Source organism: Panulirus ornatus, chromosome 37 (assembly GCF_036320965.1).
Source record: "Panulirus ornatus isolate Po-2019 chromosome 37, ASM3632096v1, whole genome shotgun sequence".
Classification (NCBI taxonomy): Eukaryota; Metazoa; Arthropoda; class Malacostraca; order Decapoda; family Palinuridae; genus Panulirus; species Panulirus ornatus.
The window spans coordinates 25111420-25183508 of NC_092260.1; the positions used below are offsets into that span (position 1 = coordinate 25111420).

The window sequence follows — 72089 nt, forward strand, 5'->3', positions numbered from 1 at the left end:
CTCTCTCATTTAACCTTTTTTTTAAAAAAAGAAAAACTCTTTTCATCATTTTCCATCATCAGTTTACTTAGTTTCTATTTACCTTATCAACTGTTTACCGCACCATTGTATTTTGTAATTCGAAATCTAGTTCTGAGATGAATAGGTCTTTATCTGGTATGTATTATCCTATAATCTATTCATCCTGCCTAACATCAACTTGTCAAAGTATCTTTTTTTCTTTTCCTTCATCTGACGTTAATCTAATCACGATCCGCCAGGCTGACTAACCCCGCCATCTGCTGAAGGAAGAAAGAAAGAAAAAAACTGACGGTGGATTCTGACAAGATCGCCTCGCCTGGAGGTGGTAGCCAGCAGCAGCAGCGTGAGAGAATTACATTGGTGGTAAAGGAAGGGCCTCCTCGTCGTCGTCATCATCATCATCGTCATCGTCATCATCATCATCATCATCGTCTTGTTGATGTTAGAGCTGCCGCGCCTTCGTGATGATATCTGCCTCGCTGTTACACTCACGCACACCTCCCCTCACTCCCAGGTTAGTCTGTCACACGAACGCCTAGATTTAATCTTACAGCCAGTTTTTTTTTTTTTTCCGTCCCTTCCCCTTTCGTTCTCCTTTCGTTCGTTATTATTATTTTCTCCTTCGTTTCATCGCTTTCTCGTAAGTTTGGTGGGTATATGGATTGAGGTACGGTGGTTGGGTGTGGGTGCAGGTGTCGAGGGAAACCGTATTGCGAGGACACACCATCGCTCGATAGTTCTGAGTTCGATGTCCGGGTCAGCTGCGACGGCGACACCTCGGGAGGGGAGGAAGGAATGGTAGGTGCCTACAGATCCCAGCCACCGCCCCTCCTCCTACCGGGCGGCGGCACCTCGGGAGGGGAGGAAGGCATAGTAGGTGCCTACAGACCCACCATCACCTCATCCCCGAGGCCGAATGTTGGTAAGTTAGCTGCTGACTGGGAAGAGGTCATGACCTCCCAACTCCTGCAGGCCCTCTCCTCGAAGCCACGCACCTCATTCCACCCTCCCCTCCTCTCACATCACCTCTTCCAACCTTGACAGAAGATCCTCGCAAGCTGTCCTTTTAACAATGCTTTCCTGTCTTACAAAAGTTTAGATTAGTACAAGGAGATAAAAGGGAAGTATAGAAACAGAGGACAGAAACGCAGTAAATGTTTTACCCACTGCTATTCCACTACGTCTGTCCTCCCTCTCCTCACTCACAACTTTGCTCTTCTTTCAGTAACTTGGGCAAATCTTTTTCGCTGCTTCAGGTATTTCAAAAAGCCTTTAGCAAAGTTTCGCATCACGATCTTCCAGTTCGTCTTCCTCTTTACGGTTAACCCGCGCATTTCGTTCTTTACAACTCCTCTCTCTCTCTCTCTTTTATCCGCGTTAATCCACCCACTGGTAAGTTTAAACGCTAGTTTAAAATTTTTATCTATCTAGATATACACAGACAAAGCGGGGTGGCGAAGGATACACTGGGAGAGGAGGAGGTGAGGGTAGAATGTGGACAACAGGACGGTGACTTGTGGGCTTAAGTCGCTGGTATGATACAAAGTAAGATAACAAAAGACATGAATCCACGGAGTACCAGGATAACATTGTGCTACGTGGTGTTGGAAATGACAATACATACACAAGCACTTCACATTTACGATGTGATAGGTGAAGGGCATATGGCTAGAGAAATAAGTGGAGGGCCAGAGAGTAGTTAATACTTCCATCAAAGCTGGAATACATAAAGGTTCTGTTCTTGTCCTTCCTCTATTTGTTAATCATGTTGATGGTTTACCAGTGGCCACAATCCACATAAACCTTCGTCTATACGTCATCAACTCTCACGAAATTTCTCTCGTCCTCTTTCGTATTATAGTTGCATCCTTCTCTTTCATAGGCAGTTCTAACCCCACACCTCCTGCTTTTCGGCGACTATAAGACGCTGAAACTTCAGTCTGTTTATTTCCTCAAAAACTCAAACACTGCGGTGAGGGTGAAGCAAGACAGTGTTCAACCCTCTTCTCCTCTGGAACGACACCTTTATTGCATTCTCTTAACACGTTTAAGCTTTCCGAACGGTCTGTAACACTCGGGCTCCCACGCAGGTCTCCTCACAGTCTTGAGCTTGCTGGAAAGAAAGGTTTAAAAAGAAGTTAGAAGCAGAAGCGAAGTAAATCCCTTTTCCATACTGGATCCTCGTTGTTTCCCTCCCATGACTTGACCGTTTACAAAAGCCGCGCGTAGATTCTGAGAATCTCTCCCTAGCCGATGAAATGGCGCCTCTCAATCCTTTTTGTTATACTTATATTCCTGTATAAGAATCCAAGATATCACTGTGTTGAGAGACATCATCCTCCTCTTCCATTCATCCATTCTCTTTCCTCTTACACCCACCATCGTTCTCTCTCTCTCTCTCTCTCTCTCTCTCTCTCTCTCTCTCTCTCTCTCTCTCTCTCTCTCTCTCTCTCTCTCTCTCTCTCTCTCTCTCTCTCTCAACAGTCCTTCCTCATACCACACACTTGTCACAACCGAGAGCATTCAATCTCTCTCTTTATCCTAGTGAATAACAATATACTTTCGTAAACTCCTCTCTGATATACGACCTCCACAATCACATATTCTGTTTTCCACATTTATTCATCTATTGTCATCTGGATTCCCCTTCCTGAACGCGTTTCCCTTTGTATATATGAATTCACCTTTTTACATGTATCTTTCAGAATCAAAGATACAGTCACATATACATTAAAAGTTTTGTTTACAACAAATGCATCAGTTGGGCTTTGTTGATGTACAGGAGAAAGTATACATATCAACCCACGTAGATGATAATGAAGATAATAATGATAATTGCAATGATAAGCGAAGGAGAGGAAGACAAAAAGATAGGGAAAAAGTGAAGAGAAAATATAGAAGATAAGGGAAATCCTGTTCTTATGTGTCTCTGATCATGTTCCCCACCACGAGGCCCACATGCACTCAGCTTCCTGGTCCAGGAGACATAACACATGGCAGTTGGTTGCGAGGCCAAAAAACTGTAGCATGGATAAGCACTCTAACCTCGCTCGCTGGGATTACTGTTGTCTGAGGTCAACTGTTGAAAGAGTGTGTACGGATTCGTCATTCAGTGTCATGGTACACCTATCCCTCGACCTACCATGCTACCACCCATCTCCCAAAACTGTGACCCCCATACATGTGTGGGTGATTCATCACTGGAACATTTCATACAGTTGTACATAATGTGTTATCATACATTACTGTATTATTATCATATATTACTGTATATAGGTGCATGATACAAGACAGCTAGAAGTTAAATGTGGGCAAATGAGGCCAGGTTTTCCCATGTTGCTGAAGTTGCCTTAATAAATCAGGGGAAAGACGATTATGCATGAAAAAGAAAAAGAATATTTTTCTTGAGATTAGAATACTTTAGGCAACTTTGAGACTAAGGATTTTGGATACATATAATTACCAAATTGTAATTACATACTGAATATGACGTAGAGAGATTGCTCCTCCCGTGAGGGGCCTCACCGTAAGAGAGAGAGAGAGAGAGAGAGAGAGAGAGAGAGAGAGAGAGAGAGAGATGATTGACACCTAACTACATCAGTTCCTGGTTTTATATGCTAATTAGATAGTTTTCCTCATTCGTCAGTTCATGATGAGCTTTATTCAAACTATGGAAGCTTATACTTTATTACCCTTCCCTTCTTTATTACCCTTCCCTTCTTAATTACCCTTCCCTTCTTTATTACCCTTCCCTTCTTTATTACCCTTCCCTTCTTTCCATAGATGAGAAAGGGTTTGTAATTGTTCGATGTCCCATTGTGAGACAGTGTGTCTGCCTGCATTTGGAGGGCACATGAAATAGATGTTTCTAAGTACGTAGACTTTTAGACACCACTTTTTTTTCCCTGACTGACTTGTACCGGTAAACCCGGGAAATCTATCATTGCACCCCATGCTCATCTTGTGAGCGGTAGCGCAATAGGAATACAGAGGTCACAAAGGGTCTTAGTCAGACCCTCAGTTGGTTCCTGAGAATTTCATATTTCCAGGTGAACGTGCAGACAGCAACTTCTCGATAGTCTCTGGTAGACAATAGCGCTACCTGGCAACTCAGACGCTGTAAACGCAGTATTTTCCATGGAAGAACGAGCTGTGATTGGCTAACGAGAATGTTTCCTTCTGTTGCTTTGGGTTTTCGGCCAATCAACTGCCAAAGGGTCAGTAAGGCCAACCGTCAGTTAGTCACGTCATATCCACCAACCGAATATTCTTGAACACCATCTTCAAGTGTTAGGAGATAGATTCTGAGACTACATACACCGCCCGGGGTGTCCAATGTTATTTGGTGTGACTGACATTAGAACACTAGGCTGAAGGTGGATTGTACAGCAGAAAAGGGTAAAACAGAGAGGCAGATATACAGACTGATGGATAAAGAAACAGCAAGACACACACACACACACACACACACACACACACACACACACGGGGAGAGGAATCCCCGATTTCATCTCTTCTGACAACAAGTTCATTTCATTTCCCTGTGTCCTTGTCCACAACCTCGAGTCTATCAGTATTTTCTGTGACCTCCAGATGCACTCCAGGCTGTCCTCTCGACCCGCTGGTACATCACAGATGTACATCCTGTGTGCATCCCGTACGTATTTACATTACACTGAGTGAATGATCTTAAGTACACTGTCTTTTTGAACCCTGAACGTTTTCCCTTAACCCTCAATGCATTTCCTTGACTCTGTTACAACAGCATCTTGAACCATCAGCGGATCCTTTCATCAAACCCTCCCTCACCCGCAGCGAGTGCCTCTCAAACCCCTCTTCCCCTCACCTTCCTGTGAGCGTATGTGTGTGTGTGTGTGTGTGTGTGTGTGTGTGTGTGTGTGTTTGAGGGCGATTTTTCACCGTCACGTTCCCGCTCAGTAAGTCAGGAGTACACCCGTTCGATCCCCGGCTACTCATTAGCCTCCTCGGTGTAAAGGTGGACATTCAGAGGCACGTTCAAGCCCGTGACTTAAGGTGGATCTGAATCCGAATTGGAGACTCTTTTTTGAGAGAGAGGATGAGAGTAGAGAGGGTGGGAGTACATGAATGGAGTTTCTGGGTGAGTTTCCGTCTACTTTTAGGGTGGAGGAGATTTCTCTGGGTCCATTTTTAGAGGAAGAGATGTTAAAAGAGTTGATTTATTAAGGGGATTCCATATGGGTCGATTGCTTTGGGGTCTGGAGTGGGTGTTTCCTGGGATCTATATTTTGTTTCACTGGGTCAGAATTGAAGGGGTTATCCGTTGAAGGGGGAGTGTGGTAAGCCTGGTCCCCCAACAATAAGGACGGCACTGAGCCAGAGCCCCAGAGCAAGAGTGGTTCACTATTAGCCATATAAACCATCAACTCAGTTGTCCTCTAACTTAGCCAAACGTCACACACAATTCAAGACCAGAAATTTACGGTCCACGAGCACGCACAGACCACCCCCACCCCCTCCCCGCCTCTCTCTCTCTCTCTCTCTCTCTCTCTCTCTCTCTCTCTCTCTCTCTCTCTCTCTCTCTCTCTCTCTCTCTCTCTCTCTCTCCTTCACTTCCACACCCTTTTCAGGTCCACTTTGTCCCCTTTCACACTCTTCCTTGTTTCCCTCCCCCTCATACTCTCTCCCTTTTTGTTTCCTCCTTCCCATATCCTCATCTCTCTTTATCTTCCCTTACCCGCACCCCTCCACTCCCTTTCCACTCCCCATCTACCTCTTCACCCTCTTTTTCTCCCAGCTTTTCTAACTCTTTTCCTCTCTCGTTCGTTCCTCCCCTTCCTTTATTTTTTGCACTCTCCCACTGCATCTCTAACTTCTAAGTTACAACCCACATTCATAACTCTTCCAAACTTATTATCATTATTACTTTGTTGTTGTTGTCTTTGTTGTTGTTGTTAATATTGTTGTTGTTGTTGTTGTTGTTGTTGTTGTTGTTGTTGTTGTTGTTGTTGTTAGTATCATTTTATTATGACTATTATCATCATTAGGACACTAGGGAACAAGAAAACGAAAAGAAGTGTATTACCCTGAAATTTTCTGGCCGAAAAACACATAAACATCTCCATTAATCTCTTTGTTTACTGTTAAGATGGCTTAAATGATTCAATTTCCCCCATTGTTGGAAGAGAGAGAGAGAGAGAGAGAGAGAGAGAGAGAGAGAGAGAGAGAGAGAGAGAGAGAGAGAGAGAGAGAGAGAGAGAGAGCTTGCAACATAAGGTTTGCCTCACATGTCTGTCTGCAGGTTTATTTAGAAGGGACAAGTCTTGCTGGTGAGTCTTGTTTTCACCCTGTGATACAAAGGAGTCGCTGTGCATATTGTTGCAATATAATATCTTACATTACTCACACGTGACAAAACATTGCATTAAACTGCTAAACTTTTTTTTTAGGGTAGATAATTATATTTTTCTAAACTCGTTAACTATCTCGTGCCCAGGAAGATAACGTAGTATGTCTGACACAAAGTTTTGATATTTTTTTGTGTGTGTCAGTTCGTTCGCTTACGGTCTAAATGAAATTTAGGGTATATGTACATAGGTTCAGATATCATTTATTTTCATAATGATAATGATAACATGCTATTATCACAACGTTACTACTACTACTACTACTACTACTACTACTACTACTACTACTACTACTACTACTACTACTACTACTACTACTACTACTACTACTACTACTACTACTACTACTACTACTACTATTACTACTATTACTACTACTACTACTACTACTACTACTACTACTACTACTACTACTACTATTACTACTACTACTACTACTACTACTACTACTGTTACTAGTAATGATAATGATGATGATAATAATAGTAATAATAATAATGATGATAATGAGGTAGTGTTGTGATGGTGTAGGTAAGTGTGGGGATCAAAATCAGAGATTCCATCATGAGGTGTGTGTGTGTGTGTGTGTGTGTGTGTGTGTGTTTGAGAGAGAGAGAGAGAGAGAGAGTCCGTCTGTCTGTCTGGAGGGCATCCTGCACCAGTTGGGAAGGTTTAGCTTATCATATAATCCTCCTAGAGTACCAGAGGAGGTTCCGGTGACCGTCGACAGTGAGTGGAGGGGAGCAACATGTCAAGGGAGACTGTGTATGACGGTCTGTGGGTGAGCAAGTAGACGAGTCCTGCTTGATATAATATGGGAAAAGAATATAGGCGAGGACTGCTACCCAGTGTGAGTACACTCCTAGACAAAGGATGATTAGCAGTCTGGGTCAGGAAACATATGAGAACCAGACATAGACTGCACAACGCAAGACCATTTGACACATACGAAGAACACAATGTAGAAACTTATTAACTTTAAGGTGGGATGTCGCGGTGACTTCCCTTCTCCCGTTGTTCATATGGTAGTTGTTCTTGTAGATAAAAGACTAGAGGCCCTGGGCAAGGGACCACAAGGAAGGATTTAGGGGGAGAAAAACGAGACGGGGAATTTCAGTAAGAGGGGAAAACAGCCGAGGGGGGGGAGCTTAACTCAGCTTAACTCTCGCCAGTGTTTATTTGGGGAAAGTCGCCCAAGAGGGTGGTTTGTACCGCTTGTTATTGTCCCGAACCGGAGTAGAAATGTAAGGTTTTGTACACTGGGGATTTGACCATGGTAATGATGGGCTCCTCCCAGCCCAGTCTGTATGTCCAGACTGCTGGCACCGACGGGTCTGTGTGGGATCTCATGACTCTAGGCTATCATGGGAATGGTCTGGGGAATTGGCTGTGTGCATGGGTAAAGTGGAACGTGGCTGGATACGTGTGGATGGGAAAGGGTGCGTGTGTGTGTGTGTGTGTGTTTGTGTGTGTGTGTGTGGTGTTGCCAGATAAACATGAGAGACAGACAAGAATGGTTCTGTCTCCTGTCTTTTGTCTCTTGCCATCCTGGAGGCAGGAATAGACGGGTAGAATATCAATTTACGTGACAGTAATGATGATAATGATAACACTAACAGTAATAACGATAACAACATATTTAATAAAAAATTCAATTTATATGAATTAAAACTTCTCACCGAGGTGCGTCCGTATCGTCCTCCACTGTATAACTCAGGTATGCCTTCTTCCTCTTTGAGATTCTGCGTGGGTGTGGTGTGATCCTCACCCACTCAGAAAACACCACACACCCATCCAAAGACACGTAACGAGCTCCATGTTTGCACTTTACCAGTGATTGTGTAATAATGATTATATGAAGCGCCATCAGAGGTAAAATGCATTTAAAAAGTATATATATATATATATATATATATATATATATATATATATATATATATATATATATATATATATATATATATATATATATATATATATATATGCGCTTTGCATGGGGATAAAGTTGAGCATTAAGTGTTCCAAGTATGTCGTATGCATTGTCTTTTAATATCATTTCCTTGATTTGCCTTTGAAGCTCTGATTTCTTTATAGTGTGACTGTACCTCATTCTCTCATGCTCTCGTAACTTTCAGCCTCTGTTCCTCTCTTTCCCATGACTCTGCTCGTAGCCATCCCTTTGCATTTCAACTGTTCCATCATAGTTATACCTCTCTCTGACCTTATGTCATCAAGGCTCTGTTTACATAGCCCCTGTATCGATGATCCTTGATCTTATAGCACTACCTTCCTGGCCTAGCGAATCCTGTAGTTCTCTATGTCTCATGTATCATCATGGCTCTATGTCTCTCCCGTGTCTTGATAACCGTAACTCCTCTGTTTATCTTCACTAATTCTGTGGATCCGTAACTCCACCTCACAATGCCAGCGTCATCCCTGTGTCCCTCAAGCATCTATGTCTCCTCCACCCTTCTAAATCTTACTGATCTCTGTACTACGAGTCCTTGTGCCTATTTCCCCATGACGTATCATAACCTCAGGAGTCTCTCCGTTGCCTCGTTATATCTCAAAATCTCTCTCTATCTCTCCCACGTCATCCATTTGTCTACGTGTGTCCATCTGTCTCCTCTGCGTCTGGCGGTCTTCCCCATTGCCTCCAGGGCCGTGGCAGCGAGACGTGATCTGCAGTGCGCTAGGCTAGAGCATCCTCATTCTTCTTTTCCTCCTCCTCCTCTTCCTATTCTTCCTCCTCCTCCTTTTCCTCCTCCTCCTCCTCCTCTTCCTCCTCTACCTCTACCTCCTCTCGGAATTTTGCACGTCTTGTTTGAGCAAATATTTACCTTCATTTTGGTAAATGTCTTGTGTTGAGGCGGTGTGGAATCTACATTTCTGAGTTGTTATATTTCCATCCAAATTTGGTAAAATAGATTAAACGAGTATCTTGATATTATATATGTGTGTTTGTCTATCTACTTATCTATCTAAATACCTGTCTATCATATTTTCTATATCTCTGTTTATCTACCAACTTATTTTTATATAAATATTCATATATGCATATGTGTTACAATGCACCTCCACATCATATAATATTTTCCACCTCTCTCACACACACACACACACACACACACACACACACACACATACACACACACGCACACACACACACACGCACACACACACACACACACACTACTTTTCCCGCTCTTTCCCCCAGGCCAATTCCAACAGCAGCACCACCACCAAAACTTTGCTCACACCAAATTACACTTGGAAATTACAACCACTTTGCACTGTTTACACTTGCAGCTGTGATAAGAGCCTCCAGCTCTCAGCCACGAACGTAACTCAGGATCTCAAGCTTCTGGACTAAATGTTAAGATCCTCCTCCTCCTCCTCCTCCTCCTCCTGCTCCTCCTCCTGCTCCTCCTCCTCCTGCTCCTCCTCCTCCTGCCCACCAGACATCACCAGCGCATCGTTATCAGCCAAGGAGGGTTGATGGGTCTTATAGGCCGTGTTGTGTGGCTGTAGAGTATCACATAGCGCTACATGTATATCCATGAAGTAAGTGGTTGTAGAATAGCATTACTATAATGTTCTATAATGATAGAGGGAAATATCCCTTCTACCTATAGATTATGTTGTCTATATCTAATATACAATATATTTCCTCACGAGGATTGATTTTATCTATAATTTTGCCCCATAGATAGTTTCATTCTCCAAAAAGCTCTACAGACTCTCCCTTACTTCGAAGAAAAAATTATTCTAATTCCCTACAAGACGTAGAAATTAGGTTTAGAATATGCAAGGTTCTATTAATATATATAGCCTTGGAATATTTCCCTGATGAGAGAACTTGTCATGGCATTACGTCATGGAACATGAAACCGAACACGTGGAGAAATAGTTTTAAAATCATCTTTATATAAAAAATATATATATACGCACATTACAACGGTCTTAATGTATCTTGCTGTTTACAGTTAAAGAAGTTGATAATTCTAGGAGGCAGCAAAAGCTAGCTAGCTTTCTCATTATCTCCCTTTTTTTACTCTCACAGATGCGCTGGGGTTTCTCTGCGAGAGGGGCGTTAAAGGAGTGCTTTTCGGTCAAGACTTAAACACGGAAAAGTAATATGTATAAAGTTCCCTCGCCACCGTAGACCCTCATCCATCGACTAAACGATATATATCAGGCACTTCCGTGAGTAACATAATCTCTTCCACTCAACACGAGGATTCATTCATCAGCTGACGAGCTTCCCCAGCCGATCAATAAATAATACATTTCCAAAACACAAACCAATAACCTTAGGCCGACAGTGTCCAGATGGTCAGGGATACTCACTCCCGTTTTCTACACAAATATTACCATCGCGAGAGCCAATATATATATATATATATATATATATTTTCTTTGCGTATCAATGTTCTTATATTTCTTTTTCTTTCTTTTTGCATTTTTTATGACTGAGTTACTCTTCTAATGTAATCAAGTTTCCCGTTTTCTGTAATTATCAGCCAACACCTTTGTTCGTAATCTTTGCAGGTGCAGTGTGTTGTCAGAGGCGAAGAGTTGGTATTTATGCAAAGGAAGCGTGGTAACCTATTCCCCCTCCATACACTGGTGGGTCTTTCTGGTCTACAGACGAGAGTCTTTGACAATTTCTGTTTATTGTGCATTTCTTTCACTTCTACGTTCCTGACGACGCTGTATGGGTGGGTATCTGTCTCATCTATTAACTAGTTCTCTCTCTCTCAATATTTACTAAGCTTTGCCCAAGACTTTGTTAGTTGTGGCATGGAATTTTGAGTCTTAAAAAATTTAGATTTTTTTTTAGATTAATGTCTGTGTGTAATCACCCGTTTGTGATCATATGTTTCTAATGTATATTGTTTAATGCCCACCTTCAGCAAGGATTCGAACCCCGTGTCGTTTCCATGGTAAGTGAGTACGTTGGCCACTCAGCTATGCTGCCCATGATAAGAAAATGACTATTCGATTACTAGTAATCGAGTACAGAACTTCCTGTCAACAACGTGGAGGTATATATGAACATTGCTGACTCCTGGGTAATGTGAGCCTGACGTGATTTCACTGGTCTCGTAGACTCAGTTGCTCACGGACGTGAGACGAAGCGCATTCGATTACCAGTAATCGAACAGTCAGGTTTGAAGCCTGGGTAGCATAGCCCACAGTGATCAGCGTGCCCAGTTATCAAGCGAATAGCACGAGGTTAGAAGACTCGTTGATGGTGCATTATGCTCTACGAAAGTGTGCGTTCGTATGCGCTATAGTTGTGTATATATGTGAATATACTATGTAGAATGGCCTGACCCATGTATCCATTTCATCGACCAGCCCCTGAGGATGGATAAACACTTGGGTTGACTGTGGATCGACTCCCGCTACCAGGATTCGAATCCATGCGCTCGACACTGGCGACCCCCGTGAATGCATCTCAGGAACGCTCACTACATTATACCACGGAGGTCTGTACGGGGAGGTAAGCAGTTTACTCCTGGGTCGCCGCCTCCTGAACTTTCTCTACAGTCGTTTCATTCAATAGTTTATATCATCGATTCGCTATTGTACTGTGAGTGTACTTTTTTCATGTCATTTCTGACAAGTTTTGTTGATTAGCTTTCGTGTGTGTGTAGGTGGGTGAGTGTTAAGGGGAGCTTTTACGCTCGCGTTGCCCAGTTTCATATGTCTGTATATATATTATGTATGTATTATTATGTCTTTACTCCCGTGTGTATACGTATATACACACAGAAATGCCTTGCGTATGTGTGTGTGTGTTAGCTCCATCTTAGGTCCAGAAGGATGTTGCACCGTAAGAATTCAAGTCTCCTGTTGTTTACTAGTGTAACTGCTCGTATGAACGTGCGGGTTAGCTTTTACCAAGTTCAAAAACATGTTCTACCCATAATACTTTCAAGCTTCTGTGTTGTTTATAAGTGCTAAAGTGTGTAGGAAGAATCGACGTTTTACGACACGAATCTTTGAGCATCGTAGAGGAGGAGGAGGATAAAAGCCACCTCTCCACTAGACGGCGGATCACCAAACTGCTTTTCTTAACCTCTGTATCCAGGCGTTTGGCAACAACCAACCAATACTTGTTCTCCCTCCAGCCCGGGGTCAGTAGCACCTCAGGCTTGTGAGTGGTGATAACTGAGTCGCTCTAGGCATACAGGGGCGAGTCTGATGGTCCTGAACACCACCAAGTAGTGAGATGTAGTATGTATGTATGTCACCATCGTATTACTGATGTAATGGCTGTGTGTCATCTTGCAAGTCAGGGGGTTTTGAGCTCCTCTCGCCTCTCGACTCTGTACTCGAGTCTGATCGGCGTAAAGTGGTTTAAAGTGAACCTTAGATACTTAACAGTTCTAAAGTGTTTTGAGAGAAACATTATATTCTCTGTCGCTGTGTTTATGATCCTCTCTTTCTCTAGTTTAGGATCTGGTGCCACTTTATGATTTTTCTGTAAAGTGATCCATTTTATTTTGGTCCATTATCATTCCAGGACCACTTTGTGTGTGTACGAGTCCTAGTGTTGTCTAGCACACTTTTTAAAGGCTTCTGCAGATCAATTCTGCGCTACTTCCAGTAGAAGGGAAATACTGACTCCCTTGAAGTAAGAAGTTCTTTGACGTGACTGTACTCCCAGTGATACAGCCTTGCCAAAGGCAACTTTTTCCCTTGCCAGCAGATGAGTAGATGGTAGAATCTGATGCTCTGTACTGTCATATATTCTGCCAAACGTAAAAGCTAGAGTCTCCCCCTCCCCCTATATTGCCGGAGGCCGCCATACAGGATTAAGGAGGAAAACTATTTATATATTTATGAGCGCCATCTATTGTCCCAGAGAGCGTCACCAATAACACAAGATCACATGTGTGATTTGTGCTTCCCCACCGCCCCTCCGCCCCTCCCTCCATTTTTTCTTTTATCCCAACCTTTAGAATATATCTTTTTTTATCATATTACGGCAGTATATTATTGCTGGTAGAGATATATGTGGCATTCATCGCATAAAGGAATAAGAAAATAAATCAGACTGGAGGAGAAAGAGAGGGAGGAGGTCACTAGTGTGGAGTGTGGTTCGGTCTGCCTTGCCAGGAGATGGATTTTGATGTTGGTTTGTCACGTGAGGTTTTACCGCCCACGGGATGATGTTAGAGAGGGATGTTTACAGTTCTAACCCTCGTCCTACACAGTGGTGGTGTTTGCCGCGCCACCAGCTGATGTACCACGTAGTACTATTGTTTACATCAGTTGAGGAACCACGAGGTATTGCTGTTTACACCAGGTACTGAGCCAGTACCCCTGATGAGGTGGTATACTATTTTTTTTGTCTACACCCACGAACAAACCTGGTGTTGGCCTCGTTAAGTCCAAGCTCATGGATTTGATCGACCGGGCTGTTGGAAGCCTCGGACTGTAGTAGCCCCACCAGAAGAACCAACCCACCATGAGGACCAGAGCCTCGTCGGTCTCGTACACTTTATCAAGTACCTGTCCATATTCTTAAAGGTCTCCTCTATACAGCACAATGGAGTTTCAAATGGTTGTAGGCATCATGCTGCTGGAATAGTCCTGTATCACAGAAGGCGACGGGGGAGTAAAGTACAAGGCTTGCTTGCCTCCGCTTCCTGTATCTTGCAAGATGATTGTGGTGTCACGGGTCTCGGTTCAAGCAATAGGCAGGAGGGTATGACTACAGAGGCAACGACTGACTATTCTCATACAACCCTTCCTTCATTTTCCTTCCCCCTTTCCTTCCTTCTTTCGTCTTTCCCCTTCCTGTAGACTTCCTACCTCAAAGTGTCAGTTATACACAAGACTTACAAAGCCGTGATAGATTCTTTTCTTTTATCTCTGATTCTCATTTCTTGTTCAGCCTAGATGGGTTTGACTTGGGCATGTTTTGCCCTGTTACTAAGTGAGAATCACAAGTTAGAAAATAAACGTTCATGAATGTAATTACTGGAGAAGTGGTTCATTGATGATGTGTTTCTTAATTGGTCGTTAGTCAGTAATGATGATGATGATCTCTTCTTGTTAAGAGATGATGAGTCTTTGCTTTGTCCTTGATTGTATAATTGGTCTTAGAGCTTTCTTTGAGCTAACCCATCCAGGTCATGATATCTATCTATCTATCTATCTATATATATATATATATATATATATATATATATATATATATATATATAACATACAAGCCTCCAACAGCCAGGATCGAACCCGGGACCCCTGTGCAAGAGGCGGGAATGTAACCGCCAGGCCCATAGTCTAGCGGTTAGCATTCCCGTCTCTTGCACAGGGGTCCCGGGTTCGATCCTGGCTGTTGGAGGTTTGTATATGTATATATATATATCAAGTATAGATGAGTTTGAATATCATATCTTTCAATTTTGAAACAAAACGTTTTTTGAGCTGAAAAGTACCCTGAACTTATCTTCAATATTTGGCATTTTTCTCAGAAAAACATTTTCTGTTCCTTTGTATCATATTCACTGGGTATGTATCGGTGACTGAGAGCATTGTGATATATTTTCCATGATTATTTCATGTATAGAAGTGTTTGAATATTTCATCTTTCAATTTTGAAACAAAAAGTTTTTTGAGCTAAAAAAAAAAATCTCCTTAACCTTTAATTTATGGTATTTTTCTCAGAATAAAATAGAATTAGAGAAAAAAAACAACTCACTGTAAGAAGTATTTTTCATGCTGAATACAAGTCTGGTGTTAGGATGTCGTTAGTGTGTTAGTGATGTAGAGGGAGGTTGACCCCATACACTATAACTCTATAACTCTGTGCCAGCGATGTAGAGGGAGGTTGGTCCCATTAACTGTAGTTCCATAACCTGTGTAACAGTGATGCAGAAGCAATTTGGCCTGATTATCTCTCGTTTGCAGTTATGTAGCAGTGATGTAGATAGATACAGGTTGGCCTCATGACCTCAGGGTCCATAACCTGTTACGCAGGTTAGGGAGAAGTTTGGCCTAAATAGCATCTACTTCCATAACTACAACAATGATGTAGAGGAGGAACGGCCTGATTAACTCGTAGTTATGTAACATGTGTAGTGGGGATGTAGAGGTAGGCTGGCCTCACTGCCTCTAGCTCTATAATCCTTATGCCTGTGTTGTAAGGGCAGGGTGGCTTCATTAACTCTAGTTCTATAACCCCTGTAGTTATGTTGTAAGGGCAGGGTGGCCTCATTAACTCTAGTTCTATAACCCCTGTAGTTGTGATGTGCAGGCTGGGTGGCTCATTAACTCTAGTTCTATAGCCCCTGTAGTTGTGTTGTAAGGGCAGGGTGGCCTCATTAACTCTAGTTCTATAACCCTTGTAGTTGTGATGCGCAGGCAGGGTGGCCTCATTAACTCTAGTTCTATAACCCTTGTAGTTGTGTTGTAAGGGCAGGGTAGCCTCATTAACTCTAGTTCTATAACCCCTGTAGTTGTGATGTGCAGGCAGGGTAGCCTCATTAACTCTAGTTCTATAACCCTTGTTGTAGTTGTGGTACAAAGGTAGGCTGGTCTAATCACTTCTCATTCTAGCTTACTTAGCAATGTTGTAGAGGTAGTTTTGGCCTCATTAACTTTAGTTCTATAACCCTTGTAGCAGTGATGTAGAGGAGGGTTGGGCTCATTAACTCTAGTTCTATAACCTCCGTATACCTGTGATGTTGCGACATGTTGGCTGTAATTAAAAAGTTTTATAATATCAAAGGGATGTTCAAGAGGTGGGGCTCCACAAGCGTAGAACGCCCTTCCCGTGTAGTACAAATAGAGAATTAAAATAGGTAATACACACACACACACACACACACACACAGAGTTGACCCCCCCCCCCCTCCTCCAAACGTTCTGTATAAACTAAACTGTACATTTCCAGCCGAATGGCTGCCTGATTTCAGTAAACCGTTCTTTCTAAATTCATTTACTTTATTTACACACACACACACACACACACACACACACACACATTTCACATTTTCCCACTCCTCTCTTATATCTATTTTCTAACATTGTCCTCCGCTCTCGCCACAGTGTGTGTGCGCGAGTGCCTGCGCAGGCGCACGCCAGCCGAACCCCAGCATTTCAACAGCGCCGTCATCAAACATTTTCAGCCTGGACATCTGCCAGCGTTTAATTTAATCATGGCGGCACTTTATCAAACCCGGACACAGAGGATTCCAGTTGCAGGTAAGTGCCAGTGTCTGTGTGTGTGTGTGTGTGTGTGTGTGCGTGTGAGTGTGTGTGTGTGTGTGTGAGTGTGTGTGTGTGCGAGTGTGTGTGTGTGTGTGTGGGTGTGTCTGGTTGAATGTGGTCAGGACCAGACTCACATCGGTTCTTTATTTTCAGTATCGGGTCTTCATCTCGTCTTCTGAAGCAAGAGGGTCTTTGCTCAACAGACGGGTTTTCTTCTCCCCCCCACCGTGCACTGGAAGATGGTCCGGCGGGTGCGTTACTCCTCAGCGTTTGGTCTTCCCTTCACGTGCAGGTCTACACGGCGCTCTTCCACCCTCTCTTCATGTGTTCCAGTGCGGGATAAGCTACCGAGTTGGCTACTCATCGTAAGTTTTCTCTCCTTATCTGCTGATGCCATGTATGAGTGTGTTCAGTGGAAGATCATCCCCTCCTGTACTATAACAGGGTTGATGTGCCCCACCCACCACCCCCAAGCCCCACACTGGCAGTGATTCACCAGTGTTGTGTCTTCCCCTTCGTGTACAGTAGCAGTGACTATCTACTGTAAGTTGTCCCTTTAGGTACTGGTAGCAGTGATTCTCTAGAGTGTAGGTCATCACTGTTGTGTACTGTAGCAGTGATTTTGTAGCGTAGGTCTTCCTTTCATGTAGCAGTGACTCTCTACTGTATGTCTCCACCTCCTGCACTGCAGCAGTTCTTCTCTTCCAAGTCAACCATTGCATCAAATGTTTCAGCATGGGTCTTGTTCTTACTTCTTCTCTCAGGCGTTAGAGTCACTGAGTTCGTGTCTGTACAGACCCTCCCACTTCCACGTCCTCAAGTGTGACCTGTAACGTTGAATCAGCCCCTCAGGATGCTGGGTGTTAAGTCTGTCACCCTCACCCAGGCCTATAGGTATTTGTGTTTCGGTGGTGATGTGTTTCCTACTGTGGGCTGAATGCCTGTGCTACAGGATGGTACCCACCCTACCATGAGCTTAAAGCTGTGTTTGCTTTACCACAGAGGTCTTTCCATGCTCGGGTTATGAGCTGAGCTGGTTGAAATAAGTGTCCTCTCATTATGTAACTGTCTTGAAGAGAGACTTTGGGAAGAACACACTACCTTCTCGTGTGTTCTCACTTCGTTTTGGTATGGCGAGAGTGTGTGTGTGTGTGTGTGTGTGTGCATTTTAATAAACACTTTTTCCATTCGTGGAACATTTCCTGTTTGCCTCAACTACACATTAGAGACCACGTCGGGGAAATTGCTGTGCAAACTTGGGTGTTTCTTGTGTTGACTCGACTAGGATTCTCTGGGGAGAAGTAATCTACACATTAGAGAGTTCTCTCATAACTTCAGAGCTAAACTTGAGAGTAACTTTATTGTAAAGTGTTATAATAAGTTTCCTGTTTCTCTGAAGTGAGGTTATAATGATACATTTCCGTCACCCTGTTCAGAATGATCACTTGATGTAGGAAATGTGAGGTTATATGGAATATGAGTCATTTTGTTTTGAAAATTCATTCGCGTTTCTTCCACACGAAATTGGAGGTTAGGTTTATTTCGCTCAGTTTGGCAATGTTGTACATGAAATGGAAGGTTATAATGTATGTATATATATACAAACACACACACAAACACATACATACATATGTATATATGATCACAAATACAATTCTATTTAACATGCAATCTTTTTATACATGTGGCACGACATGTTTCATGGAGACAATCCACCTCATCAGGTGCCAGTACTTGACAAAGTCATTTAAATCCCAACATCACAGAGTCCCACCGTCCACCAACCACTGGTTGGTCTGTACAGAGTGGTGCTGGACGGTGGGATTCAAGCAAGTGTGATGTTGGGATTTAAATAACTTTGTTAAGCACTGGCACCTGATGAGGTGAGTTGTCTCCATGAAACATGTCGTGCCACATGTACAGAAAAATAATTGCATGTTAAGTAAAATTGTATGAGCGACTGATGTGGGATTTCACTTTCATATAAGCTATGGGCCTGGCCCATAGCCTAGCGGTTAGCATTCCCGCCTCTTGCACAGGGGTCCCGGGTTCGATCCTGGCTGTTGGAGGTTTGCATGTGATATATATGACCATGTTCTTACCATATAATGAACTAGAGGACCTGTTGTCACCATAATCCTCCAAAATATCTCATCATTGCCACTACACTGTCTCACAAGGTCACATATGGTTAAGAGAAACATCCAGGTAACTGACTTTTAGTTTTATTTTCACATATCACAAGTTTTACACGTTAAAATCCAAAGCACGAGTGCAAAATTACTTCCCTGTACACATGAAATATACAACTACGAATATATACAAGCTAAGATGCACCGCCGGCCGCCAACGCACCAAAAATGAATCACAGATAAAATTTGTTTCCAAACAAACTAGGCTCCTTTATGTACATTTGTACATTTTGTACATATGTACACCAAAGCTAAAGTTAGCATCACAAAAATAGGTCTGAGTCTGAACGAAGCCTAAGAAACATAAGCCTGCCTTGTAACCACAGTTTGATACATTTTGCTGCGCAATCATATATATATATATATATTTTCTTTTTTTTTTTCCTTTTGAAAGACTTATTGCACGCAGAGTTGTTGCTCTTCTTGACACTTTCGAACACCCAAGTGCGTCACAAGACTTCACTAAACATGACCTCACAAGTGACTCAGACATGGACAAAAACCAAAAGTGCATAACCAAAAAAAATGAAAAAAACATTCAAAAATACAAGATTTGCCATTTTCGTTTTCTTGTCAATATAACTATTTTTTTTTTCAAGCCCTTTTTCTTTATTTGAGACTTGTCAACTGAAAGCGGTCAAACAAATGACCTTAATCACTATATAAGGTAAAACATCTTTTCCTTGTTATCATTCTATGCTTTAGAAATGTGAATTCTAGTCTTACATCACACACACACATATATATATATATTTATATAGAGCAGGCAATAATACTAGTTATATTAGCAAAAGTTGTCAGAATTCCCTCAGTTTTTTTTTTTTTTTAAACCTCCTCATCTCAGATGGGGGCGGGGCGGGGAGGCTGTGAGTGGGTGTGTGTTCGGAGCCCATCTCCACCACCACACCACACCTCACCACCACCCCGCCGCCGAACCCTAGTCACCAGGATATGATACTGTGCCTTGTACACCTCTCAACCTACCCGATGGGTGGGAGGGAGTACCTCACCTCACCTCACCGAGTCCCTCTGTCGCCAGAATCAGATACTAAATCACATAGGGGATAAACCTACCTCCAACACGTCGTTTCACTTACCAATAAATGAGACATAGAATTATGACAAAACGCTTCATAATCCAAAATTAGGAAGCTCTCTTGTCTAAATACCATTACTTTTAAATACATGTGAAACTAAAATTTGTATTGAATGATTCACTTCAAAGTATTTCCCATACAAGACTTTAGCTATACACAATTGTTCAGTCATGGTATACGAAACGTTCAGTTCAGAGAGCTACCCACCGACTGGCACTGTTCAAATCGTTACCTGGCCAAGACTTTGAACTCACTGATGACCCTTCTAATGGTTTTATTTAAGGTACACACGACATCGTCTGGGGTGAGAACAACATGGTTCAAAGATGGTGTATCTGCAGGAGCCAAAACACTCACTCTCGGTTCTCAGGGATCTACAGAAGAAAAATCTCCTCCTGAGGAAGGTGTTGGGACCATACCGGAGGTGCGTGCGCGCGTGGAGGCTGGAACTGAGAGAAGCGCGCGCAGGAGCAGCATTATGTGGGTTGCCCAGTTATCTTCAGCCAATCGGCGAGGCGTTCTTACTGATCAGCAGTGCTCCCGGGTGGGACTGTTGTCCGATACTGCCATGAACGAGGAACAATATAAAAAAAAACCACGTAGGCTTTCCAAATTTCCACTGGGGCTTCACTCTCGCCATATTGAAACTGTCTATTCATATTCCACATGACTATGTTTTGTATGTCCGTACAGTGCACTTCAAATGAGAGCATAGGACTGATGATAAACACCTTGGGTACGCCGAGACGACCCTTGCGAATGATGGGGCTGGCTGGCCGGCCATCTCACCCATGATCAGGCGAGATGCCACACGCGCCATTATACCCAAGGGTCGGATCGTCGTGCTCAAGGGTCGTCCCGAGGCATCTGTGAGGGATGAGTTGAACTCGGGTGTTGCTTTGCTACATCGTGAGGAGAAAGTTCATGCATCAAACAGCCGGCGACGGACCCCTTGATTCGCATGACATATGTAATTCACATCTAGTAAACTGTACTTTACATACACACACACATTTAGTACAGTGGAATACAACACTAATGACTTCAATATGGCGTTAAGACGAGCTCCAGAGAAGGTTTGGAGCGCCTACAACGTTCCCCCTTAGCAGCAGTATGGGACTAGAGTCACACCCGGGAATACCTTTTTTCAATAGTTGAAGTAACACTTAAGACTGGCTTGAAGGTAAATGAATAACCCATATAAAGACACGAAACACGTGCCCACACACCCTGGCCACCCCGCGCATGCCCCTCGGCTGTGACCAAAAACCTAAAAGGATGTCGTTGGTGCATCTCGCATGAAACTGTTTCATCTTAAGGTTTGATCCCTGCAGACTATCCTACTCATCGCCACTGTTACTCCCCCTACAAGTGTTGTCATGGAGGCCTCTTGCAAAACCACTCAGCATGTCTCAAATGACGTACAATTTTACATATAAGATCCCGGGGTCTATTATCGTGTTCTTCAGCAAACGAAACCCCTCGAAAAACGCCTTCCTCCGAAATAAATTTGAACTAAAACTAATGCATAACGTCTCTATCAGCTTCCACACAAGAGAATGGACCGAGTCTAACTAACCCGTATAATTAGGAAGATGAAATCTGATGAGATAGAAGCCGATCAAAAACTTGGGACACATTCTGGCGACATGAGGAGGTGGGGTGTGTCTCCTCCTACCTTCGAGGATTGACAAGAGCTGCGGCACCTTTCACCAGTAGCTACTATTACCACTACTCCTACTAATATACAGAAAAGTCTTAAGTCACTCGTGGGTCAGTGATCTCAAGATAAAGTTGACACAACAGATATTAAAGTGGAGGTAACATTTTTCAACGTGCCTATAGCATCTTGGCATCTGTTCAAGAAAAATGGTAAAATGGAACGGCTCAGATGGCACTCAGAAGCTATCGAAGACCAGCAACGGTAGCCTCAACCTCCAGGGGGCTCCGGCTCTTGTTGGGGGGGGGGGGGAAAGGTGGGGGAAGGGGAGGGGGAGAACCACTAAATATTACATATCCTGCAGAAGGAACCCACGCCCAGCGTCTGTCCCACAAGAAACAGCGCACGGACTAGGGACAAATCCTTTGTCTTAATGATTAAACATACATTCCATGAGCCAAAAAAGACACATAAGTTCTCGTAAAAGCTTCTGGGGCCATCACCACCGGTTATTAACAAGACTCTCTCCGGGCTAAAAAAAAAATTTCGGAGCTCCAGACACAATGAGTCTCACATGCTAAAAGAACTTTTGACAAAAGTCTCCAACACGATGAAGAACCCCCGAACTTCAGCGCGCGAACTTCGAAGTCCAAGATGACAAAGATCTTCGAGGCCCAACAGCAGCCGAAGGACGGAGTCTTGAACGTGTGAAACTTTTTTTCTAAGTTCTCTTTCACAACGAGGAACTTTTAAAATTGTTATAATCATGAGGTTTCCTCTACAATGAACTATGAAACCTCCTACACAAAGAACTTCAAGCAGTTTGGTTCTCAAGGCCCAAAGGCAGCCTCAATGTGAAGCAGCCACTTGGGAAGTCGTGAGGAACCAATTACAATATTATGTCACCCGGATTTAAAGAGCTCTTTTTTTTTTTTCCTTTTCCACCAACGTATTACAAAGACTTCAATCCTTACGACAATGACTCAATCTTTATAACGTACAACTACAATGCCACGACTTAGATAGTTTTCACTGAATTATAATGGCTCAAGCAGCCACAAATGGTTAAGACATTGATACAATGTATCATTACATTAAAATGAAGCATATGATGCATTCTCTGTAAATGCAAGAAACATACTGATTGAAATTAAGTAAGAATGACACATGTCGATTGTACTGAATGATTTTTTTTTCATACCTTTAAAAACTATGTTATGGTTTAGAAGGAAAAAAATATAGATATATATTGACTCAAAAGGAGCAAAAATATTGACTTACACAAGACATTCTATAAATAAAAACAACAGAATTAGTATAACTTAACGATTAAGACTAACATACAACCTAATTGTAGTCTACAATGAATGAAAGATGAGTTAATGAACGAACTATATTTCATGGATTCTAATAAGCGTATTTTTATTATTTTTCCAAGAAGAGCCTAATTAACACTTAAGAAACTACTCCTAACACTTGTCTTATTTTCAATCTGTCTACCTTATTATTATTATTATTATTATTATTATTATCATTATTATTATTATTATTATTTAAAAAAAAGTCCTACTCAGCTTTACAAAACATTAATTAATGCCGACAAGCTTAGTGCACAGCATCGTTTGTGCAAGACCTCTGGCACGTAGTCTAGCACGGCACTTGAGAAGGTATCAGTACATATACTCACACAATAACAAAGTCATCCTCTACCTTGGGTCTCATGAGAGAGAAAAAAAAAAACAAAAGACAGATACCCACACAGGATCAAGGTATCTTTATAATATGTATAGCCACTGGGAACATACGTACTAACACGTCACAAGCAGCGCACTAGCTGGTACCGCTCCAAAGAGGGGCAAAGTGTTTGAATAACAGTGTAATATTGCCAAAGGATGGAGTGACTGCAATTGTATATTCTAGCAACTAACAAAGTGGATTTGACGATTGACAACACTCACTGGCTTAACTAATATTAACCCCTGTGTTATGGTTTAACATTATTAACATATTTTTTTTCCCCGTAGGTTAAGCACACCCATATATTTCCACACTTAAAAGTACACCATGAGATAACCATTTGAGGAGGGGATGCTAGGAGATTGGGGTAAGCTGGAGGACGAGCGCCTCCAGTCGGGTTTGAGGAGGAGGAACAGGAGGAGGAGGAGGAGGAGGTGGTGGTTGATGATTCACAGCGATGACTCGACACTCCATGATGACTCCGGCTGACACTACCATGACTACCGACTACGAAGACCACTTGACACGAGACGAAGACGACGACGACAACCGAGTCACGCTGGAGATGGCTCGTCCGGTCGTGTGGGATGTGTGTATATATGCTTGTATGTGTGTGTGTGTATGTGTGTGTGTGTCCCCTGAACAAGAAACACTCACGCACAAACACGACTCGACGACCTTATTTAATCACAAGTGATGACGACGACCGGTGGCGACCACACGCCAGCCACGACTTGACGGCGACTGTCGCCGTCAAGTCGTCGCTCGGCACAAGACGGGCCGCCACCTTCCATACTGTCGTCTCGCTACTATGATGATGATCTGCGACGACAACTGATGATGACGATGACCACGACGAGGAGGACTGACGATGGCGACGAGGCTCCGGAGGCCAGCACGGCATATCACAGCACAGTGTTGGTTCTGAGAGTGCACGTCGGGGCCGCGGAGAGGGGCGCTTGGGGGGAAGGGAGGAAATGCAGAGGACAGAGTGACAGGGGCAGAGGAGCGATCTAAAATCCCCTAGATTCTGGGGAAGCAAACTTTCTGGGGAGTAACAGACGAGTACAAAGTGGTAGTCTGAAGTCTTGTGTCTCTATGGAAGAAGATTAAGGGAGTGAGAGAGACGGAGGTTAGGTAGAGTCAATGGAGAGTGATTTGGGGAGGTCATGGGTGAAAGTCAAATTGGCTGCAGGAGGGAAGAGGGGGCCGGGGTTGCAGAAAACCGTCTCTCTGTCTAAATAACCCCGTAACCCACTTCTTAGTGCACCGATGTGTGTATGGGTTTGTGTGTGTGTCTCCCTTACTCGTCTTCCTCTGCAGGGAGATATCATCCTTCGCCTGAGCTTCCTATTCACACGACTGGTCATGGTGTCCCCTGTCAGCGACCCCAGCAGGAGGATTCCCAAGGCCCCTGTGGTTGCGGCCCCCAGTGCTCGGTAAGCGTAGCGCCCTTAATAGGCCAAGTTCCACAAGGGCTGCGGGAGGTAGTGGTGTGCGTGGGCCGCCCCTGGCAGGAGGGAGGAGGCGTGGGCCGCCACCGGCAGGAGGGAGGAGCTGTGGACGACGCCGCTACTGCTGCTGCTGCTGGAGGAGGAGGAAGTCATGGTGGAGGGCAGCGGCGTGGAGGACTCCTTCCAGCTACCACCACTCAAGTTAAGCGTATCTGCGGAACAAGACAAGGTGAGGTTAATTTCATGTCTCCGTCAGAGATGCATCTTTAAGACATACGTCAACACTACGTGCACACGTCTTAACGTAAAGATACGTTAACTCTACGTGCACACGTCTTAATGTACCAAAACTCACCTCAACCTCGACAAACACATTTTACATCCTATAAACACCAAGGTCTTTTAATTTGTCCCTTACGAGAAACAAGACAAAAAAGTCTACATTATACAAAAAGAAATATCTATAAAGAGGACACTTCCATCAACACGTTTGTCACTTGAATCATAACACATGTGTTACGATATGTAACGCAAACCCGAATACGTGCAGCGCCCCTGGTGGTGAACGTGGTGGTCTGTCCATGAAGGTGCCAAAGACAAGGGGAGGAGGAGGAGGAGGAGGAGGAAGAGGAGGAGGGGAGGGAGGGAGAGGGGTGTGGTGGCGGTGGTGGAGGCTCACGGCGGATGAGCTCCAGGCGAAAGGCAGAGACGGCTGTGGCTGCCTGTGGGTAGTCAGTCACCGCTGGGAACTTTCCCCGGGAGGACGTACGCGGCTGCCCGCCGCACCGACACCCACGTGGGAAAAGTCACACGACCAAGGCAAACGGCTGCGGGGTGTCGTCAGCAGCCGCTCTCCTCGACACACAAACTTCACCCCTGCGGTCTGTCCTTCTCTCTCTCTCTCTCTCTCTCTCTCTCTCTCTCTCTCTCTCTCTCTCTCTCTCTCTCTCTCTCTCTCTCGCGATACTTATGTGGCGTAACAACACACAAACAACGCGAGCAAAACAATCCCATCTATATAACACAAGGGGTTCCCCTCCTGGGCTTGCCTCGCTATCCCCCTCCCCTAATCCCCCTCCCTTCGGAAAGACACTGACTTACCCACAAGCATACGAGCCTTCCTCCTCTTCCCCCTTGGCCCCATTCACCTCCCCCCCTCAATGACGTTCAGTGTAACAGATAGCCAGTTTATTGGCTTGGACGAGGCCTCCCCCACCCCTAGTCCCAGTTCCCGAACTAGCGACCTTAATCTGACAGAGCGGCGTCAGTTTCTTCAACACCCGCAACAAGCCAAACAAGGCCGCTCGACGACCGCCCCAGGAGACAAAAAAAAAAAAAAAAAAAAAAACACGGGAGCCTTGTAGTTTAACTTGTAGTTTATAATCCTCAATCATAAAGTGTGAGAGAGATGAAAGATTGCTGTCTTACTATCTCTCTCTCTCTATGCAATACAGTGTGTGACGTAAGCAAACAAGAAGATTAAGAACGGCTGGGGTCACACACACACACACACACACACACACACACACTCAATCAAGGGTCTTGTTGTCAGTGACATTTAACGGTCGACGGTGGCAACGGGACCCCCCCTCAACAAGTGTCAGTCCGTTCTCTAGTTCCTTGAAACCTGTGTTGATCTTGTGAAACACACGCCGGTGCCAGGGGGACTGTGATTAACTCTACTGCACAGAGCGGGTGAATCATCAAGGACTTAAAAAAAATAGATGCTGTTGAACAGAAAACTTTATACAATTCAAACGAGTAATCGGTCTGAGGACAACTCCCTGAGTGTGAGGACTATTTGTCACTGACCTCGTCCTAAAGGGTCGGGTTAGAGGTGAAGGTCCCTCATACCTTACAATCCTCGTACACCACAATGTTTGAAATTGATAAGGGAGATTCCAAACGTTGGGTGTGTGTGTGTGTGTGTGTGTGTGTGTGTGTGTGTGTGTGTGTGTGGCACAATAGTAGCACACACACACACACAGCACCCTCACACTCCAACACTGTCCTCCTTCTCCCACCGTCATCCCCCACCGATTCCCTAACACTATCAACACCACTTTAACCCTGCCAAGACTCCTCTCTGACCTCCCTCTTGCCCTGATATCACTCCATCTCCCTCTGTCTACTCCAACCCGACTGTGCCAAACACCCTTCCCTCTGCCCTCACCCTTACACTGCCAACACCCGTTCCTAACCCACCCCTAACACTGCCAACACCCCTTTCTCAACCCACCCCCGACACTGCCAACACCACTCACTCCCACTAGGCAGGAAAGACCCTTCACCCCTCACCAGAGCAACCAAACGTGCGGCATCCCTCACGTGCCCTGCACCACCCCTCCCACACTAGACGGACAAATGACCAACACCACGACAACCACACAGCTTCACCAACCGGCCCAACCCGCTGGGTGGCAGGCCTTCGTCGCTCTCATGTAGTACACTTCACGAAGGGCGAGTAAACAGTCCACCTGGGACGTCAATAAATCAAAGGTAATTTAGCCGTAAAAATCGTATAATTCAATTCCAATCAATTCATCGCAACTGACATCTGGCGTTTCTACAACCCCTCCTCTCCTCCCCCTTTTACGACATCATAAAATCAATCAAGAGTTGAGTGTCTTCAACAACCTTAATAACACATCTCCATCCCCAACGAACGAGGCTACGACAAACCAACCCACTAACCCGTCTCTTCCTCGAATACATCTGGACTTGTGGTGCTCGCGAAGACGTTCCTCAACAGCCCCTCCTCCTGTGTCCCAACGGCAGCGTTAGCAGCCCTGAAGGAGGAGCTCAGAGCAAAACAATGCCTGGAGGCTGACGTCACGTTGGAGAAGAACTCGTTGTTTGTTTTCTGTGGGCAGGGGGTGGGAGGAGGGGGCGCAACCTGCAACCCCCTGCCACAGGCCCCCATGCCCTGCCAGGGTGGCACTCACGCCCTTCAGTTCTGTCCGAATTACTTTGGCAGTTAACCCAGATAGTGTGAGGGTTAGTATATACACAATTCATAAGTGACCCAGTATCTGGAGTGTATGTAAATGCAGCTTTATTAACTATTCCATTCTCTGGGGCTTGCACACGTTTCGTGAATATGAAACCCATTCTCTGGAAGTTTTATGTCCATAATCCTGTTTAATATTTGATCTATTCTGTAGGGTTTGTAAGCCGGAGTCTCCTTTCATAAGCTACACCCACCCCTCCCTCCCTCTCACTCCTCCCCTCTGTGAAGGGGAGTCAGTATGTGAGGAGAAGGAGCGTGAAATCAGACGTTCCAAAGCAAGAAAAGGGCAGAGTAAAAGACAGCGGCTGCGGCAGCGCTCCGAGATAACCCAGTGAACAATAACACGAAGATGAAGGTCGTCTTGCCACAACACAACCCGTTGGTTACAATGGGTCGGCCGCCCGCACAAACATGCACAATGGTCGGGAGGCTCCCAGTCGCTGAAGGTGACGAGGGATTTTCCAGCACACAGAATCATTCGCATCTCCCTGTGAAGTGCTGACAATAGAAAGGCTCCTCACGATCTTGCAGTCGGTTATACATCAAGCCGACTCACCCTGGCGTGTGCGTGTGTGTCGATTAAGACCCTCCAAGCCTTCCAAGGAGTTTGCGACGTACGCTTACCGGGAATCCAACGGACCGGACCGTTGGATTCTACACGTGTGCAAGGCTCAATCTCAACAGCCTTGGGCGGCCCCCGTCGTTCTCCCTGATGTTGCTGGTACCTCCGTGTGGAGGATCCTTTCCCTCTCTCTCTCTCTCCACTCCTCCCTCCCTCCCTCACGTGCACCCTGGACCAAGGCAAGGCAGTCGGGTCCTTCCTATACCCACCAGGCGAGAGTCCCCGCGGGAAGGACGTCCATCACATCTTCCTCCGGGAGGCGAGGTCGCAGGATGTCTTATCACCGTTTGTCTTTGTGATTCACTCCGCCCACGGCCACAACACTTGTTGCGACGGCCGGACCAGCTGTTGAATGCTGTCCACGGCTGCAACACTTAATCAGCAGACCGGCTGTTGCCTCTGTCCACGTCCGCAACACTTACCAGCCAAGCGTACCAGCTGTTGTGTTGCAGCAGCAAGGATTGAGTGGTACATGACGCCAAACCATCCCATACCGTAACGCTATTTCTTGAAGCGTTTTTGCGACAGACGGCTTCCTCCTGTACAGGGCAGAGCAACACCGGGAAATGATCATCTTAGGTCGTGAGCACTTGCGCTTTACTGACTACAACCGCTCACTTAATTAAGCATCAAACTACCTGTAAAGCAACTATGAACTAGTCTTCAACTCATCCTTTTTCCGTAACAGTTACATATCCACGATAACCCATGCTTCCTCCACCGGCTGATCAGCCGCTCTGACCTCACGAAGGAGGGAGGAGGGAAGGTAAGATGAGAGGTAAAGACGATGAGGAGGGAAATGGAAAAGGGCAAAGCGGGAGGTGGGAAAGATAAGGAGGGGGAGGGGAAAGGCATGACGGGAAATGGGATAGATAAGGAGAGGAATGGGAAAGGCATGGTGTGAGATGGTTTAGGCAAGGCAGGAGATGGGAAAAAGTAAGGCGGGTGATGGTAAAGATAAGCCGGGTGATGGGGCGGGCGAGGCGGGTGATGGGACGAGCGAGGCGAGAGTATGTTCATAATAACCCAACTTGTGGGAAGCGACGCGGTGACTGTCGCGCCTATTGTTGCGGGTGACTGGCGGGGCCGGGATGACCATCCACCAACCCCCACCCACCAGGAGGGGGCGGCGGGGGTTAGGCAGCCTCCTCCTCCTCCTTCTCCCCTCCACCTACGCAACAATACCTTCCCTCCTCCTCCTCCTCTCCCCACCGCACCCCACCACCATCACACCCAAATCCACGTGAGTAGCCTTGTCAACACGTCGCTATGTACAAAGCCGAGTGTGTGTGTGTGTGTGTGTGTGTGTGTGTGTGTGTGTGTAGGCGTACAGTTCTACCCCCCAAGTCTTTCCCAACAGTGAGGTCGGACATATCTCCCGGCCCTCTTCTGAGAGGCACTCAACAAAGAGGCTTGCCTCACGCTCGGCCTCACAGAGGCACTCCTTGTTGTCGCTGCGCCTCGGAAAATGCGCATCGAATCGTCACCATCTGCTCGGACCAGGGGCGCCGCCGACCATCTGTTTGCTCTATGGCCGCTGCAGCTCCTACCCTTACCGAGAGAGAGAGAGAGAGAGAGAGAGAGAGAGAGAGAGAGAGAGAGAGAGAGAGAGAGAGAGAGAACCTGTCTCTCTCTCTTAAGACCCGACCTCCACAGCGTCCTTCGACAACGAGATTTTTTTTTTTTCGTCCCTAAATACACCCGTCGACATTTCACCACGATTCGCGGTCCAAATGGCCGGGTGGGTATGACGCACGCAGCAGTGATGACGTGTCGGTGACGTGTTCGGGCATCCGGCGGCGAACGAGCGACGTCACATATTTGGAGAACTGATGACGTCAGGAGAAGAGAGAGTCGTTTTCTTGAATCCGGTGAGAAGAAAATGGCTTTCTAGAACGGTCATAACGTGGGGTTTTTTCTTCTAGACTGTTCATGCCTGTGATGTTCTAGATACCAGCGTTGAGGGTGGGTCTCTAGAGATCGGTGGTGATGACAGAGACGGTTCTCTAAGAGACGTATGGTGGTGACGGCGTGCTCTAGTGGCCTGCGAGTCTCAGAAGTTCTCTTGTGACGTGTGTGGTAAGTGACGGAGGTTCTCTAAAGACTTATGGTGCTGACTTGAGGTTCTCTAGAGACCTGTGATGTTGTCAAGAGGTTTTCTAGAGACCGGAAGTCCTCTGGACACCGGTCGTGGTCGTGTATCCTACGTCCGCTCTGGGCCACACCACCACCACTTGTGTGAGAGAAAAAAAAAAAGTTAAAATGGAAAACCACACACACGAGGGGGGGAGGAGGAGGAGGGGATGTCCCCTCCGGGGGATGTCCCCCCTCCTCCTCCCCCTACGCCTCAGGAGCGGTGACATCAACATCCGACCGAGAGCGAGGTCACTGTGAACAGCTGTTCTCTCCCCAGGTGGGGTGCTGTTTTCTCTCCACGTGTCGCAAGTACGCAGTCGGGGGTTACTTCATCCCACCCAGATCTATGACGTCAATAACCCCCTCCCCCAACCTAGTGACGTCATGTCGAATCGTGGCATCACTCATCAACCACGTCGATCCGTGACGTCACTAACCTAACCCATCCCATCCTCTTCCAGGAAGAGTCCCAACTGAGGCCAAGCCAGTCAAGCATAATAAAACGTCAGAGAGACTCCAAGAAGCGAGGAGGAGGGAGGGAGGGAGAGACGGAGGGGGCAGGGAGATACGTACCCGTGACGTCAGAACTCGGTCTATGTCGTCACGGGCCGGGGGTGTCCGCTTCTCGCAATAAATGCTGGCAAAAACGCTCGCCAGCCGTGGGTGAGGTGACGCGTTCCCGTTGGTCTGGCTGGTGTGTTTTCGAGTCGCCTCAACCGACCACGGGTGTGGGCGACGCCGCTGCCGGGTTAAGGGCCACACAACACAACGACAGAGGAGGTGTCGAGTTATTCTACATTGTGTTCCCAACAGGGGGCCGCGTTGCGCCAGTTGGTTGCATACAGATCGCGCGATAAATGGGAAACAATGCGAGTTTTCTATAACGAGAACGAGACACACACACACACACACACACACACACACACACACAAACACACAAAGGGAAGCAGCAGCAGAGGCGAGCGGTTAGAATACGACTGAGGTTGTGGTGTGTTTCTACAGACAGACGGACGGACGGGCGTTGACAACGTCTTGCACGATACAAAACGGCGCTGACGACGAATTTCTGGCGGACTGACGAACGGGGCTTAGCATATGACAGGACGACCTTTCCCTATACATATGTATATATATACTGCTGGGTGCTGACGACGACGACGAAGACGAAGACGACGCATTATAGCAAAGACATCAAACCTCCGTGGTGGTTGGCAGCGATTCACATCTCAACAAAATCGACTGATCAACTGAATTATGTATTCACTTGTTGATCAGGCCAACATGACTAGCGGTACATATGAACACCTTGAGTACTACTGTACGATCCTTAATGGTACGTACCTTTGAGCACGATGGTACGTTCCTTGAGCACGACGGTACCTCTGAGCATAAATGGTACGTTCCTTGAGAACGACAGTATGACCCTTGAGCACGATGGTACTTTCTACGAGCCTGAAACTTAATGGTCTTTGATATGACCTCACCCTTTACAAGGGTCAGGTCAAAGGCTTGGCGATCAGGCCCAAGAGTCGTGCCGTCGTGCTCAAGAATCGTACCGCCATGTTGAAGGGTCGAACTGTCGTGGTCAAGGATCGTACCGTCGTGCTCAAGAGTCGAACTGTAGTAGTCGAGTATCGTACCGTCTTGCTCAAGGGTCGCATCGTCGTGCTCAGGCTATCAAACAACTACAACAACCTGGAAACTGTTGTAAAACTACAACAACAATAGCAACGACGAAAACCAATCTCTCGCTCCCTCTCTCTCCCCTTCCCTCCCTCCCTCCCTAGACAAGAGACCGCTTCGTCTCCCTCCCTCCGTCCCGAACCAAATCCTCCCCTCCCTCAAACTTACCCTGCCTTGCATCAACAGATGCTGGGGGAGGTGGAGAGGGGGGGATTAATTATTCTCGAGCCTTTTGGGAACTCTGGCAAAGCCGTACAGGCAGCTGCTAGGCATCAGTTGCGGCCTGTGGTGGTGGATTCTGATGGCTTCTAATCGCATCCCTCTTAGTAACACACGCGGCAGGAGGTCCCCCTCGAAGGCACTCCACAAGGTAAAGCAAGCGACGGCAAGAAAAAAAGGATTGGAGGCATCCATAAGGCCTGCAAAGGAACTCCCTCGTATAATCTTGCCCTGATTTCATAGAACGCGTTCATCATATATTATCATTATGCATTCAGGACAATGTAGTATACTCCTCCCACACTCCCTCCCTCCCTCCCTCACTCTTAGAGACTACCCTCGCCTCCTGCCGTCCGTCCCCTTGCAATATACCTCAGAGAGCGAGCGGCCCCCCCTCACTTCTCCACCACCCCACCACCAATCCCTTCCTTTAGACGGAGCAACAACAGCGCCGCTAATGGCCTGGAGGCTCGAGGCTTTCCCCTCCTCACGAACCACAGACAAACAGGGCAAAAACTTCGCCCACGCTAGCTAGCGTTCGCTGCCAGGAGGAGACAGCACAACTTTCTCTGTCTCTGTCTCTCTGTCTCTCTCTCTCTCTCTCTCTCTCTCTCTCTCTCTCTCTCTCTCTCTCTCTCTCTCTCTCTCTCTCAGTTCGCTCGGTCGGTATCTACATCACCACGAAGGGCATCTATTTCCACCCCCTCCCCCCCACCACAAACTCGAATATATGGTCGAAGTTTAAAGTTGGGGGGGAGAGGGAGAGAGCAAACGCAGCTATGACTAACGGACGCCCACCACCGCCCGATATCTCCCCTACACTTTGGGCCCAGCCTGCAGCAGACACGCCCATTCAGCCGACCCACGGGGGCCACCCAGGGCCTGGCAGATTACCTCCCCAAGCTCACACCAGGTAGGTATGTAGGTAGGTAGGTAGGTAGGTAGGTGGGTAGGTACCCATTCATCTTCCTACCCTGGAAGGGAAGGATGAACAGCTGGGGTCTGGCTGTGTACTGGAAAGTCGTCCGAAGACATTCACCGGCAAAAGTTTCGTTTCAGAATAAAAGGGCATAACCAAACCAGTTCTGGTCCAACCAGATACAAACACGACCACCTACCGTGAGAGGGGGATGGGATGGGGGATTAAAAGGGACGACTCCCGATCCGTCCCATGCCAATAAGGACTACAAATGGTTGTGTCTGCCATCCCAATGACAACCATTCTTTTATGGGAATTAAATTTTCCCCCTCCCTCCCTCCCTCATCCTCTCTCCATCCCAACACAAACCTTAAACATGCTTCGATCCTCAATATCCCTGAACAGATATAGAGAGAGAGGATCTTCGTTAGTGGCTCCCTCATTTCACTGCACTAGGGTACTTTAGATATCATCCCTCGCCATAGCAAGTGTGTTGGTTCCATTTCCCACAACCTCACCTTACGAACTATGTCTCTGGGATTTCATTACAGTGTTAAGCTAATCTTTAGGAATATACGACTCCTCCCCCCACCCCACACACACCAAAGTGAAGGCCCGGATTTAAAAAAAAAAAAAAAAAAGTCAGTAAGGTCGACTTATCTGATGTAAGCCCGTGAAAGAGGAGACCTTGTGGATCTAGTAAAAATGGCAAGTGGCATATTGCGGAGGCTCAAAGATTCAGTGGCTATAGGGAAAAGGGAGGGGGAGTTAAAGGGCTACTAGAAAGGACGAGGAGTGTGTGCCAAAGGGCTAATATAAAGGAGAGCTAAAAAAAAAAATGGAAGTAATTAAGGGATTAGTTGGTAAGAAGGAGTTAAGTGAAGTGGAAAAAATGGGGGTAGGGAAACGTCCATAAAAAGTGAGAGAGTAGACGGTAGGCTGGGGAGGGAGGTTAAGACGGAGGAGGAGGAGCGTCTGAAGTGGGAGATGGAGGGATGAAGCAATGGGAGGACGTGGACACACTGTCAATAACGAGAGCTCCCAAAGACAAGGAGGTATGCGCGGCTTTTCCTCCTTCCTTCTCTATGCCACAACCACCACCACATATGGAGGAAACATAGACCACCACCACCATTACCACCATGCCCTCCCCTACCACGATACTATGGGAGAAACATATGTGCATCTCCTCCACCCACTATACAAATGAGAGACAGGGGGCCCGGTGCGTCCCCACCAAAACAACCACTGCGATATAAGACATTACAAAACAAGGCTGGTACTCAACTCTCCCCACTAGTGCCATCTCCTACCAAGCCGGAGGGAGGGCAGGACCGCTGGCTGGCTGGCTCGCTCGCTCACTCGCTCTCCAGACTCGTTCACAACTTGGACAAGTCTTCGAGGCGACAAGAGAAGAGACACGGCGAAAACTTTCGTAATAAAAAAAAAAAAAGTGTGTCGATGGAAGATGCTGCCGGTCTGGGTGGGTGGCTGGCTGGCTCTCATTCCCATCTGTTAAGACTTTAGCGAGTAATCGAATACAGCCGTTGCTCTCGGAAACCATTTTGGTTATGAGATTAACTTCGGATCCTATCCGAACCTGTGTACGTATGTAAGTATACACGTGCACCAAAGCGCATTATGTTATATATGGCTGCATATCATTAGGTATATAACATCTGACCTGAAGATAACAAATTATAAAACAAAATCGAAAAAAAAATAAGAAGCTAATGTGTCAAAACCATAAAAATTCAAATTGCTTTGAAAGTCATTTACTGGAATGATTCTTAAAAACAACTACCACACAGTATCAACCCATTATCCGATATCTAAAGACTGCTTGCAAGTATAACTTAACCTTCGGTTTTGTCTTCCTAAAGCCCATCTACAACAATAAACTTGTGAGCACAGAGTTCATAAAACTTACGATGGCTTTCTATGATAACCTTCACACGAACATATTGTGCTAAAGTTAAACCATCATCAGATGTACGTGAGGTAAATTAAACTATCGTTATACGTAAGCATGTTTAGTTACACCATGGTAGGATACACGTGTTGCAAGGTAAACCATCGTGCTTACACACAAGGTATTGTAAACTATAGTAAAGTCGACAATGTAAACTTAAGTACACAAAGTAAACTATATTCAAACATATAAGGTAAAATTTTGACATTCTCTTGCGAAATATGATCAAGAAATATACAATTCATTACATAAACCCTAAAAAACTCTTCCTAATCTTAAGCCATCTTTTCTGGCTTCTGGCCCCCCATCGTAACTCTCTTTGTTGAGCCAACACGATAAATATTCTAGCCCCAAACTAATGAGGAAACCACGACCCCACGCTGAGAACCAGAAATGAATACACAGATGGCACCTTAATCCCTTGAATTCCATTTTCGAAACACAATACACGCGCCCGAAGCCACAGAGAACGCTAATAAAGGATTTGGGAGCGTGTTCCGTAAACACGGCCATACAACCCCCCTAATGAAATGTTAGGGAACTGCATTAATAATCGGCGCTCCCGAATAACAGAGCTGTTGGACGGTTTAGTCAATGAACTACACTGTTTACCCCTTTAAGTACGACGGTACGGTCCTTGAGCACGTCGGTACGACCCTTGAGCACGAGAGTACAACCTTTGAGCATGACGGTACGACCCTTGTGGACGAAAGTACAAACCCTGAACATAAGGATACGACCCTTGAGCATGAGAGTACAACCCTTGAGCATGAGGGTACGACCCTTGAGCACGAAAGTACAACCCTTGAGCACGACGGTAGAGAACCTTGAGCACGAAGGCCTAGGTTTCTGACCTGACCTTACTTAACGTGTCAATCTATAGGCCAAAGGATCATACTCATGGGTCGCACTACCGTGCTCCTGGGTCGTACAGCCGAGCTCGTGAGGGGGAGGTACACCTCTCCCCTAAGTCATCGATTGATCGGTCTATATCAACCGTAAGGAAAAATCAAAATTGCTGGAAGTTGAACAGTATGTTTAAGGTCGACTATCCATTTATAATCATTCGAAAAGCGACCCTTTCTGAGGGCTGTGAGTGTGTGTGTGTGTGTGTGTGTGTGTGTGTGTGTGTGTGTGTGTGTGTGTGTGTGCATCAGTTCATAAAAGATAAGAAGAAGGCACAAGATTAAGATAATCATATCCAGCAACCTTCAGAGACAGAGGGACCCAGCAACCCTCCTCAACCACACGACCCTCACTCAACTCACACAAACAAGTTAGAGTGAAACCAACCTAAATTCAACCCCGCCCGCCCGCCCGCCTGGCAGTCTGTATCTTCAATGGACTTTATCGAGGTAGTGAGGCGGCGCCGTTGGGGGGGAAAGACCGGGAGGACCTGGGGATGGCAAACAAACTCACGGTCGATATTCATAACAATGGCAGCGGGAGGAAACCCCTACGCCCTGTTCAAAATTATCGCAACAGATTGTCAGGGGGGGAAAAAAAAACTCAAATTTCCCTTGGATGATTATCATGTTATCTTTCTTTTTTTTTTTTTTATCTCATGGAGCACTGGGAGTGTGTGGGTTGAACTGCGTGAAGATATGAATTAATCTAACACGTTGTAACATGGCTCTGCGAGCAATGGCAACGCAAACTATCTAATGTGGACACCAAAACAGCTAGTCAAGTTATACAATAAACTTTAGAATGGGTGAAAAAAAAAATAGCTCGATTTCTTTCCGGATGACTGTTTTTGCTGAGGTCAGGGGAACAGTGATGCGTGGCAGTCTTCTGTGAGGGGAAGAATGAGGGGGGAAAATGGTGAGAGCAGTGAGGTGTGAACGTACGGGATGTGAGAGGTGAGGGTCTTGGGCAAAAATCGGGGAGTGTGGGAAAGTAATTATACAAACCATACGTAAAAGGACCAATGAAGTGTAACAAACACACGTTTTGTGAGCGCTGTGTGAGAGCACAGCCAGTAAAGCCTGGGGAGGAAGTGTCGTGGGGAGGAGAGTGGAGGGGAGCTTGTAGGAGACATGTGGGAGAACAGGGATGAGAGATGAAACATGGAGAAACCTTATCCGATGGTAACTGATGACAGAATATAATGAAATTTCGGACCAATAACATAACTAGCTGTAATAATAATAATAATAATAATAATAATAATAATAATGATAATAATAATTAATTTGTTTACTCGCTTTAAAATAACTCATCACCAAATTTGAAATTACATATATACATAAAAACATACAGCCAGCCTCGTTATTAAGGCACCGCAATCATTCCTGGTAAAGTCAGTGTAATTATAAATTTTCTTCATCAAAATGATGCTGTCAAGCGATCAAAATACTGATGAAAATAACTAAGTAATGAGAAGATACTCCCGAGGCCTTTACGGCAATATTCATATAATAATAATATAATAATAATAATAATAATAATAATAATAATAATAATAATAATAATGCAGCCTCCAGGTTATTATTATAACATTGATGATGACTATCTATTAATCATCACAACCACAACCCTTCTCTCTCCCTCTTATCTGCTCCTTAGCCGTCCTACCATCACCAGGCGCTCACGCCGACCCCTTGAGGTCGTCCTCCAGGCACACTAAGAAACGCTGCAATGGAATATAAATCACAAGATAAAAGAACATTCATTATGAGACTTGTGTAAAAGGAAGTTGGCGAGCCTCCAACAAGGGCTCAGGGCTCCCTCCACCCCATCCTTCTCGGACGAGAAGGGAAAGAAGAGATTCTCTCGCGCTGGAGATGCTACACTCCGCGACACACACACCGTACGTACACAGTGGACCGACCGTGCACCTCAAAGCATTCCACAATAATAGGAAACTACTGTGCGAAAAGCTAGACCCAAAAACCATCTATCTGTTTACAGGGGTTTATGGTAAAGGAGAGGTTGTACGCTTTCCAACAAAGGATACAAAAGAAGTGCAAACAGCAACAGCTCACTGGACCCTCAATCTCTCTCTCTCTCTCTCTCTCTCCAACCGCCACCCTCTCTAACCCGCCCTCCCTGTATGGATTAAGAGTAGTCCCGCTTACAAACAGAAACCCTTAAAGTCTACCCACCACTACCCACCCCGGGGGTCGACAAGCGACCACTATGGCAAGGCCGAGGATTAGAAGTCAGTTCTTGGGGACATTAATAACTCCCAACAGCCACATCCACGGTTATACAGACGACCGCGCGCCCGCCTGCCCCACCTCCCGTTACCGGTTTGTGAATTAATCTAAAAATATACCTTTGGCCGCATTGAAACTCATGCAATTAATCCCCTTACATGAGTCCAACCCCAATACCTCTTATGATAAGTACAAAGAGATTCTGTTAACAGAGGAGGAATGACACCAGAATTAAAGATGAACGAAACAATATTTGCCGGCAACTCGGGCAAGCAGCTAAGTGCACTCAGGCGAGGAGGTAAACACCTCGAGAGAGATTAGCTTCAGACTCTGTTATCACGGAGGGTCCCCTACCTTGGTTATTACGCTAGTCCTAGGCGAACTACCTCGAGGATCTACTGCTACGAAACACCGTTCTTACGACCCCTTCTGATTTCTTAATGACTTGTAATTCAAAAGCACGCTACTAAATCCCGAGATAATTTGGGGTTTTTAAAGTTGAAAAGGCTGTTTAGGTAAGAGATTACACGTGCAAGAGCACCTACATACACGTCATACACCGGCAACCAATTTCTGTCACAGCTTTCACGATGGGGAGAGAAAAAAAAGAGGATGGAAAAAAATTACCCCAGAAAAATAAGATTAAGAACATACTACTTTGTGTTATACGCTGGGAAAATTAACTTTAGTATCCCAAGGGATCAGCTGGGACCCACTTCTGTTGTCCCGGCCTTCTATATAGGACCTGGAGGGGGAAGGGGGTGAAGCCGCTGAGAGTCTATAATACCCGTAATTAGACATCATGTTTACGGTCCGCCTCCAATCTGTTGCCTCGGTAAAAAAAAAAAGGATCTAATATTCCTGCCACATATACCATCGTTATGCTAGTGTCACATTCTCTGTAGTGACGATCTAACGCCGAAAATGTGAAGATAAACATCATACGGGTATTCATACAACCGCTGTGGGGATATTCTGGTTGTACCAGGAGAAGGTACAAAAATATAGCAGTGCCCTCTCCCTCCCTCCCTCCCCCAGCTCGCCCAAGCTGGATAAATGGGACGCTCGATCAAAACAAGTTTGTGGCGAATGAAACTCGTTGGAAGGGGGAGAACATATCACCAGAGGGAGGAAAGGTGATCAGAATGGAAGAAAAACTTACCAGAGTACACTGAAAAAAAAAATAATGGAAGGGAGGGAGGGAGGGAAAGCCGTTAGCATGGGAAAAAGAATCCGGTAGAAGGGTTGGGAAGGTCGCCAAAGAGAGAAGGAAGGTCGCTAGGAGCGAGTCGCCAAGAGAGGTTATGCAGTCGCTAAGTATTGAGATGCTGATCGCTAGACAACGCCAAACAATGCCCGGCAGGAATTAATATATCACAGGTTAATCGCCGAGAGTAATGGCTTTATTACAAGTTCATGCAACAGAAGCAACATTCTGGGAGAACACGTAAAGCGTTGGGTTATCAATACGAGGCAAACTAGTTTGTTCGCAACGACTTGCACCGAGGCGGTTTGAACGCTACCTCCGCAACCGCCGCCCGTGAACACTCCAATACGATTCGACATAAAGTGACTTGGAATTAGAGCCAAAATTATAATGAAAACGATAACCACGCATGCAGACACACTCACAAACCATACAAGCACTACAAAGCGGATCCAAATCCCCCTTCGAAAAAACGGGGGAAATTTCGCCACATCTATCGAAAGAAGGTGACCGAAACTTTCTGCCACGAGGCCAAAACCTATGAGAGGGAGGGCGCGGCGAGACGGGCCGCGCTGATACAAAAGCCTTCAAAGTCAGGGCCATAATGGCGGCCTGGCAAGGTTCATTCTCGGCCTCTTGTGTCTATCACGACGGGGATTCGGGCAGTGAATGGCGGTGTATTTGTCACCGTGAGTTCTTTCGGCCACGGTGAATCATATACGAATATTCACAGTAACATTTATGCAACCTGATGAGATTGAATGGGTTATGAGTCATTTTGATCTCTTATGAATTATATATCATCATATCGGGGCTTCGAGGTGTATTTACATTCACCTTATTAGAGTAGAATTTTCGCCCCTGTGTAAAATTCCAGTGTTTTCAACCTCCATGGAACGACAATCATAATGTGTTAATACTGACTAAATTAAGTGTCTCTTTACTCCCCCGTTCATGTCGCTTCCCCCCACCTCCCCCACACACAACGCCCACATGTGACAACCATCTATATGTCAACCACACCCGCAGTTTCTGGCATATGACAGCCAGTCACCACAGCTGTGCGCACACCAACCCCTTCCTAATTTTCTCGCTCCACACCGTAGTCGTCTACGTGGGTGCTGTGAGGAACCCCGGTTAGGAGCGGCCCGTGCACGCTGCTGAGTGGGTAATAGTATTTTGAAGTTGATGGAGTGTTTGTGGGGAACGAGTGTGTGTGTGTGTGTGTGGGAGGGAGGGAAAAGAGGTAGCTGGGCACGGTAGCTACCTGCTCCTGCCTCTGTCATCAACTACGGCATGTGATGATGTCAATCCGTTTGGGAGGGCCTGAAGATACGTTGCTGGCGTTAGATTCGCACCACCGTCTCCGTCCAGCACAGGCCTGTGTCGCATAACGGCCCGTCCCCTGAACTGTGCAACGATGACGAAATCGTTGATCTCATCATCTGATCCTCTCCGCAACGCTGTGTCTCTCTTATCGTATTTCCTCAACGACACAGAAACGACGTCTAAATCTAAATAAGTTTGACCGACAAAGTCCAAAAGTAGTGCGATACGTTTATCTCACGACCTGCCTCGTGTGTGACCTTAAATAAGACCGTCCAACCTTAGTATCGCATGTCAGGGGTCATCACCGCTTCCCCCACGCGATACATGACCCCATTCGGAGGCCACTAAACCCCCACCTCGAGCCGCGGCATCACCAGTCATGTGCCACAATTTCTGCTCCACTTGAGCCCTCCAATCATCGTAAAATTCATCCTCTTCGCAAACCTGCATGAAACTGCACCTCAGCTTCGACATAAACCTCCTCAGCCTCCTCTCCCTCCCCGGCCACACACACACACACACACACACACACACACACACACACTTCTACTCACCATCACCTCCCAGAGGACTCACCCTTTTACTCATCCTGCCACGGTAGGACGCCTCCCGTCGAACACCTGCTGGCATCTATCATCTCCGGTGCTGCTGCTGCTGCTGTTGCTGCCGGCGAAGGCCCACTCAGCGGAACGGGATGCGACTAACCTAACGGCGTAACCACCGCCCCACTCGGTCGAAGCTCTTCCGGCGGCTGATTAACATAACAGACGTGTGGGCGGGCAGGCGTGTAAGTACGAGTAGGGTGGAGGGTGAACGTGCAGGCGGGACCACAGCACGTGGGTGTGACAGGGTGGGAGGGTTTTGTGGGTGGCGGCGACTTGTGTGGGGGAGCGAGCGTGCTAACCTCCCCCAAGACATCCGCTGTAAGTTAAGGCGCCCACGTGGTCTCCACTGCCGGTGGGGGAGCTATATTTTCGACCACATAAAAAAAATAGTGGGCATTCCAGAGATATTTGTGAGGCTGGGGCGTTATATGGGAGCCCAGGGGGGGGGGAGGGAGCTAAATAAGATACTCACCCCTCAATCACATGCACATCGACATGATGATACGTGGCAACCATAGGCGAACCCCGAGCTAGCTGGAGAACTACCACGTAGCCCTGCGAACCCTAGTTAGCCCCGAGCTCTGGTACACACCTGCGACGTAGCTCTGTGAACCCTCGTGAACCCCAGTAAGGAAAGCCTGGGCGAGGGTTCACCCGCGTCGAAGAGACGTGGTCGTGCCGTGGCCGGGGGCGGGCGGCGGGCGGGGGGGAGGGAGTAGGAGTCGTGAGACGGAACCTCGAGAAGGCCACGACCTCAACACACAGTCCGTGACCTCCTAGACGCGGAGGGCGACGAGGGGAGAAACGAACCGTGCTGCCTGCGTGGTGCTAATCTAACCCACCCATCTATTCCCTGTCCATGACTCTCTCTCTCCCTTCTACCCTAAGGAAGCGTGGACGAACGGAGAATGTAAAGATGGACGACATAACACAATTCAGCTAAGTAAGCCGAGAGTTTAATTGAAACGGCCTATCTTTCTGACTCCTTACAATAAGCAAGTCAATGACTTTACATATCACAAATTTGAAGGTTTGTTGAGGAGGTATTCCACTCCCACTTCCGCTTACTCACCCGTAATAAGGAATATTTTTCTGGGTCGTGTAACAAGGGAAAAACTGCCAACACTATTGTTAAGGTGTGGGTTGAGTTCCAGTCGTCTCAACCCTGAATTATGTCCAGAAAAGCACGGTTTGTGTGGCAAATCATGCACACTTTTGCCATTCTTCCTCGCCTAACCTTCTAGGCCATTTACATGACCTTTGTAAGACAATCTTGCAACATAAAGTGGAGCATTGCGACTCACAATGGCCTTGCGTTTCCAATAAAACCTGCTATACTTAAGATCCAGTTGGATTTGAATCATAATAACTTTTCTAACAAAAGTGAGAGAAAAGGCCACCATCGCCTATTCAACCATTTCTTTCCTCCATTAAATCTAACGAGCAAATACGAAATACGAGACATTTATCCTACATGAATAACTCTATTGAGAGGAGAAAATACTACGAATGGGCCATTAGTTCAACCGGAATAACGTGCACTCTACTTCCCAACAAAAGGTGACAGTTGCAACGCTTTTTAACTTTACCTCGTCGACAACCGTGGCTGCCCCTCCCTCAGGTATCACACCACCTGCCGCAGCTCGTCGGAACCAAGGAGGAGGAGGAGGAGGAGGAGGAAAGGACGTCGCACTCATCATAGACCTGCTGAAGCCACAATGCCCCTGGGGTAAGGAGAGAGAGAGAGAGAGAGAGAGAGAGAGAGAGAGAGAGAGAGAGAGAGGGTGGGGGTGCAAGGCACGCTCTCTTTTGAGGGGGATGGGCCTCAGGCGTTGGCGTGTGACACACCACAGAGTGGGAATAAAGACGGTTACTGCTTAGGAAGACGGGGGAGGGGAAGTTATGAAGCAGTGGCATAAATTGATTATTAAAATCATTACAACACAGATACCACGATTAGAAGATCGTAACCGCAGATTACATAACTGTACTGAGGAAAGTACACAAGAATGAACGTAAATAAATAAGAGAACGTTGTATGGCAACGTAAAAGACGCGTAATCGTATTGCCGACGACGAGGTACAAGTGGGCCGGAAAGCGAGGGATGTAAACACACACGACCTTAATGAGATACGGGACTTCAAGTGGCTGTACTGAAGACTGCAGGAGCCAGGGCATCACGCCGTAGCCCCACACTTCGGCAGTAAGATATGTAGGATGACCTCCCTCCACCCTCCTTCTTCCTCCCTCGATCTCAGCGCGCGCGCACACACACACACACACACACACACACACACACACACACACACACACACACACACTTTATGGCATTCCATCATATCATTCCTCCGCCAGAAAGCGATTTCTTTCAATTTTTTCTCCCTTTTCTTTCGGTGACAGAGGCTGCTGCTACTCACCGCGCGGGGCCATCTACACTACAGTGTGAGTAAAGCCTTTTCCAGCAACTTGAGTAAGTTCTACTCACCCAAAAGCCCACACGTGCACAAGACCAAGCATATATACACATACACGTGCATATGTTCCGATTACTCTGTATATACATATTCCAGTTAGTTACCATGATCCGAGAACTCAATTATCATATCCAACTTCAAATCTACTGATGCCGGTAATACGTTCCCTAACTCCCAGCTACTCTTCCCTCTCAATCGCAGCTCTAACAACTCCACGCCCGATTCCCACTACTCCTTCCACCGCAGTGTCTAACTCTCCCTCTCCTTTCTCCCCAACCTCAATGCTGCTGGCCACATCACGGTCCAGCTTCCCCTTCCCCATTCCCATCCCGTGTTACCCCCCCCAACCCATTCCCATCCCGTGTTACCTATGATAATGTATTCACAAAGCTAACCCCAGTAAACGGACTCTGGTGTGGGAACACAGACCGGCGGGGGATGGGCAGAAGGGGAGTTTAAAAGCCGGTGATGCGACCGGGGGTATCAGAAGGGAGAATAGAGAAAGAGGGGGTAGGACACGACGGGAGGGAGAAGAGGGAGAGGGGGATGGTTAAATGGAACGGCGCCCTACAAATGAGGTTGTCCGTGAATCGTAAATCAGCACATATTGAGGAGTTAGCCATCGATGGCGCGTAGCTGCATATGGCTACGAATCGTCAAACAGGCTATGGATCCGATGACGATCTACATATAAATAAGAAACGGCTCGAAGAACTGAAACTGTTTGCTTCATCTGTAGCTCGACGAACCAGCGTCTAGTGCTATAGTTCGAGAAGCAGTGGTGGTAGTAAAATGGGAGCTCTCGAGTCATAACGGGGAGGTAGACGTACCTAAGAGACCCTGCCACACGCCTTGGCAAGGTTGTTCCCATGGCCCAAGCTGCCAGGAACTGGCCATCAACTTTCTTTTTTTTTTTCCTCCCTCCTCCTTTGAATCCAAATGTCCAAGGCCTTGTAACACATGTAGCTAGTTTGGTTTAATGCGTCCGTAACCTTTACGAAAACATACCCCAACAGCAAACTACGACACGAAGAGACCTTCCCCTTCCTTTATGTCCAGTTCCTCATAATTTCCCTTGTCTAACCGACACTTTCGGTGCTGATAGAGAGAGAGAGAGAGAGAGAGAGAGAGAGAGAGAGAGAGAGAGAGAGAGAGAGAGAGAGCAAGCAAGGAACCCTGATAATACGAGTCATTTCACGCGCAGTAACACCAACGAGATATTACCCTAGTGAGCGAGGCGTCTTTTGCCTCGAATGTCCCCGGCTAAGTTTCACGATTCATAAAAAGGGAGAAAATGCTAAAATAAAATACGATCATAAAGATGAACCCGACGCCGCCGAGCCAGCACAGACAAACGACCCTTCGAGCGCCTGGTCCACCGTTAGCTGAAGCAAATGGCGCTCGTCTCTTTTTTTTTTTTTTTCCCAACCATGGGGCTCAATCCCCTTCAGGCGAACAAAGAAACAAAGCAGTGGAGTGTGTGTTGTTGGGGGTGGGGTGGGGGGAGTGAGGAAAACGGGCCTGCTGTTGACAGGGTGTAACTAAAATTAAATGCTGTGGGCTCGAACTCGTCTTGTTCTTCCTACTATTGATTACCGGGAAACGAGGCTACGAATATACGGCAGAGGCACTACAATACGTGATTAACAGATATCAAATAAAACGATAGTAGTAATTACAATTAACATATGAATCACTACTGGATTATCCGAATGACCGAACTGCCCATGTGCAAGAAGTAAAATTCTAAGCAGAGGAACTATCCAAACTGAGCAACAACTATAAACATTATCCTATCTATCTATCTATCTATCTATATATATATATATATATATATATATATATATATATATATATATATATATATCACGGATATGGAAAACTTTACTAGCTTAAAAATAAGAAAAAAGACTACCTGGTTAGATATACGTAACTGCCGCTCCAGCTAAATCATAAGAATAAGAATTACCCTATCAAGATAATAGGTATAATAAAGAACCACACTAACCCGTAATAGCCATACAGAAGAGGTACTACTTTATCTCAATAATGAGCAAAGAGACTGCCCTACCTACATATTACGGATAAACTAGTTAATAGACGTAATATGTCTATGGAATATACAAGAAGCCTCGAAAATCCTGATCATCATCTCTCATCTTATCCCATGACCAGAGGACTGCCATGGAGGGAGAGAGTGGCGCCGCTCAGCTGATAAGCGAAGTGTCATACATAATGTAATAACACTCCCTCTCTCTCTCTCTCTCCCCTCCGTGCGGAGCTTTGGTCCGCCCAGGGGTCAGTCGGTCCTCTACATGGCAGATATCTCGACCGGGGTGGCCCCCCTCCTCTCTCCCGCGTGCCTGCCGGGGGACAGGGGAAGGGGAATCTGCCTGGGAGGGAGGGAGGAAGGAGAGGAGGGGGGAGGGGGACTAGCGAGAGGGGTTCGGGGTAAGGGTAAGAACCGAGACGTTCAAAGCATCGCTTGAGTCTTTTTTTTGTCTTCATTCGCCGAGTATGCTAAACCTCAGCTGGGCAACTCTCTCAATTTCAAGTTTTAAACTTTACTTACACTAGCCCAGGCGCCAGTGCTGCTGGGATGGAGGAAGAGAAGGGAACTCGTCGTATCCATTGTGATTAGCTAAATCATAGCACTTACCCATCATCCTTGTACTGTATAATCATAAAATGGACATACTATGCCAGTTGCGACCACACACAGTATAAATAAACGTGAAATGTTCGAAAGGAAGGTTCTTGTCTAGTGTACAGTTCAAATACGACAAAAAGTTGTTTCAAATACTCATGGAGCCATGCACTGCTAAACCAGCTCGCCCTCTACTCTTTTACCTCCCCTCCTCTACACACACACCCCACTCAGCTGGGCGGGAAGTCCAGTCACCCAACAGACAGGCTATTAAACAAGTGGGGAATCGACCGTCTACACAGCACACCCTAACCACCCCATTCCCGTTATTACTGAGGGAGAGGGAGGGGGGAGATGAGGTTAGAGGTAGGTCGTCAAGGCCACGATGTATAAATTTAGTTCTGTTCAGAATTTAGTTTAAAATCTTGGAAAACTCTCGGAGTACATCCCTCCAGAATATGATCCTCCTTTATATATATATATATATATATATATATATATATATATATATATATATATATATATATATATATACTCTTATATTCAGAAATAAAGATCTAAAAAGATTTTATTACACTAAACATACAAAGCAAAAGCACAGAGGTATTAACCATCAACAAGACTTGAACATTGAAAAAAAACAACAAAGAATAAAGCCTAAACATAAACTCCCAACAGAATCTAACCCACTATAATCCAGACCTCGCGTGTGCTAATAAAAGAAAATCGATATTCCAGACCGCGTGACAGAGGGTCCTAATTTGGCCACTGTCTGACACAGAACTTACTGCTGGGGCCATTTTCCCAAAGTGCTTGGCAGGTCTCATCCTCCGCTTGAGCCACCCACTCGCCAACAATTACCCCTGTCGACGTGGGAGACGAAAACGTGTCATAATGTCGAAAATAATATAAAGTTATTCATAATTAATCCCATAATAACATTACTCTTATGTAATCCCAAGAGCCCCCTTTTTTTTTTTCAACGGAGCTCCGGCGCCTTCAAGGCTACGCTACAATCAGTAGCTGGAAAGTGATGGACTCCCCTGGAGTGAGAAATTGGACGAGATCGTACTCCTCATCGTTCATTAATGATGAGGTTACCAAGTCGAAAGCAACTTTCACTCATGGTATAACCTCTTGAGGGCGACGTCTCGTAACACCAGCTCAAGCTTACACTCTTTGTTAACACGCTGACTAAACCGCACACACACACACACAATGACCTTAATACTGACAGAATGGAAATGGCACGCAAACTGGAGGCGGATATCCAGGAAAACAACGACATTCAACTTAGGGGACGAGTCAAAGACGGAAGGAGGGTCACACAAAGGGCGGGGGAACAAATGGAAGGTGATAAGGACCCAAGACAGACTCAACCTCGGAATAAACAAGGAGTGGGAGGAGGAAAAAGGGGGTGGGGGGGAGGGTGGTGTGAGGTGACGTTGCGGTCATGAGCAGCGGCGACCTGACTGGCTGGACACAATGGGACCTAGAGACCACCAGAGCCACGTTGACACACCGGCAATAGTCATGTCACGTTGAGTGAACGCCAAGCACCAAATGGTATGTCCGTCTCCAAACAATACTGACAGCTCAGTCATCGGGGAAAACAGAAAACAGTTCCTTTTTTTTTTTATAACATACTTATAGACTGACCCAAGTGCGTGCCTTCCTCCCTCGAGTTGTTTCCCCGAAAGTTTACTTCGTTACATTATTTTTAGTGGTTGTGATGCCCTTTCCTAAATCAATTGCGACAGAGCATATGCATCTCAAAGATGAAGACCGACAAAAATAATGCGTTGTTCCCATCAAGAGTAGAGAAAATAAGGGAAGTGTAACTCACCCAAGGGCGAATAGACCAGACTATACCTACCCAACCCAAGGCGACACTGAAGAATTGTTGGCCGTTGCGCCCCCACAGCTTCCTTCCTGCCGCGGATGCCAAGTAGCCATTTCTCATTCCCTTCACTACCCAGAAACGTTTTGCTTCGCACGTTATTGATCTGGTGTTCGAGGAATTGCTGTCTTATCACATACCAGTGAAAACAAGTGACAGGCGACAAAGAAACACTAGTTAGAAAAACACCCGATGAGAGATGCCAAGTGAATATATATATATATATATATATATATATATATATATATATATATATATATATATATATATATATATATATATAAATAAACACACGAGAACCCATGACAAGTACCACACTACCGAGACTTGATAAGCATAGATCTCTTCAAAATGCTAACTGTGAATCGTTCAAGACAAGGCACTCGAAATGCATTACAAAACGAGAAAAAATAATGTTTCACACGTTTTCTGCCAACTGCCAACCATCAGGTCTGACAGGTGGTGTTGAGAGGAGGGAGGGGGGGAACCACAGACCAGCCACTACTTAATTTCTTCCCTTGTTGCTACATAGTTCAGTATATATAAGGTTACGTACCAGTATGTTTCGTAATAAGAACTCTTTAGAAATGAGTAATATATCCAGAGTAACATGACTAGCTGGCTGGTAGTGGCCATCGCTCGTATCTAAAAATGATATTAATGCTGGAAGCAAGTTAGATACAGTTCCCAAGGCTAAGCATGGTCACCCGTGCATGAGTCCTGTTCGGTGCTTTGACCTCTCACTACCCTCAGCACATGGGAAAATCACTTCCTTTATACCCTGACTCGAATGCAATCTTCCATGGGGTATAAATGAATATTCATTATTAATCTGATAACGATAACATCATTACACTCGTCCAATTTGACTTGGATCATGGAACCTCTTGATACATTTGAGGAGAACGTATTATGACATGTAACAGCAAAACAGCTCTTAAAATCTCCGGCTAACTTTACTGCAGGTATCAGCACAATGCGATGTCAAGAGGCTAAGAAACACTCGGGAATCATTTTTTTTTCACTGGCCTTCGCAATCAAATTTGCTGGTCGTTTTACATTTAGAGGGAGAAAAACAATCAACAAAGATAACTTTGCAATCTTAGCGTAACTGTGCCATTAAACGCGAGATAATCAAAATATACCAGCGACACTCGCTGGCACCATCCACATATTACGAGAAACAAGCAAACGTGTGTGGCCTTACGGCCAGACTGAGATGGCAACTTAAACTTGACCTTCGCCTCATCCTTGCTATCGACACCAACGACAATATTAACTTACAAAAAGAACGCGACATGCTAATCTAACGTATCAAAAGGTCAAGCAACTATTAAGGTAAGGTTGAACACTACGGCTTTGGCCTCAAGTGGGTTGTTTACATGGAAATGAGCTTGTTAACTTGTGAGACCGGGTGTTGAGGAGCCATAGAGTTCAACCCACCTTGGGACATTGGCTACTTGCTGCTTACCTGTCACAAAATCATCGGTGAGATCGACGGGCGTGCAGAACCCTGAATCTACGAGACCGCGGGTGCGGTCAGACGCCCACTCGCCGCCCGCAGTCTCCGCGCCCACAGAGCAGCCGGAGTCCCTGGAGAGTCCCACAGTGTAAAGTAGCGAGGTGGTGGTGCTCGTGGGCGCCTGCTGCAGCGACTGCTGTTGCTGTTGTTGCTGGACGGGCAATAAGGACCGCGGGGTGAGCGGGTCGGCCCTCGCCAGGTCCAGAGAGGTGGTTAGAGAGGCACCCATGCCTATGTGCTGGTGTGCCATGGGCGGCGCAGGCGTAGCTGCTAGAGCACCCATAGAGGTAGATAGAGCCCGTGGGCGTGGGTGGACGTGAACTGCCCCACCCGTCACCCTGGCAGGACGGCTGCTGCCCAGGTAGTCGGGAAGGTTGACACTACTGGCCACAGACAGCCCACGTCTCGTCCGGGCCGCCCGTAACTTAGGGGAACCGCCCGCCGTGCCTCTGGTGGGTGTGCGAGCGAGGAGGGAAGGCGGCAGACCAGGAGCCACAAACTCTGCCTGAGGAGGAGCCATCGCTGCCGCCCTTGGGTTGCAACATGGCCCTGTACACCGGCCACCGCTGCCCCAAACCAGCTGCTGCTGCTGCTGTTGTTGCTGCTGTTGCTGCTGCTGCTGCTGAATTAATACCGTAGTACTCCTGCTGCTGTTGATCCCGATCAGACTCAGATCGCGAGCACTCTGTACACTTCTGGCACTTTGGCTCTGAACACTTCTTGTTGCACTCTGGCTCTGTACACTTCGGGTGGCACTTTGGCTCTGTACACTTCGGGTTGCACTCTGGCTCTGTACATTTCTTCCTGCACTCTGGCTCTGTACACTTCTCGCCGCACTCTGGATCTGAACATTTTGCACGTTTCGAACACTCTGTTGTACATTGACTGATTTGACACTCGAGGAATTACAACTGGGGTTGCCACACATGCACCAGGAGCGAGGCTGTGCGGTACGGGACGGCCGAGCCCCCACCACCTGCTGGTGCTGCTGCTGGTTGGGCAGCTGCAGAGGGGCTAGAGGGCGTGCAGCCCCTGAGGTTGCCACCATGGCAGTGGGTGAGGGGGTCACCACGGCCCTGGACCTAGCCCGCACGGCTGTCACATACCCCGGGTGAATCATGAGGATGGGCTCAGAGCCCTTTGGGGGGTAGATGTGCGCTGGAAGGTCATATTCCACAGACGTCTCCACCTGAAGCGGCGAAAAGTAATCCTTCTGAGGGTCTATGTGCGGCTTTCGCGAGGGCGACGCATGTGGGGTCATGCTAGGGTATGACCCGCGACATACACTCGACACCATCTTTCCTGTCGCCACCACTACCAACACTTCATGGAACACCACCGACACCACATGGGAGATCACTCAGCGGCTCAAGGAACGTGCTCCCTCTCTGACGTGCAAACCCTGACTGATCCCAGCAGATGGGCCGCGACAGGAGATGGGTGCGTGCGCACTAACTCTCACAGTTTTGGAGAATCAATACTTTCTTCCCTGTATTATTCATATATTTTATATTGCACTTAACATCGATCACTTGACTCACAAAAGGTATATATGCAAACAATTCCTTCAAGAATCAATAAACAACAAAACTTATGCATTCTGAGTTCGTGAGAATTCGAGGTGATGTGTGACAAAGGAAGCGTAGCAGCTGCGTCTAGCTGGGCATGCGGGCGGTCATTGGGGCATAAAGATCACAAAGAAATCACCAGCCACCCTCCCACAAAGAAAATATCCTTAGTTCGGAACCCGACACGTCGGCGCATTCCGGCTCAGGCCGGTGATGGTGGTTTTGCCCTCCACTGCGAGAAACGTGTCATATGTTGTCCTGGAGCAAACACTCGGCGAACACGCGGTTTCTTGTTCTTTTAGTCATGGTGTCATATTCCAACAGCCGATGCTCCTGGCGGTCAGCAGATTATGCAGGGATTGCAAGCCGCCACCCACCCCCCCATCCCAACCCTCCACTTGACAAAACACGGCTCTAGCTTAGTTAAACCCGCTCTGGCAAGGGAGGGTGGGAGGGATAAAACCACACTTCTTCGTAAAGTTGTGGAAGACGTTGAGGGATAAGATCCATGAAGAAGAAGACCTTGAGAGCTCTCTCTCTCTCTCTCTCTCTCTCTCTCTCTCTCTCTCTCTCTCTCTCTCTCTCTCTCTCTCTCTCTCTCTCCCCTCCCCTACTGGGACACGGTACTCGATATCCGACTTCCGGAGCCTCTGCCCCAGGTCACTTCTTAATACGGTCAATTTTCCCTACATAAATAAGCCTGTCGGCTAACACGGTTAATCAACCTGTGCGGCGGATGGAGGGAACCGTCGACACTTTTATTTACGTTGCGATTACGCGTATGTACCAGCTGTTTGTGAACTGATACTGACTGTGATATATATATATATATATATATATATATATATATATATATATATATATATATATATGGAATCTAATTTTCAAAATGTAGATCAGTAGGAAGGTAGAACGTATTGTTCTGCAAGACGACGGGTAACTAAACGTATGTATAATCAAATGATTATTTTAGTACGTATCTAAACGTCAGCGGCGATGCTGATCAGCCTTATTAATCATTCCTCTGATACAGGGATAAAGTTGGCCTCGTATCAGCTGTGTACTCAAGCTGTACGTTTGCGTGGCAGTTTTCCGAACGAATGTTCCTTAGATCACAGTGATTTGGTGCTTTGAGCGACGCGGTGACAACGAATAAAGATCGGACACCCTCAACTGTTCTCGTAACGTGGCTTTGGGGGCACTGTGCATAAATGCCATGAGAAAACATTTGCCAACCCACTCGGCAATAACGCATTCCCCATCTCTTATGATTTACACCCTCCATGAAATTTTAATTTAACATCGATTCCAGATGGGGAATGGCAGGCGATGGGAGTGCTGGGGGTAAGGGCAGTAGGGTCGTCGAGGGATTTGGTAAGGTGGGAGGAGGATGAGAGAGAAAGAGAGAGAGAGAGAGAGAGAGAGAGAGAGAGAGAGAGAGAGAGAGAGAGAGAGAGAGACCATGTGAGTGGCTCGAACGAAACGCGAAACTTAACAATGATTAGCTTCAATAATTAATTTTCAGGTTCGGACGGGCAATAGCCTTTGTTCTTTGTAATATAAGTGGAGATCTGGATCCCTCTAAGTACTCGTTAATTAGAGACAGGTGGGCAATACTAGAATATATACCACTGCAGTAGTTATATATATATATATATATATATATATATATATATATATATATATATATATATATATATTCTTCTTTCAAACTATTCGCCATTTCCCGCATTAGCGAGGTAGCGTTAAGAACAGAGGACTGGGCCTTCGAGGGAATACCCTCACCTGGCCCAATTCTCTGTTCCTTCTTTTGGAAAATTAAAAAAAAAAAAAAACGAGAGGGGAGGATTTCCAGCCCCCCGCTCCATCCCCTTTTAGTCGCCTTCTACGACACGCAAGGAATACGTGGGAAGTATTCTTTCTCCCCTATCCCCAGGGAATATATATATATATATATATATATATATATATATGAAATAGTGAAGCGAAGATCTGCTGCAGATGTTTGACATTTTGGAACCCTCTTATTTAATCTGATTTACCAAGAATCAGGTCAGCTATCAACTCGCTCTTTTCTTTCTCTTCTTTGTGATGAACTTTCTTGCCAGTTTAACCAGCTATAATCAGGCCTTGTCCATGCTACCACCACAGTGCAACGCGCCCGAACGACAATCACGTATTGTTTCGTAGAGTTCCCGAAGCCGGACACTTGTCGAAACTCCAATGCCAGCATTATTAATACACACATCCCATTCGTCACGACCAAAGCTTTTCCAGGTCGATACGGAGCGCTGGCGACAAAATGACGGCGGCGGAGGCTTTGGTCGATGATGATAGAAGCGATGGTTGTCGCGGAGTTGGTGGCGACATTAGATGAAGAGGGAAGTGATGAGGGTTTAGGGGAGGTTGAGAAGGGTGATAAAGAGGGGCTTGCTTGCGCCGCTGACTGGAGACGTAGGGGAATGATGATAATGGGATGGGAGAGGGAGGTGTGTGGTGGCTGCGTGAGAAGCCTGCTCTCTCCCCCCTCCGTTTACTCAGTATAGGCCGCTTTTAACTAGCTTCCCACCTACCTCCCCCCCATTTTCCTCGTCCTGCCACCGGCCACGTCAACCCATCATTATCCCTAATCCTCTTACTCCTCGGCTTGTGTATCCCTAAAGCTCCCTAGTCGACTTGACAACAGAGGGAAGCCGACTGACGCTCAGGATGCGTCCCGTGGCCTCTGCTGTATTGGCGCGATAGCAGGAAATAACGGGTCGGGTGTGGCAACACGACTGTCTGTCCGTCCGTCCGTCCGTGTGACCGACCGCCCGACCGACCGCCGCGGAACTGCCGGCCCGCCCATTTAAGTCGACAATTGGGTGTTATCGGTAAAAGAGCGAGTGCGGTGCCACCACGGCCCGCTGCCCCTACCCACCTCTGCCTGACCGCCACCACACAACACTTCCTCCCCTCTCTCTCTCTCTCCCTCACCCTCCCCCACGGTCCTAACCGGTCTAACCCCCCCCCCCCTCCTGAACACTCCATCTCCCCTCCCCCTTTTCTACCTTCACTGGTCCCCTACCCACCCGACCATCCCATCCCCCGACCCCCGATCTACCCTTACTAATAACTACCTTCAGCTCCCCAGTACATTTTTTTTTTTCCTATGCTTGAGCCGATATCCACAGGCCGATTGGCAGGATGGTAGTGGGAGGAAATCTGGTCATTAGGCGAGGCGCTCTTATCGCTACGGGGGAGGAGGAGGGGGAGGTGGGGAGGAGGGGGAGGGAGGGAGGAAATTTTTCCGCGTTCGCTTGATCTGGTTTAATCACAGCTGAACATGTTTTCGCTTCTCTGTGGGTCTTGTTTACACGGAATTACGATTACTCTCTCTCTCTCTCTCTCTCTCTCTCTCTCTCTCTCTCTCTCTCTCTCTCTCTCATGATATCGGATACCCTAGCCTAAGCCACGGTACCCATTTCATCGACCCAACCCCAATGGGAGGATGAACAGCTAAGCTAGCTGTTGTTGACTGTGGACCGACTCCGGCAACCAGGTTTCGAACCTGCGCGATTGACTCCGATTGGCCCGTTAATGCGTCACGGTCGGCAACGCTAACCGCTACAACACTGAAATCCATAGAAAGATAGTTATAGTGATATACACCTTATCTTTATGTGTAGAAAGGTCTTTCTGTCTGAAACTTCCAATTAACGTTTTCTGCCGGAAACCCTTAACTACTTCCCCTCTACCAAAACGACTCTGTCTCCCTTTCCAACCCAGAAGTCCTCTCCTCCCTCTCCTATTTTTTTCCCTTTCCCCAATCGATCTTTACTCTTTTTTGCTTTACTTCCATACACAGACAAGCCCCTTTCCATTAATCCCAGCCCTAGCCAGTCATCGAACTCACTTCACTTTATCCCAACGCCCCTTCCTCCCCTCCACATACCCTTCATTGTCTCGCCCGTACCCCCCCTTCAAGCGCCCTACATCCTCCCCCATCAGCACCTCAACTATCTCGTCTCCTTCCTCCTCCTCCTCCTCCTTTATTTCCCCCTTGATGACAACCCATCGTTCCCTCGTCCTATCCATCGTAATTACCACCTGTGATCTTTCTCTACCGGACCCTTGTTTATGGTACCTTTTCTTCTCCCTCGTGAGCTGTGCTTGTTTCTGGCTCACCTTTCTGTAGGTGAGCCGATGGTATGTGCACGTCACCCATCTCCAGTGGGGTGTGCATGCGTCTGTTACCTTCAGTGGTGAGCTGAGTAGCTCCCGTAGGATACAAAGCACGCGACGAGTAGAACTGGTCACACACACACACACACACACACACACACACACACACACACACACACACACCTTATCAACCATCTTAGAACCCGATGTATTTCATCTTTTTTTTTCTCTCTCTCTCTCTTGTCTTATCTCACTCCTTTGATATCACAACGCGCTATCCTGATTATCGTACCATTCATCCGATGAAGCTTTACCGTATAACGACGTTCAGCCTCGCGTGACTCTCTTGAGTTCGACGATTATCGTACACCGCCACCGGATGACGACACACTAGGGTAAAGGGGACATGACATCCTGGTGGCTCAAGAGAGAGAGAGAGAGAGAGAGAGAGAGAGAGAGAGAGAGAGAGAGAGAGAGAGAGAGAGAGAGAGAGAGAAGGTTCCTTGGGCGACGTCCTTCTCGTAGCGGGAGGGGTGATGCTGATGCCCTTGGGGGTGAACATTAACCTCCTACAGGATACCTGATATTAGGAATCCTACAAGGGGGGGGGGGGGTAATCCTACCACACAGGGAACCTGCAGAGTCGATCGAGAAGAAAATTCTGATCCAGCGACGGGGGATGACACGATGGTATATGGAAGACGATGGTTATGCCATAGTGTGATTAATGGAATGATTAATCGAATGATTAATCCAGAGATTGTTTGAGTATGCATGATTGTAGGGGGATTAAGAACTTGAATGTGCTTTCCTTAATAGGTCTATGAGAACTAACACACATACAAACACACACACATTACTTTTCGAAAAGAAGGAACAGAGAAGGAGGGTCATGTGAGGATTTTCTCTCTCAGGCTCAGTCTTCTGTTCTTAACGCTGCCTCGCCGACACGGGAAATGGTGAATATATATCAAAATACATATATTCGATACCTTACGTGCCTACCGGTATAAGAATAAAGAAACAAAGACAGCAAGGTTGATGATAGCGACTCGTCTAGCTTTGCTTGACAAACAACGGAACCCCACACGTCTTAAGGCTTGACCTACAGAGGAGGTAAGAAAGCCTGCCGTGCCCCGGGGCCTTGTTATTGAGTATTCGCAGGCAGCCGGGGACGTGAGACACTGTACTCACCGGGAAAACTGAATAAACACTGCGTGTGGGACGGAGGGAGGCGGGCAGGGAAGGAGGGAGAGGTGTGCTTGCGGTTCGCGCCGTGAATGAACATGAGGATCACCGCAGGGAGGGAAGAGAGAGAGAGACGGACGGTGAAGGAGGGAGAGGGAGAGGGTGGGAGGGAGGAGAGCGCGCGGAGGGAAGCTCAGGAATACGTGTATATTTCTGTGGCCTGATACAGTTACGTGTGTGATGAGTGACTGGCTTCATTCACCACTCACATGTCACCAGACACCCGGCAGGAGGACCGGTGTATTCACAGCACAGTCGCTCACATGCCTCTCTCTCTCTCTCTCTCTCTCTCTCTCTCTCTCTCTCTCTCTCTCTCTCTCTCTCTCTCTCTCTCTTCCTACCAAGCTTTCCATTCATACATCTATCTATCTATCTATATATATATATCTCCTGCTGAATGAAAAAAAAATGAAAATTATACATGAATGAATGGATTCTCCACTCCCACACAAGACGGCTCCATCACAGCACTACAGAACCGTCTCCACCGCTGTACCCACACGGCGCGTTCGAGAACTCCCTGCCTGTAGGTGCGCGAGTGATATGGTGTGGTGATGATTTCCATCCATCAACATCCTTATTTACCAGTTCCCTTAAAGATGCCTCTTGACAAATTGGCAGGGCGTATGGGCGTGTGAATTCTTGTGTGTTTATAAGAGAGAGAGAGAGAGAGAGAGAGAGAGAGAGAGAGAGAGAGAGAGAGAGAGAGAGAGAGAGAGAGAGAGAGAGAGGACTCATGAAAAGGAACAAAGAATGGAACTGACCCCCGAGGAAGCCTTCCTCTGCTCGCTACCTCCTCTCCAACTCCTAGACCCCCAACCGCTCCCCTCTTCCCCACTCCCCACCGCTACCACCACCACCACCACATCCCCTCCCCCTCCTTCTCCTCCTCCCTCACACCCCTCCGTGATCCCTGACCCCCCCCCCCACCCCCCACACACACACACTCCTGACCATGACCAACAGGTAAACATCAAGGGGCTCAGGACCCACCTGAAGGTGACATGCCAGGCAGACACAACCCTCGTGCTCTCTCTCTCCTCTCTCTCTCTCTCTCTCTCTCTCTCTCTCTCTCTCTCTCTCTCTCTCTCTCTCTCTCTCTCCGGGAGAGTCGATCTTCCTCAGAACACCGCCACGGTTGCGACCAAAACGGCGTCCCTCAAACAGAAATATTTCGCGGTGTCTCTTATTAGGCTCGCCCTTAACCTTACGACTCTCGAGCGCGATGGAACGACCCTCGAAGAGCGACAAGCGCGACCCTTGAGAACGACAGCACGACCCTCGAACCCGGCCCTTAAAGCACGACCGCACGACGACTTCGTCCCGTCCGGCAACTTCCAGGAGAACCAATCGACGGCGAGCGACCATTCCCCCTCCATTGCTCATTCTTTCTCTCTCACACACCCAACCTTGGTCGCTGACGACCGACCAGTCGACCAGCCAAGCAAGCAGGTCGAGGGTTATCCCTGAACCCAGCCTTAATAAGAGGTGACCTGGGTGGGGGTTGGTGTCCGCTTGACCTCGTCTGACCTGTAACGAGGTATGGAGGTATATTCTTCTTTTTCTTTTCGAAGATGGTGATGCGAAGTCTCTCTCTCTCTCTCTCTCTCTCTCTCTCTCTCTCTCTCTCTCTCTCTCTCTCTCTCCATCTATCTCTTTCTCGATCATTATTTTCCGTGTTGCGTTGCCTGATTACATATGTTACAAGCAAACGGACTTTTGGTACACGAGAATGAGGCAGAAACACAAGAGTTGGCTTGGAGACAGCTTCACATTTACCCTTTTCAACAGATAATGACAATAGCAAAAAAAATATTCGTAACAGACTTTTATCTTAATTTCTTTAACCTTTAATGCTGCAGTATGATTAAGAGTGATTGAGACAGTTTCATATAAATTTCCTCGATTCTAAACAGTAATGAACAAGTTAAAAGAGAGAGAGAGAGAGAGAGAGAGAGAGAGAGAGAGAGAGAGAGAGAGAGAGAGAGAGAGAGAGAGAGAGAGAGAGAGAGAGAGAGGAGGGGGGATGTATAGGCTGATACAGTATGGCGAAAAAATACTTATTAGTCTTGATCTGCATATTCATAAGGTTGTCTACCGCCGCCATCCACCTACCGACCATTAGTGGGGGGGGGGGGGGTGACTGGAACCTCTACCACCATCATCATCCATCCAGGATACCTAACTGGTCTCGTCTCGTTACAAACAGCTGGACTGTCTCGCGAGGACCCCACACACTACCACTACCACTACTACCACCCTCTCTCTCTCTCTCTCTCTCTCTCTCTCTCTCTCTCTCTCTCTCTCTCTCTCTCTCTCTCTCTCTCTCCCTGACTCAGCGCTCTGAGAAGGAGAGGGAGATCGTCTTTCACCATAATCTCGCGCCCTTGTTGCCTACAGCCTCCCTTAAGAAGGGAGTATTGCATACCTGGCGAACCTTTAAAAGCCCTCCCTCCCTCCCTCCCTCCTTCCTAGGCCTCATTTGAATACTAATATGCATCACTATTCTGGATTTAATTAGTTCTCTGAATAATTCTCATTCGTTATCTTCATCATGTTACGGCATGTTCAGTCCCCGGTCCAAGCAGGTGTGTGTGTGTGTGTGTGTGTGTGTGTGTGTGTGTGTGTTTTCGAGTCCGGCAGCTGATACTGTTTATGACGCGATAACATGCGAGAATCATATATTTCTATATTATTTTTTTTTTTTTTTACCACAGGAAAGACGTGTGGTAACATCCTGCTAGGAGGCTGAGGGGATAAGCAGCTGGGAACAGACACAGGATCCTGTCACGCAATATCCTGTCTCCTCCTCCTCCTCCTGTACCGAACAGCATTTACGTGTAGACAGAGCTACAGACAGAGCCTTACGTCAAAGGTTTAAGGATTTCCCATATTTGTCTTGTCTTCATCGTCTGCCAAACGAGTTAGTTCTCTGTCAGTTTAAGTCTATCCATCTATCTTTCTTTCTAATGCTCTGTCTATACAGATATCCACACAAATGTGAACATACATCCACACACACACACACACACACACACACACACACACACACACACACACACACATAATCCCCCTCCCTTGGGTTACTCCCAGACACCGTGTTTACCTCTCCCTCGTGGAGAAAGAGAGGGGAAGTGTGGGGTGTGAGGGGGCCTCTAACACTCTCGTATCCCCAACAGCAAGGGGTTCCCCCAAAGCTGTCGTATCTCCAGCGACCAGAGACTTCTAAAACTCTCGTATATCTCTAACAGCCAGGGTTCTCCCGACACCGTTGTATCTCCAACAGCCACACATCTCCAACAATGCCACACCACCAGCTGCCAGAAACCTCACCCACTGTCGTATCCCAAACGCCCACAAATCTCCAAAACCGTCATACCTCCAGCACCCAGAGACCTCCAACAATACCATACCTCCCGCAACAACAGATCTCCAACACTGTCGTATCTCCAGCAGCCATGGGGCCTCCAACACTGTCGTACAAGCTGCCAGCACCTCCCCCAACACTGTGCCGGCTTCCGTCAGTCAACCAGCTGCTCAACAAACCATTAAGTCTCATGATTTCACGAACGTGACGATCGCCATGTCTCTCCCCCTCTTATTTTTGCCCCACCCTTTTAACATCGTTCTAACACCCTTTTCTTCTTTTCTTCCTCTCTCCTATTCATCATATATTCTATCTTTCTTCGCATCAACGTCCACCTTCCTCCTCCTCCTCCTCCTCCTCCTCCTCTTCCTTCTCCTCCTCCTTCTTCTTCTTCTCCTCTGTGCCTCTTTCTCTTCTCTCTTCCTCGCTCTCCAGGGTAATAGTTCCAGCATGGAAACCGTGTGTGTGTGTGTGTGTGTGTGTCCCCCAAGGTTCCGTTTTCTACAGCTCGCCCAGAACTAAGCGGATCTTGCTCCAAGCATTTTGCACAACTATCAACAATTTTACATGTAAAATTTCCCCGCATTTTGTTTACATTATGTGTTTCCATTTCCATGCATATGTTTACAAGGCACATACGTTTACAGTCTCTCGTATATAATCATATATATACCTATATGTGCAGTTTTTCGTGTATGTAATTACATTTCAGTAAATATTTGTTTACATGTCTGCAATATATATATATATATATATATATATATATATATATATATATATATATATATATATATATATATATATATATATACTCATATTTTCATGTTTCATCTTTCATTCTGGGAGCTCGACACTTACATAGGGGGTAAAAGTATAAGTACATTTAAGTCATTTAAGTTCGAAATGTCATTGCAAGAATCTGGGCGAGTTTGGATAAGTTGGTCACCGGCAAAATAGTGCTTCTGCAACAACCTGTCAAAACAAAGCCGTACCATATACTTGCCTCGACGGCTAAATAGCCGTACAATAGTGCCAGCCATTTGCCGGCTCAGAGAAGCGTTTACCAAGTGTTTATCTCTGTATATCTTTCTATCGATAGGCCACGGTATCTCTAGATATTCACAGATGTCTTGAGGCATTATAGCCACTTTATAGATAGCACAGAAATACAAAAGGCAATGGCCAACTTGCTTATAGATCCACGAAGATAATTCTGTACCTCGCCCACAACGCTGGCTTGTATCACAACAGGCGGCAGAGAGTTATCAATTTCCTTTAGCATTTTGGGGGGGAAAAACTTCCTGAATCTATTGTCTCCGTTCCTTTAGCTTTTAAGTGATTTCGGCGGTACAAGAAGAATTCTGCAGGGTGGGTGGGGGTGGGGAAGCGGCCTTCCTTGCAATATCTCTGAAGTGTGGCAATATCCAGGAACCGCTGTAATATCTTGGGAAAATATTGCCGTATCTTGGGAAAGACGTAGAATCTCATAAATGACGGGAAAATAAATACTTCTGGCGTCCTCTGTCGTATCTGCAGAGCCTTGGAAAAGTTCCATTGTGGTGATTAGATGAAGTCTTGCGAGTTCCTATATACGTTGCCATCCATACCCAGGCGAAGTTGAGATATCTTCAAAAACGTTTGAGTATCTTGATATAGTTGAAATATGCTGAAAACGTTTGAGTGTCTTGGTAAAGTTGAAATATGCTGAAAACGTTTGAGTATCTTGATAAAGTTGAAATATGCTGAAAACGTTTGAGTATCTTGGAAAACGTGAAGTATATTAAATACGTTTGAGTATCTTGGTAAAGCTGAAATATAATGAAAACGTTTCTGTATCTTGATAAAGTTGAAACATCTAGAAAACGTTGTGGTATCTTGGCAAAGTTGAAAAAATGTCTTGAGACCGTTGAATTATCTTGACAAAGTTGTTAACAGTATCTTGGTAAGACAGAATTAAACTGGAAACACTGCAGTATCTTGGCTATGTTAAAACATGCTGGTAACACCGCAGTGTCTTGGCTATGTTAAAACATGCTGGTAACACTGCAGGATCTTGGCTATGTTAAAGCATGCCGGCAACACTGCAGGATCTTGGCTTTGCTCTGAGTTCCTTCCACTGAATTTTGTGGATACAGCCACCTGTGCAGTTTACCTCATTTCCTTTTTTTCTTTCTGTTTTACGTATTCTCTTTCACTCCTCTTTCCTCTCTTTTCTTTGTAGTCTTTCTGTTTTCCTTATTTCAACCTTTAATTGCCACTTACTCCTCTTTTTCTTACTCTTTGTCCTTACCCTCCTTCGTTTCTATGTCCTCCTTTCGTCCCCTTGTTTCATCGTCTCTGTATTTATCTCTATTCTTAATTTCATACTTCCTTTCTTGTAGCTTCTTTATTTCCTAATTCATCAAACCTTATTCATTCATCTCTACGTTTTTGCTCTCTTCCTCATCTGTCCTTCAGCATTTATTCTGTCATTTCACCATTCTTGTGTCACACCCTCACAACGTTTCTTAATGGGCCTAACTCCTACATTCTCTCTCTCCCTCTCCTCTCCTCTCCCCCTCGCATACACCCTATATACACCTCTCATACGCCCTATATACATATCTCGCATACACCCTATATACATCTCCTATACGCCTTATATACATCTCGGAGACGCCCTATACACGTCTCTCATACGGCCTGTATACAGCTCGCAGACGCCCTATATACATTTCGCAGACGCCCTATATACATCTCGCAGACGCCCTATATACATCAGCATTATACAGACGGCTCTGAGCTTTATCCAAAGAGATACCTGCCGGGTGGTAGAGTGTGGGCAACCTCCTGGGAGAGATTCGAACACCCGCTGGGTAAGATCTGCCTGGATGGGGGTGACTAGGCGGTTTCAAGGGGATGACTGGGCAGTATAAGGTGATGGGCGGTGAGGTAATGGGGGGTTAGCAAGGGGAAGATGGGTAGGTATGGGGAGGGGTGAGTCGAGAGCCGGGGTGGAGCAGCGAGGGGGTTGGGGTGTTAGAGGGGGGGTGATAAATGGGTGGCTTAGCGATTGTTGGACTGGTGGTTTTAGGTCAGTGGTTGTTGGGTCGTCCTTAGTGGCGAGGGGATAGTTAAGTGGTTGGCTAGAGGATGGTGGTAGATGTGGGGATCTGGTGTGAACTTTATGGCGGATGAACGACTGAGAAAATCAAATGGACGAGGTGTGTGATTACCGCCTCTGTGTGTTACGGAGAGTGAGGGAGTTTTACACTCTTGTTGCCCCCCCCCCCCCCCCCGTGTGCGTGTGTGTGTGTGTGTGTGTGTGTGTCCTATCGGCTTCGCTAGGGGATGTTAGTAGGCCAGGGAAATGCGAGCAAGCGTTAGAAGAATGAACTGTGCGCCCGTCAGCATTTGAAAGAGAGAGAGAGAGAGAGAGAGAGAGAGAGAGAGAGAGAGAGAGAGAGAGAGAGAGAGAGAGAGAGAGAGAGAGAGAGAGAGAGAATGGACGATCTCTATAGATTGCCGACACACATAACACGAAAAGCCACTTAGATAATACGTTATAGTGATTGGATCCAACAAGATGGAAGTATTTCCTTTGCCCTTCTTTTTTTTTCCATTTTCCACCTAAGGCCAGCCCTTAGTGAAGGCTTCTGTCTATGACTGGAATCTTTGACAGTGAAATATAAAAAAAAAACGGTGGTTGGAACGGTGACTGAATTCCTCAACAAGATGCCAATATGGAAGGGTTGGCGAATGAAGTGAACGGCGACAATGCATGAGGTTGGTGAATGTTGAGGACTGTTGATTGGCAGTGCGGATGGGTTGGTGATTTCATTCAACGCGGTGGCAGTCAGGGAGGACTGGTGATTGTATTTCATCATGGCAGTGGTATCTTGTGATTAACTAACGTCCTGAAAATCACGGTAGTATGTGGGTGTTCTGCCTCAGGGTGCCACTACTGGAGGAGGAGGAGGAGGAGGAGGAGGTCAAGCTTGTGTGTGCGGGTGTGAGTGCGCAAAAAGAGGAGACATGGTGCCCCCCTAACCCGAAAAGAAAAAAAAAGGTCATGCATGTGCGGGATCGTGTTTGAATTTAGCACGGTGCTGTAGATGTCGTTTTTCTTTTTCTTTTTTTTTTTTTATCCTGGATGGTTATATGGGGGGGGGGGAATAAGGGGACCTTCCCGCCAGAGAGGGGTGAGGGTGGTCGGTGGGCATGACCGCACAGTAAGGTGGGTCAAATACCTGGCCCATCGCGAGAGAGAGAGAGAGAGAGAGAGAGAGAGAGAGAGAGAGAGAGAGAGAGAGAGAGAGAGAGAGAGAGAGAGAGAGAGTGTGTGGGGTGAGGAGGGGGAAGCTATGGAGGGGCCCGTAACTGTTTCCAGGCCCCGACCGCAACCTAGTAGCTTCGGGGGGAGGGGGGGGGGGGGGGAGAAAGAGACTCAAAGGGAACCCATAAGACCCACGGAGACCTGGTGGGTTTGGAGGGAGGACGAGGAGGGAGGTCGGAGGTGGGAGGTGAGGGGGGGTGGGAGGGATGGTTTATTCCCCTGTATATAACTTTATGGTTCTGTTGTGGAGAGCTGAAGTAGCGGTGTGGGGGGGTCGGGTCGGGTTCTGAAATACGTTTCATATCATCATTGTAATCATTATCATTATTTGTTATCATACTATCATTATCCTAGTTACAATGAGTATTATCAATGATAATGACAATCATCATAGCTGCATTCTGGATGAGTGTCCCCGGCGAGGGGAGGTGTTCCGTGGGTTTAGTTCCTGTCGTCTCTCCTGTTTCGTATGGAATGCTGGCCTCCAGGACGGTACTGGCCCTGGGTGCTGATGATGGCCTGCTCTTTGGCCTGATCCCTCAAAGATCGCTCCTTCATAACCAGAGTCCTGGGGTCGTACCGTCGTGCCTAAGGGTCGTACCGTCGTACTCAAGGGTCGTACCGTCGTGCTCAAGGGTCGCACCGTCGTACTCAAGGGTCGCATTATCGTGCTTTAGACGAAATTTTTAAAAATTAAAAATCCTATTACGGTTCGGACCATAGTTTTTCATCTGAATTAATGTATCTATCAATTAACCCTTAGGGATGGACACGCCTTGAAGGCCTAACGGATAATTTATGAACACAATGAGTGTGGCAATGCTAGAAGCAAATACAGTAATGATTGCTCTAGCAACAGATGCCGTGAATATTGCCTGAGCGACAGATACAGTGAATATTGCAACGGGGATAGATACGGTGAATATCACTTATGCAGGAGGCAACAGCGAATATCAATCGCCTACTATGAGCCAGAATGATAGCAACAGAAGGCTCGTAGGAAAAATGGGTGCAGATGATGCTTGACTTTCCTGGTATAATAATACGACTTTAGAGTTCTGAAAGAGAACGCCACTTGTACCTCCTCCCCCCGAAACAGCAATACTAACTAAATTGCAAACGCGAAATGACCGCGCCTCGCAGTCCAATCCAGTTGTTTCCGTTTTCGAAACAGAATTTTAAACCGTGTACTTTAAACCATTTTCTCTTTTTTTTTTTAACGCTGGAGGCCCCCAGTCACTGACAGAAGTCCACATCAAGGCCGGGCATTAACTGAAATATAAATACGTCACTTAACGAAAGGGGGAAAAAAAGGAGAGACGAGCAAAAGCATTTACGAATTTTGGAGGAAGTAGGAGGGAAATAAAAAAACCTGTCTTTAGAAAATGTGTTTTCCTTTTGGTTCGTCTACTACCCTCACCTGATTCTATAAATCCTATAGCTTTCTCCGACTACTTAAGCTCCTGCTATGAGGCCGTGACATCCTCCTCTCACACGACGCAAGCCGAGACTCCAAAAAAAGTACTTCTTATCGCACGGGAGAAGTGGAGGAATGGTACAGACTTGAGCGATGACACAGTCCATCCTGACGGCACCATACACTCTCCCATAACTCAACGATCCAGGCTATCACTACGTGAGGGAGAACCACGATACTGGTCCAGTAAGGCCGCCACGATACCCATCACTGTGCCGGAGGAAATGACCCATGGCTGACAGAGGGGGTTTCCATCAGACACGTCACCCGCCTGCACGGCTGGCATAAACCTTGCAGTTTCCCTCGACGGTCTGGGACAACAAGCTCATTCTGAGTACGGCACACCCTACCCAGGGTCCTAGTGACCGTTGGGTCCTCGGGGGGCGGCCAGCCAAAACACACCTCGAAGGGCTGGTGCATTTCAGTGCCTCCAGTACGCTTGTGTATCCAGTCCCGCCACGATATAGCCCAAGGAGGTTGTACAAAGCCGGCAGGGTCTTCCACACACTCAGGACCCCCACAGGAGAACGGATGGTACCGTGCTACCCAGGAGAGTAGGGGACGGCGTCTGTCACCCAACACTCACCACAGGGGGTTACGTAGAGCGCCCCCACCATATATACACATGACGGAGGAGGTGGACACCTCGAACCCACCTGTTATTTCCGCCAGGCTCCTCCTTAAGCCATTAAACCCCAGAAATACTGTGCTGTTTACAGAGTCGCATGCTATTGATATAGACTCTTAAACTGTATGTGTAATCGTGTAAGAATTTCTCCATGCGTCTGCAAGAAAGAACCGGACTGCATACAAATACAAATGAAAACAAATGAATGCAAACAGCAGGAAAACACGAGGCTGTTTGTGATAGCTGTATTAGCAGCTAAAACAGTGTCTAGCATGAGTGTTTCATAGGGAAGAACGAGTTGCAGGATGGATCTAATCCAACACCAACCGGTACCACAGCAAACTAGAAATAAACTAACTTGCCCAAACTGGAACGAACCTAACCTATCGTAGCCTAACTTAACCCACGCTCCTCTCCACCGTGTGGCTCTAACTCCAGATTACCTAATCCACTGTTAAGGTTAGTAACACTTCTAGACATGTCTTTGCCAGGATAAGATGAAAGCCAAAGCTGATCGCCGTTTTCCGTGTTAGCAAGGTAGTGCCACGTACAGACGACGAAGAAAGGCCGCATCCGCTCACCACCCTCTTCCCCTCCACGTCACATGGGTGGTCGGTCGGGTGGGTTCTTGGAACGAAATGGGATGAGGAGTCAACTGGGAGGCCTGAAGACCCCGAAGACCTTCACACAGAAGAGCAGGCCCTCGTCCGGAGCCCATTCCATTGATTGTGTGTCATGGCTTCAGTTGGATTTGAATATTCCAGAGGAATGCTCTTGGTGCAGCTGCTCGCTGCTGCTGCCGCTACTGCTGCTGCTTCTACTCCTGCTGCTGCTACTCCTGCTGCTGCTGCTCATGTTGCTGGTGCAGTCATGGTCCTGTTGGTGTGTGGTGGTGGTGGTGGTGGTGTGTCATCGCCGTTGGTGGCCGAGATGCTGTAGGCGCTGTTCCCGTTACTGCTGGAGCTGACTGCACAGCTGCTGTGGTCGTTCTGGTTGATGCAGCTGGTCTAACTGATGTGGTGTGTGTGTGTGTGTGTGTGTGTGTGTGTGTGTGTGTGTGGTTGGTGCCGATTTCCTCCTGATTCTGGGGGTTATGGAGGCGGCGGCAGTTGTGGTAGCGGTGGACGCCGATGAAGCGGTGGTGGTGGTGGTAGTTGGGGGGCTGGCTGGGGGTCCCGTATTATTGCCCTGGGGAAACAACCCTCAGCTTAGGTTGTCCTCGAGCAAGACAGGGTGGAGAGAGAGAGAGAGAGAGAGAGAGAGAGAGAGAGAGAGAGAGAGAGAGGGGCAGGCTGATACATACACACACACACACACACACACACACACCTGAAGTCAACAAGAAACACACTCCAGCTGCTGAGGGTACACCTTCCTCCCACACCTTCGCTACACCCAGCCGTGTAAACAGCCAGTGTGTACCGCCAGTCCTCCTGCACACAATACAGTGGACCCCACTGCCCTGTGTCAACACCATCCCATGTACCCCAGTACCACACACACACACACACACACACACACACACAAATACATACATACGCACGCACATACACACAACACAGAAGCATTCACACACAAAAAAGGACAGACGCTTAGACATTGTCACATAGAGAAATACAACCTCACTCACACCTCGTGTATACACGTATATACACAACTATAAACACACATCACACACAAACACACACATATACACACGAGCACAAGCTCAGCTGTGTATTTTCAGTCGAATGGCTACCTAAATCCAATAAACCGTTATATATTTATTTATTCATTGCTGCTGCACACTCGCATTTACAGGTTTTACCGCTGGGAAAAAATTTTCGTGTCTTTCTCTTCGTGCCACACTCATGTACGAACGAGCCCCCCTTGATCTCTCCCATTATCATAAACAGCCTCAGTCGAATCCACTGGTCTGTTGCTGCTTCAATTCCTTTCGTATCTGTAGAAAATAACAGACAAAAGCACAGAGGCTCTCTCTCTCTCTCTCTCTCTCTCTCTCTCTCTCTCTCTCTCTCTCTCTCTCTCTCTCTCTCTCTCTCACTGACTCACACACCCACAAACACGTCCGTATAATCCTACACTCTGACCAACTTGGAGTTTCATGGACACCTATTATGTCCCCCTCTCCCCACTATTATGTCCACATGATTTTAAAGACACACACACACACACACACACACACACACACACACACACACACACACACACACACACACACACACACACACAGCCCTCGTGTACACAGTCATGTTATTCAGAATATACACTGGTGAGAAACCTTAGCAGGGTCGATTGTGTTACCACCTCTGGGAGGTTCAGGGGTTGACGGGTGTGGGTGTTGGGGTAGTTGGGGGGAGGGGGGGAGCGGAGGAGGATAAGGGTGGGGGAGGGGGAGGGGTTGCCAGGGACGGGGGATGGGAGGGGTCGGGAAGGTCGAGGAAAAGGCAGGTAGCTCCAACTACGGGAGGGGGGGGGGGACCTTTCTGGCCCTGTGACCAGAAAGGTAATCCTAACTAGGGAGGGGAACCTATGGTCACTCGCACCCTTGAATCAGGTACTCTCTCTCTCTCTCTCTCTCTCTCTCTCTCTCTCTCTCTCTCTCTCTCTCTCTCTCTCTCTCTGTTCAGGCCAGGAGGTATTTACCCGTGATGTACTGGGCATGTGGGAGGGGCTTGTTGTGTTTAAAGTGTTTACTGGTAACTATGGGACCGGTGCTTGGTATTCCAGGAGGGAGGGAGGGAGGGAGGGGTAATGATGTTGGGGGGGGGGAGGAAAGAGGGGGAGGCTTTCATGGTAGGCTGGAGGAGGGGAGCTGTCTATGTAAGCGGAAAGCAGGAGGGAATGATGCTGGAGACACAATGATGGAGAGAAAGGATGGTGGAGAGGAAGTAAGTGGGGAGGGAAGAAGGACAGTGGAGAAGCAATGAGGGAGAGAGAGAGGGGGAGGTATGGTGGAAGCAGTCAAGAAAAAGAGGGAGCGATGGTGGAGAAGCAGCGACGAAGGGAGAAGAGAGGGAGAAATGATGGAGGATCAGCGAGGGAGGGACGGTAGAGAAACAGCGAAGGGAGAAGGTGGAGATCGAATGAGGGAGGAGATTAACCCAGCACTGGCATAATGCGGCAAGATATGATGCTGCACTTACCTCATCTTGACTACTATATTCACAGAATTTAAGAAGCTGCTTGAACATATCCGTATATAATTACTTCAGAGCAATTATCACCAGAACGGTAATTGGTATGAGAACTTTACACAGACCAATTTAAGACGTCTTCTTGTATCTTAAATCCCTCAAGTGTTCTAAGCCACTAAAACATTTTTTTCTTTGAGTGGAGAAGTCACTATATGCAGTACAACTTTAGAAATCCAGATATTAGAAATCTAAACCATTAGAAATAAGGAAGAATTAAGATATTTGTCTAAATATCTTTCTTTACCTTAGTCATTTTTTATCATAATTTCTATCCAGCTCACGAGCACCATGTCGACCCAGTGCATTGTGGGTAATGTATTCTATCGCGCTGGTGATACAGTGGTGGGTGGTGGGTGGTGGTGGTGGTGAGCAGCGGGCGGACGGACGAACGAGTAGGTGGGTGCGTGGGTGGGTGGGTTCTGGGGGGTCTGCTGACCGCGGCTAGAGGGGTGGGTTTGGTTGTTGACCGTGGGCACGGCGGATGGGTGGGTCCCATCGTCACACCACACAGGGAGTCCCCACCAGTGTTCTTACCCTCTCCAGCCCACCCAGGAGCAGGACCCTCCCCCACCAACGACAACCATGACTTCCCCCCCATAACCCCCCAACCCACCTCTAAACTCGTCCCCCGGGGCAACATTGAAATTGAATTAGCGTCTCCACAAAGGCCTGCCAGTCACTACTACCATTACAACTACTGCTCGCCACAAAGGCAGCGAGACATCTGTATTTCCCAATAATTCGTCTGTGTACCAGTAATGTCCACTTTGCATACGAGTAATGACCACTTGATACAAACGGCGTTTGATGAGGAAAACGTCACAAAGCAACAAGTTACTCGTTTACAATGTTCTTTTTCACGTCCAAGTCACGGGTCACGAATTGAAAAGTCCTCAGATCCAACACAGGTATCAAATCAATCGTGAGAAAGGGTGTTCAAGAAACGAAGAAGAAGAAGAAGAAGAAGAAGAAGAAGAAGAAGAAGAGGAAGATTCCAAGAGATTTAGTAGTGTTGGAATGCCCGACTTTTGGAAAACAGCAGATCGAAGCTACTGGGAAAGACATGAGAAGACGTAAATAAGTATTTTATGGATGAAAGAGAACCTGTCCAAGCTTTCTGCGGACCGATAGCTCTTCTGTAACATGTGTGCTTCATTTGTCTACATGTATATATATATATATATATATATATATATATATATATATATATATATATATATATATATATATATATATATATATATATATACCAGCAGAACTATCTGTATATAGTCGACGGTAATATGAAATAGGATGTTACAGATATCAAAAAGGATTTAAACACGAAGTCTTCCAACATTCGAAGAATTGAAGAAGTCTGCTTGATCCATCACACACACACACACACACACACACACACACACACACACACACACACACACACACACGGTGCGCCTGCGAAGGTGGCAATTCCTTCTGTAGCAGGAGAGTTTAGCACCTATAATTCTCCCTCGAGAGAGAGGATCCAACTGCCTTAATTCGCTATGTTGACTCCTCCTCCTCGGGGTTCGCTGCCTTGGACGCGATTCCCAAAGACATTTTTTTTTGTTTTCTCTTTACCTTCCCCGCGTCACACACACACACACACACACACACACACACATATATATATATATATATATATATATATATATATATATATATATATATATATATATATATATATATATATATATATATATATATGAGTGTAACAAAATTTATCGATGACAGACCTAAAAACTGTCATTCTTTTGTGGTAAACTACCTAATCCCCCCCCCCCCCCCCCCCCCCTCTCTCTCTCTCTCTCCACAAAGGACGCCCAACTTCGTCACCCCAAAAACCTGTCACCGTTTGGACGCAGATCTATTTCAGTGCCCCCCCGCCCCCGGAGCGGGCCCTTTTAACTGCCCTCAAAG

The 72089-nt window shown here is 46.6% G+C and overlaps 1 protein-coding gene and 1 long non-coding RNA gene across 2 annotated transcripts; one reads left to right on the plus strand and one right to left on the minus strand.

Moving 5' to 3' along the window:
- The first annotated feature begins 11597 nt into the window (after window positions 1-11597).
- Window positions 11598-17002, plus strand: LOC139760727 (uncharacterized). Its single transcript, XR_011715394.1, has 3 exons — window positions 11598-11916; window positions 16479-16634; window positions 16794-17002. It is a non-coding gene; the product is annotated as an uncharacterized lncRNA (long non-coding RNA).
- Window positions 17003-24632: 7630 nt separating this feature from the next.
- On the minus strand, window positions 24633-51605 carry LOC139760611 (uncharacterized). Its single transcript, XM_071683992.1, has 2 exons — window positions 50137-51605; window positions 24633-24992 (listed from the first exon to the last, which is right to left on the minus strand). The coding sequence occupies exons 1-2, from the start codon at window positions 51482-51484 to the stop codon at window positions 24781-24783; spliced, it is 1560 nt and encodes a 519-aa protein (XP_071540093.1). The 5' UTR covers window positions 51485-51605; the 3' UTR covers window positions 24633-24780.
- Window positions 51606-72089: the final 20484 nt, after the last annotated feature.

Bases quoted from the DNA above. Each gene is read 5' to 3' on its own strand.
- LOC139760611 (XM_071683992.1), bottom strand. From the start codon at position 51,484: ATGGTGTCGAGTGTATGTCGCGGGTCATACCCTAGCATGACCCCACAT. The intron at 24,993-50,136 runs GTAAGCAGCAAG...CTTGTTCCGCAG, and splicing joins CACCGATGATTTTGTGACAG to ATACGCTTAACTTGAGTGGT.